Here is a 72,089-nt window from a genome sequence, read left to right on the forward strand (position 1 = left end):
AATCTCTATGTTGGAAAAACTTCAATACCAAAACAACAACAAGGTAATCTTATGTATTATATAATTTAATTTGTATACGTGTTGTAATTAAAGAATTTGTTTAACATGTTTGTTATTATTTTATTAATAGGTTTGTTTTATCGTTGAAGATAATGATGTGAGTATAGAGGCAAACATAGATGCACGGCTAAGTAATGTTTAAAAAGAAGTGAAAGATTTGAAATGAAACCTGAATAACTTAGCCATTGGTGTCAGTCAATGAATAGAATCGACAGAAGAGGAGATTTTGATAGCAATTTTAAAGATAGCTAATTATTCATGGGCCATTGAGAAGGAGAAACACTCATGATATTGATTGTCAGTTGGAAAAGGAAGATATATTTGATAACAAATGAAGTCCCTCACCTTATGCTTTCCAAGATAGTAAGTTTCCTATGGATAAATAACTCAAAGAAGAAAATGAGGGATTGCCTAAGACTCCATTATGCGATCAATTCATATCGTCCGTATCTCCATGTGCCCCCCTTTTTATTGAACAAAAGCTACTATCACCAAAATTACCAAAAGTGATTTTAAAAAGGTCACTTTCGGTAGATGATGGTGCCGAGTCTTCAACAGTTTTGCCTTATCATATGAAGCTTAGGAGCGAAAACAAATGAAACAAAAAAAAAAAAGCAAATATATACTTTCACCCTGTGATGTTGAACTTGACAAGGTAAGATACATTAATTTTTTTTATTTATTTTTTTTGTTTTGTTTTGCTTTGTTGCTAGAATTGAAAGTAGTTATTGATTTGTTTATGATATGCAAAAATATAATATAAAAAGCAAACAACTTGACATGTTGCCCCAATATTGAGAAAATGTAATAAATAATATTTGTACACATAACATTTTTTTAAGAATAATTCATTAGAAATGAACTTAGTCACTGACTTATTTATGTTATACAAGAAGATACCATGAAAAATAAACAAGTAGCTGTGTTTCCTGAACAACATTCGAAAAATGTATACTTCTGTTTTCTTATAGAAACTCATTTTTAGGAGAATAATCAATCACATACTTTATGAAAATGTTATTAATTATTAGTTAAAAACATATTCCTAAGTTGTTGAGTATGCCGACTCCCATGAAAGGATTTCATTTGCCACCGCTTTCAGTTGAGGATAAATTGATAAGAGACTATTTGTTTCATCATAGTAAATTGGAAAGGTTCTATTTCTTTCAAGAAATATTTTGTTTTGTGTTTCATGTGTTTATATTGTCACATTGACATGTATCACTTAATTAATATAACAGTGAAATTCTTATTAACTTTGATATTCAACATGGAACGCACGAGAACATATGGACATTAGATCGTGGTTGTTGGCTTGACAGACAAGCAAGTAGTAAACCGTTGTACAAATGAATTTATAATGTATAAGATAATTGCATTTATTGATGAGTTGTTGCTTCTTAGATAATCACTTTAGTTGCTTTGCAATTTACATTAAAGCAAAAGGATTGTATCCCAGATGCGAAATATCCAGCGTGGTATCTACCTACATATTTTTCGGTAATTTACTTGTGCATTTTACAATTGAAAGCATTTGACTATGTAGCATGTCATGTTTATCTATACTAAGCTTGTGTTATTGATATTTATACTAATTTTTATGAGTTGTAGTAACATATTTTACACCACAAGGTTCATAAGCCAAACATGCTTAAGTCCTATTTTGGAACAGAACAGTACACGGGAAAAATTGAATCATGTGAAAGGGTATTGATTTGTTATATTCTCACTTTATTTTCGTTTAATATGTTCATGAATATGATACCAATGATTATTGATTTAATATAGGTATTCATTCCAATTAATGATGCGGGTGAACATTGGTATATGTGTGTGGTATACATGCAACAAGAAGTGCTATATATCCTTGATCCATATATATCAAGAAGAAGTAGAACTCGGCCAATTCAAGTGAAAAAAGTGGTATACATCCTTACACAATATTGTTATTTGCATTTTGCATCGCATGTTTTTGTACTAATTAGTTATGTAAATGACAGGTTGAAGTATTACATGACTTATTGGGAATTCAGTACAAGAATGCATATACAAATAAAATCACCAAGTTTCTAGTTATAACACTTGAATGGCATCCACAACAATGTAATAGCTATGATTATGGAATGCACATCATCAAGTATTTTGAATTGGTGCAATTTATTGATTCCAAAGTTTGTTTGCTTTAATTTGATTCGTGGGATGCAAGACAATGATTGGCACTGGGCTTGTTCTAGATGCAAACAATAAAATTGGGTCAAGAGTGATAGAATTTACTTGTGATAGATAATTGTCATGTATCATTGATGTTGCATGTTGATACTTGAATTATGTGAATTTCAACTGAATTTGTTTTGGAGAGGATGTAGAGCAAATGGATTTTAGTCATATGATTTTTGTCATTTTCTAGTAATTTGGATTTAAATTGTACATGAGCAGGATTTGAATTAATTATCACTTGCCATTTTATTATACTTCAATGACATTTTTCTTCGTACTTCATTAGATTGCACTTACTATTTTATTAGATTTTACTTTTTATTTCATTATTCTTGATTTATCATTTCATTGAACCATACTTACTAGTCGATGGGACTCCACTCAAATAAACCGCACTACTACTCAAATAGAGTCCGCTTACTACTTCATTACTCTTCGCATACCATTTTATTTAATCATAGTTACTAGCCATAAAGACTCTACTTACCAATTTGTTAGACTTAACTTACCACTCAAATAAGCCTTACTTACTACCATGTAAAATAGAATCCACTTACTACATTACTCTTGGCTTACCATTTCATTCAATCATACTTACTAGTTAAAAAGACTCTACTTACCAATTTGTTAGACTTAACTTACCTCTCAAATAAACCTCACTTACTACCATTTAAAATAGACTCCACTTACTAACATTGCTCTTAGCTTACCATTTTATTCAATCATACTTAGTAGTCATAAAAACTCTACTTACCAGTTTGTTAGACTTTACTTACCAGTCAAATAAACCTCACTTACTACCAGTTAAAATAGACTCCACTTACTACGTTGCTCTCGGCTTACCATTTTATTCAATCATACTTACTACTCATAAAGACTATACTTACCAATTTGTTAGACTCAACTTACAACTCAAATAAACCTCACTTACTACCACTCAAATAGACTCCACTTACTACTTTATTACTCTTTGCTTACAATTTCATTCAACTATACTTACTAGTTAATGACACTCAACTTACCACTTAAATAAATCTCACTTACAACTCAATTGAACCCCACTTGGTGATGAATGAGACTCATATAATTCACATGTAACTCTCAGTGATGAATGAGACTCATATAATTCACATGTGACTATTGAAAATGATTGATCAGGACACTAGTACGTATGACTATTGACCATTCAAATGATTGAACATTATTGAACATGACACTAGTACATATGACTATTCACATATTATTATGAACAATGATTAAAATAATACTTCATTACTCTTGACTTATCATTTTATTCAATCATACTTACTAATCAATGAGACTCCACTTACCACTATTTTACACTTTACTTACCATTCAAATAAACCTTACTTACTATCACTCAAATAGACTCCACTTACTACTCCATTACTCTTTAACTAGCTAATGACACTCCACTTACCACTTAAATAAATCTCATTTGCAACTCAATTAAACCCCACTTAGTGCTAAATGAGACTCATATAATTCACATGTGACTACTGAAAATGATTGATCATGGCACTAGTACATATGACTATTGACCACTCAAATGATTGAACACTCAAATGATTGAACATGATTTGAACATGACACTAGTACATATGACTATTCACATGTGACTATTAACAATGATTAAAATAATACTAATACATCAAATGTGACACCCTTATTTAACCTCACATTTATACATCACACTTCACTACAAGCCTAAGTACTCAAAATGCCTAAACCATTCATGACATATATGGATCAACCTTCAGTTTTGGTCAAGATGACTTTGATGATCATCTTAATGGGGTCCTAAACTAATCTTAATTGGTAATCGAGGTTTTCTGGGCTAGCTTGACTCCAGCTCAAACATCCTTAAAATAGATTGAGCCAAGCTCAAACACTCTAATGCTTGGCTCGCCTCGTTTCCAGCCCTAAATGTGACAATACTTCAGAGTGTATTCCAGTCCAACAAAATGTTACAGGTTTTTTTCACCCACAACAGAGACATCAAGTTTATAAATCAAAACCATGATATGCCACATGTTTTTTTGTTTTTCTCCTCAGTCATCCCTAAAGCCCCCTTTTCATTGCTCTGTGAAATCCTTATGAGATGTCAATGCATGCATTTATATTATGCCTGAAATATAAATAGAATACTTACAGTTTCCTTCCAAAGATATTCAATTCTCATTCTCACCAATTCTTCTTTCAAGCTCTGGCAATTGGTCCGACGTTCAAGCTGTTATGTCATGAAAATGTTCCACCACAACTCAAAAAATTCAGAATAGTAATGTACAAGTTTAGGTCAATAGAAGTATATATCCAACTGTATCTGCCACTTATTTGACCAAATATGTTTAATTTAAAGATAAGTTGGAAGGAAATCTTCATTCGATGAATTCAAAGATTAAAAATAAAATTTTAAAAAAAAAAAAGGTTCTTCTGATCAGCCAACTTGTTAAGGGATTCTGCGTACAGCTTTGTCAGCCTCTCATTATCTGTGTATAACAATATCTTTTATTTTGATTATTTGCAAACATGTGTCCTAAATAAAAAAATAAAAAAAGGGATGCCAGCATGCATAGGTAAAAGATATCAAATTTTCTTTTTTCCGATTGCAAAATAGTGGTTGTTGATACAACAGAATTGGGTGGGAAAAAAAGTTTTCATTAAGTTGCTTATCGATATGCAAAAAAGGGTATATCACACTTTACCCCTTGTAGTTAGGCCATAAAACACACTCCAACTGGGTAAAATGTAATTTACCCAAGAGTTGTTACTCCAAATTGAGTAAGATTTTGACCTTTTTCACATGCCATAATGTTTAGTGCTCTAATCACCAAATGAGGCATCTGCCAAAATTCAATGGGCTGCTCCAGTAATGCTTGTGATTCATCTCAATAATACTCCTTCAATCCGCAACAAACTAACTTGGTTGAAATAAATTGACAATCTACTAATTTCAAAACAGTGAAAGGCGAGGTGAGAAGTTTGAAATCTCAATTGTGTTTATTTTTGTTTTAATTTTTTATGAATCTGATTTTTTGAAACTCAAAAAGGGTTGTTTTGAAAAATTTTAATTTCTTTCAGAAATAGTTTCACCAAACCCATTTGCAGTGCCATCTTCAATTTTTTTTTTTAAAATGTTTATTTAGAACAAAAAAACAGTTTAGGAGAAAAGAGAAAACAAAATGGAAGACTTGAAGCTGTTTAGGATAAGAAAAGAAAACATAAATTCCGTACTCTATTACTTTCTTTCTTTTTTTCTTGGGAACCAAACAGAGTAACTAGAAAATGGAGTTCGAGAGTGAAACTACCTGGTTTGAGGCTATTGGAAATGAGTTGAAGAACTTGTCCATTATTAACTTCGGCGTTGCAATTTGATTGCAAGGATTGAATCTGTGTGATTCCATTCTTCACATCCTAAATAAGAATATATAAGAAATTTAAGTAAATTCCAAATTTCGATTGGAACAAAAAGTGAATGAATCTGAATTCAATAGAGAGAGAATCATGAAATGGAACATATATATACATATATTCATCGAATGAGGCATACATCGTATATATGATCGAAGGTGCGAAGCAGAGACTCCATTTCTTCATCATTTGTAGCCGCCGTTTCTTCTTTTCTTCTCTGTATAAATAACGGAAAAGGTAATGTAGGGTTTGTTTGGGAAGAAAAAGCCTAGGTTTTTTTTGGATTACTTTAGCTAAAAAAATATAATAATATATATCACTTTTGACGTTGAAAAAATTACACTAACTTCTTATTATTGTAATTATTTAGACGGAATGAAAACATTAAGCTCATACACTCTCTCTTTTTTTGTTTTGCTTTACTTTCTCTTTTTTTTCGCATTTCCTTTACTTCTTTTTTTTTAATGTAATTTCCTCTATTTTTTTATTAGGAGTTGTTACTTTTTATATAAGTAGGGGTTTGTAAAATGAAACTATTAATCACAGTGGTAGAAATGTAATTTCTAAAACGTTAGGGGGTGGGTAGTAATTGAACCAAACCTCAAGGGGTGTCAATGTAATTTATCAGAAAATAAAATATATTTTTTAATCTAATAGGACAAAACATCACATCCAACTTATAATTATTATATTTTTTTCTTTCACAAAAATTTAAAAAACTCATTCCAAACAAGACTTTTTAGTCCTAAGTTAAAAAAGTCAAAAAATCAAAAAAAGTAACCCAAATTCCAAACAAACCTGAAATAGTTAGTCTAATTCCCATTTAAGTCCTATTGAAAATTAGTTTTATTAAAATCATCACTAAATTAATAATTTCATTTTGTAACAAATTTTATAAATTGTTACTAAAATTTATAATTAGTGACTTTTTTTATGACGGATTTTTTAAATTATCTTTGAAAGTTAAAAATCAGTGGCGATTTTTTAAAATTGTCATTAAAATTTATAATTAGTAGCTTTTTGTGACAAATTTTTTAAATGTCGCTGAAAATTAATAATTAATAACGTTTTTTAATAGTATTTAATAAAAAATGTCGTTAACTATCATAGGACTTATTAGACAATAAATTCACCTATTATGACCTATACGTAAGTTTTTTTGATAGAAATGGTTAATTAACTCGAGCTCGTGTTTAGCTCGTTGAAAATTCCAAACGCTCAATTCATAAAGAAAACAAATCTTAAATACAAATTAAAAATCGTAAAAGTTTTCAAATTAAATATATTCGGTTATTTTTCGATTCGATTTAATTAGCCTAAAATTATATGAAATACTAGATTACTATAGAATTAGTTTGAAAAAAAACTCATTTGAGACCGAGTTAAAGATTTACTAAGCCAAACTTGAATAAAGTTAAATTTTAAAACTAGTTAAAATTTTCAAATCAAGCTTAAATAATTAATTATTCAACTCATTTAACTCGTTGTCACTCTTACTTAAATATCATTTTTTTTCCCCAGATTGGACCTAAATATCATTTTAACTCCTCAATTTTGAAAAAGAATAATTACATTGATCTCATTTATGCTATAAAGAATCTGATAATTTTAATATAATCACACTATCTCCCTTGAATTTTAAAATGCATAATATTCTACTTGCATTTCTTCAAAAGATGATTATTTTTTTAACAGTGTTACTATTCTATTTAATAAAATTTTAATATTGCCCTTTTGCTATTTACTTTAAGGACAAATTAATTCTCCTGAGATTTAAATAAAATATAATAAGTTTCACAAATTTAACATAATCACATAGACTTTCTTAAAAAATTTAATTTATATAACATGTGACCCCCTTTTTATTAAAAATTCATTAGTCATGTGAATAAAAAAATAATATTATTATCTCTTTTATATCAAATTGTATATCTTGCTTGGTGTGCATTTATATTTTTATATCATTTGCATTAGTTTTGATTTCTTTACCTTAAATTAGTTTAATCATTTCAAAACTATAAAATTTATTATATTTTCTCCAAACCTGCTGTGTTTGGTTTGGGGATTTGGAAAGGAAAATAGAAAAGGTATGTGAAATATGAATAAAATATGTTTAAATTTCACCTAGTTTCACACATCTTTTTCGTTTCCCTTTCCAAATCCATCCCCAAATCCTCCAACCAAACACAACATAAAGGATATTAATGTAATTTACCTTATTTTATTTCTACATATTACATTTATTGGTGAGGTTTGTTAACTTGTATAATATTTTTCATCTAGAAAATGTTTTTAATATGTTTTAATTAGGGTTTTCAAAGCTGACTAAAAGAATATTCCAAGTCGTGTGTCCCAATCTACCCACCTTTTTTTTTTTTTCTCAGATATCCCTAAATTAGATTGCTTCATAGGATCATTTTTGCTGCTAACGTAAACAATCACATAAACTAATAAAATGTAAGGAGACTGAGAAAGAAGCATAGAAGGGAGTAGGTGATCACCTATGAAGAAGTCTTGTTATTTGAAGTCTTGTTTGCTGCAAATCAACCTATGAAGCTAATCACAATTTCTACACTGGTTATTTGAATCGTTCTCTATGTAAATGATATATGACGAGGAAAAAAACATTTAAATTGTTCCAATAACTGTAGTTACATATTGCATTAGATTTATCTTTAAAAATGAACAATTTGTTTGAGAATCATACTTGTCATTTTTTATTTTTTTTTAAAACAAACTTGATAAAATCATGTCACTATAATTATTGAATCAATCTTAATTTTTTTTAAAGAATAATCTACATACAAAAAAAGCTACAAAATGAACTACTCAAACCATCACAATAGGACCTATTATAGATTTTACCGATCCGATTGGAATGGATTTGATCGGGCACTAGAAAGAGAAAAAGAAAAATTAGATGAGGCTATAATAAAATTGTAGAAGCCATTTTTATACTATTTTGTACCGATTATACCCATAAAGTATACGGTGCAAAACGGTATAAAAAGGGATGTGCCTTTAATATTATTTTGTTACAAAAATATTATACATAATTTCATTTTATTTCTTTTTTTCTTCTAGATTTCATGTGCATTTATCAATAGAAGTTTCATTATTATGTGTTTAAGAGAGAGAATAAAATTATATATAGCGCGATGAATCACAAATTGCTTTGGCTGGTGACAAATTCAGTTTTTGTTTTGGGTTTTTTTCAAAATTTCCATTTTCATCTCACTCTGATGACAAAATTGACAAATGACAGTTTTTGACATTCACATATTGTAATTGCTGTTGTTATCCTCAAAAATATTGTAATTGTTAGTGTTTTTTGGATTATTTTAACACAATAAAGTATATTTTATACTAATTTACTACAAACTACAGTGTAATATTCCTTTTATGTACTATATATACCTAATCAACCACCATTCTCCAACCATCAATTTTTTCTAATATAACTTCAATTCATTAATTTAAGTCAAAGTTACAAAATAAATACATAAATTTGTGCATAAATATAATTTTTATCTTCACACGTCACTTTTCTTGATTCATTTGCGCCAAAATGACCCCACTCACTCAATTTCTCTTCGCATAACATACATATAAATAGAAATAAATTAAACTCCAATTATAATGAAGAACAAATTTTATCAGAAACACAACGGTGAAATGTATAGTATAAAAACACAATCATTTCATGTGCCAAATTTGATAGTAACAAAAAAAAAAAAAAAAAGTGTCCAAATTTAGCACAAATAAATTGTACGGAAAATGATATAGGCCCCAAATGTTTTACCAAACAAATGACCAAATATCTCACATGGGTGTGGAGTCTACAAACTTCACTCTCATGTGAGACATTTGGTCATTTGTTTGATAGAAAATTTGATATCCCTAACATTATCCATACTGCACTACCGGAGTATATATATATATATATATATATTTTAACAGTAATATAACTAGATTGGTGAGACCAAAACTCTTGTCCTCAATCTCTCCTGTTTAGGACCCTCTCTCTACCACACAATCAATCTTCCTCAACCTTGATTATGTGGTGGGGAGGGGTTTGGGAATGAGATTCCCTGTGGCAAGTTTGGTCTAATACCAAAAAAATGTAGAATGAGTTACACAAATCTTGTAACAAGAAGTCCATCTATTTTAACTTTGATCTTCAAATCCTACAAAACAGTCTATAGAGATGGGAATCCAATGGTTACTTATGATTAAATGTACATTATTATACAACTACATTTTGAACAACAAAGCTACATTAAAGCAATACAACAGCAATTAAACAAGGCTGCAAAAAATACACACTTCACGGTCTGCAGGGCAAGGGTAATCCTACAAAAATCCATGTTTAATTAATATGTAAGTGAATAGAAGAATTTAACATTACTTTCACATAAGTTATAACTACATTTATGCATAACGTCAAAGGAAATATCTGAGGACAAATTTATTAAAACCGTGGCTGTCAAAATGAGGTCCTAAACTTCTATCTAAAATAATCACAACACATTTATCAGAATTTTAAAATTGTTCTTCGGTAATCAAATATGTGGCTAAAATTAGCCTGGTTAGCTTCAAAATGAAGAAACAATAGAAAAGACATATAGTAAAAACATATCAAAAACGGAGCCATCACTTCACTGGGCTAGAAGCAGAACTGTGAAACTGATAGCAGAAGAGAGTTGCAAGAAATATATTTCTCCAGTTTCTCTTGATCCTTGGTAAATTTTGCTGATTATTATGTTGACAAGTAAATTTCAGCACTTCCAAGTTGATTTTAGGGGGACTTACGTGCAGATCCCAATAGGTGGACTTATTGTCTAATAGATCCTATGATAATTAGCGATATTTTTATAATGAAGTGTCACTAATTGTTAGTTTTTAGCGACAGTTTGAAAAATTCGTCATAGAAAGGCATTGCTAATTGTCAATTTTTAGTGATAGATTCAGAAAAACATCGCTAATTGTCCGTTTATATTAACAATTCTGTTAGGAACAACTTTCAGCGACAAATTGATAGGACTTAATGGGGATTAAGTCCAATTATTAGGACTTGCTAATAATTTACCCTTGATTTTAGCCATTGAATTGAGTTCAGATTTAAGCACTTAATTGTGTTATCAAACAAGCATAATTGCTCAACAAACTTTGTGAAAGCATCCACAAATGTTAGAATAATGGCTTTTCAACATGGCCCAAAATTTGAACCCTACAGGCTTGGCATCACTACATATACTATTAATGGTTTAGTCACAATTATAATGTAGAAAAAAAAGGAGCACATCAACAACTAAACTTCTACCCCAAAGCAAGCTGTATATATGAAAACCACAAGAAGCAATAGGAATAATAGCAAGAGGAAGCATATATTATTGGATAAGAAGAATGCTATTCCTGTACCTGCAACCTCGTCATCTTGATGAATGCCCATCCCATAAGATTTGCTCATCAATCTTGCTCAGCTTCTTGTCATCAAGTCGCTTCCATGTCTTGATGTTTTCCACTCCTACCCATGATTTCTCACCCTTACCAAGTTCTGCCAATATGACTCTCGCTCTCCTTGGCCACCCTGCCCTACCATAACCGTGATATCCAAAGCCTCCACCATAACAAAACCATATACCATCTAGATTCCCACAGAAGTCATTGGTGTGATCATGACCTGTGAACACAGCCTTCACATCTCCCATGGATACAAGAGTTTTTAATACTCCGGAGTTAACTGATGAACAGGCCGCGTATTCCTGATACTGACCTACAATCCCTTTTACTTGGTGGATCTCGGGTATTGGAATGTGGAAGAATGTCAATGCTGGGGGTGTGCCTGGTGGTGAAGGCACATCTACTGATTGTTCATTATCCAGATTTTGTCCCTGTTAGTGTGTGACCTGCAACATGTTAATGAAATCTAAATCTACAAAACCTACATTGTGAGAGTTCAATAAAAATGGCCATTGTAAGGGAGAAAATAAAGAGTACATGAAACAGGGTGTTGAACCTATGTTTGTTAGTGTTTGAAAGAAAAGAGAACGAGAAAGAATCAATGATCCATCTAGAAAATACAGTTTAATTGCATTCAAACAAATAAGTTAACAACTTTTCTCAATCTAGAAAAAAGTTGGAGTTATCATGGTGAAATGCAACAAAATGCTACCTTAAGATAGAAAGTTTGTATTAATTGTGTTGCCATTGTTCAGTCAATCATACCTGAAAAGCTTTAGAAACACCATGAAGCCAACGGAGTTGGGATTCTTTAATCCATCCATAAGTTCGAACTCCTCCAACAATTGCTCTGTCTCCACTATCAAGAAAGTAGAGATTGAGAACACTGTGATTGGCCAAATGTGACCCTGATGCACCCCATACTCTAAGATTGTAATTGCCAAACCCATCAATGTCTCTAACTAGGCTTTCTTTGGCAGGATCAGAAGTCTCTTCTGCCAATGGATTGGTTTGTGAGACTGAATAATCCATAAGAGAGATGAAAGACATCAGTTCTACCCGAGTCATAGTAGATTCTTGGTCATGGTTCCCTAAAACTGCTGCCCAAGGAAGTCTAGATTCCATGACAGGACCAAAAGCTTCAAACATTGATTCTGCAGCATCAGGAGAGCTTGTTCCAAATATATTATCTCCTAGTACCATAATCAATCAGAAAAAAAGTTTACCCACAGAGAGAGTTACCTTTCATCAAAATAAAGGAAGACATAAAACAAAAAATGAAAAACAATGAAAGAAGGAAAGAAAGAAGGTACATCTGTATCATTCTCCTAGGACCATAATCAAGCAGAAAAAAAGTTTACCCACAGAGAGTTACCTTTCATCAAATAAAGGAAGACATAAAACAAAAAATGTAAAACGACTACAGAACGAAAGAAAGAAGATACATCTGTATCATTAAACAAGAATATCATCTCAGTGACATCAGAGATACTTCTTTAAATACCAACAGTTAACAAAACATAGGAAGAAAAAAAATCCAAATCAAGACCAAGTCCAGTTTAACCACCATAAATATGTAATCACAAAAATTTATTGAAGCAAAATTAAGGAATGAAGCCTATTCCTAGTGTCATAGTTGTTAAATATGTTGGAAAGGAGCCTATTTTGACTTCCACTCTTCTTCCTCTTTTCCCCACCAAACCTGCCCACACCGAACCAACCCCCTCCCCCAGCCCCACTCCAATCTGGACATACATCCCAGACTCCATTCCCTTTGATCCTTTGGAAAGACCTACTTCAGAATCTTTGAAATTTTGCTCTCCGATTCCCCAATGCACTGAAACGCTCCACTGCTCTCTTCCCCTATTGCTCTTTCCTCCCCCATTAGACAGATGGTGAATTGAGCCACACCCAGATAAATCAATCACACAATCCATTATCAGTTGTCAAACAAGTCAGTGATTGGCGTGCTCTCTCTATACATATACATATACACTCCTCTCTCATTCTCTCTACATCTATGAAGCATGGGTATTTCGAAAAACATACCATATCCGTACCGGGTTCTTACGGTGTATGGTATCTCGTATAATCCTTCTGTAAACGTACCGGATACACAAAACACGTACTCAAAATTTTTCTTAATTTTTGGCATACCTATACATACCTAGTATATACCTAAGCCGTACCGTATCTTAGTTGAAACAATATTTTCTTCTACTACAAAGACAAAATTCTTTTCACTAGACTTCTTTTTTATTTTTTGTTTTATGCTTAGCATGATTTTAAAATTAAACTATGATTTGTAAGTTATTTAATATATTGACATTTAATTTTGATTTATATCTTTACTTTTGGCATTAACTGTTAATTGTAGGTTGGACCTTAACAAATTAAACCATTTAATTAATTTTTGCATTACTCAAAATTAAAAATAAATATTTTTTTTACAAGCGTACCAAGCCATACCTGTACCATATTTTTTTTAATTTTACCGTATCGACATACTCGTATTGTACCAGTACCAGTACTCGTACCCGTATCCGTACCCGTACCCGTGCTTTATAGCTCTACATCTCTGCATATTTTCTAGATTTTTTGACTTTCTTAGAGCTTCGCTAAATCTAGGGCATTGAGCTTCACTACAGAGATTCACTATAGAGGTCTGCTTGCTGAGACAAAACAAGTGGAATTTAGTTTTTGAACATGAGATTTGTTGTTGGGGGGTTGTGCAATGGAGGTGAGTGTCGACATCTTCTGCGATGGAGGGTGTCGCGTTGATGGGTGGGCTGGTGTGGGCTTCAAGTGATGGCTGGAGCTAATTGGTAGAGGTGGAAGAGGCTTCGGTAAAACTAAGTGATGGGTCATTTCACACACCAAAAATAAACACTAAACTATACAAATTCCTTAAAATAATGGTAAGTCTAAGTATCGATCCACAGGGACAAATGGGAAATTAAACTAATTTAATTGTTAGACTCCTAAGTTAATTTCGATAAAAAGATTGAGGGATTCATAAACTAGTAATAACTCAAATAAACTAAGATTAAACTAGCAATTATAAATAAAATTGGAATTATTGATTTTTGGTAAAAACCTAGAGTAACGAGTCCACCACTAGTTACATAAATAAGGCTTCAATTTAAGATTCAATTATGTTACGGTTCGAACTAAATAATACTTCGCAACTACAAACTCAAAGCATTTATCGAGAAAATTAACACATTCAATATATAGGCATGAACCATCTCAAGTAGTACGAGTCGTTCGCTCTAAACTAAGGTAGCAACACGATTCATCCCTCGTAGTATGACTTGTCTCATACCTTAAACATGAAAACATAGAAAACCATTGTATGGAAAGCATTCAACAATTACAGAAAGAAGAATAGTTGAAGAGAATACTGAAAAATATATTTGAAACTTTTTAAACACTATACAATTTGTTCAAACCTTTACAGAATCAAAAAGTAAAAAGAAAACCCTATTTGCTTGGCTAGGGTTTCATCAAAACCCTAGAAATAGGAGCCTAGCCACTCATGGAGGAGAGGGAAGAGGTGAAGGAAGAAGAAGCCACCATGGGAGACATTTTTCAAGCTTCAAATTATCTTTCTCCAAACCCTAGCCTCTCTCCCCCTTTTTTTTGGAATATTTTCGAACCTGGTCACAGCCTTTTTTTTTTCCTTTTATTCCTAGCAAAAGAGCCTTTTACCAACCCAAAAAAAAAGAGCCTTAAATTTTCACACGCAACCCTAGGTGGACCGCTCAAGCAGCGCTCGAGCAGTGGTGGGCCACACGTGCAGTGGAGCTTGGCTGCACATGCGGTGAGGTGGCAAGCCGGGACTTTTCACTAGTCGCACGGAAAATTTGCTTTTGCACCACTTTTTGTTTGAATCTGCGTGTTGTCTGCCAAATCTATACAAGTGCACAAAACACATCATCTCCACAAAATAAACAAAATTCAAATACTATAAATGTAACTTAAACGGCCTCAATGTGGTACCTTTCGGCCTACATCACATCTTCCATTTTGCTAGTCCTCGAGCAAAACAATAGAAATAAGAAAAAGAAAATACTCTCAACCACTTTCGTAGGGATCATGATTGCATTTAGCATATGCAACAAGCCTTTAAATCACAAGGTTACTCCAAGTGGACGAGTATAGTCTTGTGAGAGTTTCCAAATATGATACTCACAAACAACAACATATTCACATCTGCCTAACAACAAGTAATCACACTACTCCAACTCTCAATTAACTTATGTGTCAACTACAATGTGACATTAAGACATGAGTCATTGAAGGCACAGTGGACAAGCATGAAGGAATCTATTGAGCAAAAATCACAATTCAATTATTACAAAAGTCAAGTCCCTTGTGCTTGCGAATGCTAGTGAACACATCAAAAGTACACTTGGTGTAAAGTGCATTCCCCATAACTAGTTAACTGTCCACTATAATAGCCCAATGTAACTCACAACAACACCCAACATATACAGAAAAACTAAACTTTTGCAACCAAGATTCTCATTTTTTTTTTCTTTTCCTTTTTTTTTTTTTTTTTGAAAGACTGTGCAATGTCCTGATCCATTAAGCTTTCTAATCAACCCATGTAACAAGCAATAGGCCAATGACTCCCAAACCAAACTGTTTTAATGCACTAGGTGTGAAGACACCTCTACGGGCTTAATAACTCGAGTTGAAAAAGCTACGAACCAGAACAAGTCTTTATTTTTTTCCTTAACTGTGCAATGTCTAGGTCCCTTATGCTGTGTTTGGTTGAGAGATTTGGAGAGAGATTTGGAATGGGAAAGGGAAAAGGAGTGTGAAACTATGTGAAATATAGGTATATTTTTTTTTACATTTCACCTACCTTTTCCATTTCCCTTTCCAAATCTCTCCTCAAATCCCTCAACCAAACACAGCATTAAGCTTTCTAATTAACTCATGTAACAAGTATTGGGCCAATGACTCCCAAACCAGACGGTTTTAAGGCACTAGGTGTACAGACACCCTTACGGGCTTAATAACTCGAGTTAAAGAGACTCCGAATCCAAACAAGTCAAGTTTTTTATTTTTATTTAATATTATTTTTATTTTATTTTTTTATGAGGATCAAGGCTACTCATTTATTTTTTCCTACAACACTAGCAATTATCAATAATGTACACCAAGGATTAGAATAGAGAGGTCACCGCTATGAAAGTGCGTTCATGTGAATCAAGGCATACTCATGACTAGTGTACTAATATCACAAACACAAACAACTCTCCTAGTGCAAACATCACATGCGAGTATTTATCTAATAAACCCTTTTTCATACAAGTCCACTATGTTCCCTAATTAACATATGCTTATATCACCACCATACTGACACAAAGTGAACATCAAGCGAAGTGGTGCAATCAAGTACAGTAAGTACAAACATGAATTGTTTTTATAAATACCCTCACCCCCCAACTGAAATACAACATTGTTCTCAATGTAAGCAACTATAAAGTAGATAGTAAGCAACTAAATGGTGCCTTGATTATCCAAAATAGCCTGATATTGCGCCCGCATCATACAGAATGGCAGTGGCGCTGGCGCGGCGACAAGCTCTACCAAAACATCATTAGGATTGGCCGGGGCATCGAGGAGTAGTGAAGACGGCAGGCGAACAGTGGTTTGGCGCCATTGGGTTTTACCATAAAGCGTTGGCGGCGAAAGCTGAACCTCATTGGGTCGAGTGGGTATGTTCCTTGGCCTTTTATGAGTGCAGTGATGAGGTTGGCGAAAGGGAGGGCCCGTGTAGAACCGCCTCGGGTGTTACGCAACTTGACTTCATTAAGGATACAGGTCATCTGGTTGAAGATCAAAACAGGGATGTCGATCCAAAACCCAAAGTCAAATCGGTGCAAGACACGGAGGAAGTCCCCTCGCTGCTCTTCCTTGTAGCCTAGAGGGATGACATTCTTTTTAAGAACCACATCAACGAAGAGGAGGCAACGGGTTAAGTTAGACCGACAGATGCTAGTGCAGTTATCATCTTGCCGCCCCTCATAAAATTCGGTCACTAGTGTCGAGACTGTGAGTTCCCGAGTGAACACCGGGAACTGCTCTGCATTGGTAGTGTCCATGGAACAGTGGAGAACCTCGGCAATGGAAGCTAGTGTGACCACTAACTCCACTCCGTCAACAACGGACAAAAGAGCTCCCAGGACCTCGTCACTGATGTACATGTTCTGATAAAAGACTCGCATAATGCGAGGATATGCCGGTTCAGTTAACGGTGCAGATGCCCATGTGGACTTCTTCCGTCGCCACCAACCCACTGCATGGAGTGTCCGACAACTTGAAGATCGGGGCCTCCTGGCATCTACACCATCACTGAACCGGCGTATCCTCGCATCGTACGAGTCTTTTATCAGAACATGTACGTCAGTGATGAGGCACCGGGAGCTCTTTTGTCCGTTGTTGACGAGTTGGAGTTAGTGATCACACCAGCTTCCATTGCCAAGCTTCCTAGAGGTTCGCCTGCCGCCTCCACTACTCCTCCCTGATGTCCCGGCCAATCCTAATGATGTTCAGGTAGAGCCCGCCGCCACGCCAGCGCCAGCGCCATTCCGTATGACGCAAGTTCAATATCAGGCTATTTTGGATAATCAAGCCGCCACTCAGCAGTTCCCGGTGTTCACTCGGGAACTCACAGTCCCAGCACTGGTGACCGAATTTTATGAGGGGCAGCAGGATGATGACAACCGCACTAGCATCCGTCGGGGCTAACTTACCACGTCACCTCCTCTTCCTTGATGTGGTTCTAAAAAAGAATGTCATCCCTCTAGGCCACAAGAAAAAACGACGAGGGGACTTCCTCCGTGCCATGCACCGATTTGACTTCAGGTTTTGGGTCGACATCCCTATTTTGATTTTCAACTAGATGACCCATATTCTTAATGAAGTCAAGTTGCGCAACACCAGGCGATTCTATATGGGCCCTCTCTTTTGCCAACCTCATTACTGCACTCATAAAAGGCCAAGGAACATATCCACTCGAATCCAATGAGGTTCAGCTTCCACCGCCAACGCTTTATGGTGAAGCCCAATGGCGCCAAACCACTGCTCGCCTGCCGCCTCCACTACTCCTCCCTGATGCCCTAGCCAATCCTAATGATGTTCTGGTAGAGCCCACCGCCGCACCAGCGCCACCACCATTCCGTATGATGCGGGCACAATATCAGGCTACTTTGGATAATCAAGCCGCCATTCAGCAATCTGTGGTTATCTCCGGGACGACTATCAGGCATATCGGGACTACTCGCAGACGGCATTTGACCAAGTTAATGCCCCGTTAGCTCGAGTATCAGCAGTCAGTTACATCTCTGCAAACTGACTTCTACACATACCGGGAGTAGAGCCAACAACGGTTTGATCAACTTGGCGCTAGGATTCATGATGAGGCATTCGAGACTCGGACGCTGATGCATACCTTATTTGAGCAGCATTTTCCGCCACCGTCGGATCCAAATCAGTGATATCCGTTCTATTTTCTTTTCTTTTCTTTTTTTTTTTGAATACTACCCTAAATTAACTTACACTAAGTTAGCATGAAGAAAATTGACAAACGCAAATATGAAATACAAGGAATAAATAAATTAGTAGAGGAAAAGAGAAGAAAATAAAATAAAAATAAAAACTAAACCACTAACCAATTAAACTAACAATTAAATCACTAAATAAAAATAAAACTAAATCACTAACTAAACAATTAAAACAAACTACTAAATTATACAAAAATAGGCTACCACAAGCTAAATTATTATTATTATTATTATTTGTGATTTTTTTTTTTTTTTGAGGCCACCCGTACGGCCGTGCGCCGGAGATGGCCGCACGTGCGGTGGTTTTGTTTTTTGCATGTCCAGATTTTTTTTTTTTTTTTTTTTTTAATTGTAGGGTGAGCCGCACATGTGCCAGCATTGGCCGCACGTGTGGTGGTCGGTTTCTGCTAAGCATTTTTTTTTTATATGAGAATGAAGATCATGGACAATGATGATGAACAAGGCTTAAAAATCACCATTAAACTACCAATGGACTAATATTACAAGTGAAAACTAAGAAATCTAAACAAAAAGAGGGTGATTACCTTGAAAAAGTGGGAAGAAAAGAAAGGAAGAAGATGTAGATCCGCCAGGAAAAATGGCCGCCGAAAGGTCGCCAGTCGGAGAAGATGGTGATGCTCCGGTGGGAAGATGGTGGTGAGTGAAAGTTAAAGGAAGAAGGAAGAAGAAGTTGGTGATGGTGGGGTTTAATGAGTTTGTAGGTTTGTGGGGTTGAGAGAGAGAGAACAAAGAAGATGATGAGGTAGAGAGAGAGTGTGTTGGGAAGAGTGATGGTCAAAAGTGGGTCTAGGGTTTTCTTCAAGAAGAGTGATGGTGGGGTTTGATGAGTTTGTAGGTTTGTGGGGTTGAGAGAGAGAGAGAGAGAGAGAGAGAACAAAGAAGATGATGAGGTAGAGAGAGAGAGTGTGCTAGGAAGAGTGATGGTCAAAAGTGGGTCTAGGGTTTTCTTAAAGAAATCTTTTTTTTTTTTTTTGAAGAAATATAAAATAAGTAAATAAAAAAATAAAATCTGTAGATTTTTTTTTTTGGGGGGGGGGGGAAATGGACTGCTCGTGCGCCCATTTGGGCCGCACAAGCACTGAATTTGGGGCAGCTTGTGCAGCGGAATTAGGCAGCTCCAGTAGCGTTCAAGCAGTAGCCATTTGGGTCTGGGCCGCTCGTGCACCCAAAACGTTTTTTTTTTTTTTTTTTTTTGGATGGACCACTCGTGCACCCGTTTGGGCCACACGAGCGCTGAATTTTGGGCCGCTTGTGCGACGGAATTGGGCCGCTCCAGTAGCTTTCAAGCAATAGCCATTTGGGCTTGGGCCGCTCGTGCAGCCTGGGCCTCCACTCGTGCACCCAAAATGTTTTTTTTTTTGGATGGACCGCTCATGCTCCCATTTGGGCCGCACGAGCGCTTAATTTTGGGCCGCTTGTGTGGCGGAATTGGGTCGCTCCAGCGGCGCTCGCGCAATGTGCTCTTAGGCTTGGGTCACTCGTGCGGTCTGGGCCTCCGCTCGTGCGCCCAATTTTTGGGACCTCCGCTCGTGCGCCCGAGTGGGCCGCACATGCAGTCTACTGCATTATTATTATTATTATTATTTTTTTTTGGGATGCCCAAGTATAGTCCAAAACATTTCAAACCATTTCTACCTTCATTTCACATTCGAAATAAATATAGCACTTTGAAAATATCAAAATGCTTAACAAAGGTATAATCTTCACACGAAAACCACGGGTACTACTTTTCTCCCTAATGTTTGTAACTTTCCCTAATCTCCAACAAGGTGACAGACTAGGTTGATTCGGTATCCAGAATCGAGGCGCATAAAGCTAACTCGACCTATGGAGCTGCCATACAGAGTTCAAGCCGGGGTGGATTTGAAGCAATATCCACACCCTGGGTATTTAAACCAGACTTTAGTCTCGGAAATTCCAAACCTTTGCTTTATAGGCTTTGCCATTCGAACTCTAGTTTCCACCATCTCAGTTTGTCTCCTAGCAACACACTACAAACACAGTTAAGTGGCTATATCAGACCGTCATATGCCATTCGGGCACGGCAAACACGAAAGGAATTACACTTTTAGAAGATTTAAAGTCCCCTAGACTCAAAGCAATTACTATGGAAGATATATTAAGTCCGTCAAGTGGACAACTTCAATCATCTCCCCTTTCTTAATGCGATCCACATAATGTTTCAATCTTTGGCCACTGACCTTAAAGGTTGTACGACCTTGTGGATTTTTAATCTCAACCGTCCCATGCGGAAAGACTTCAATAACCTCATATGGACCATCCTATCGAGACCGGAGTTTACCCAGGAACAACCACAATTTAGCATTGAACAGCCACCACTTTTTGAGGAGGCTCGAAGGACTTACGAGAAATGTGTTTATCATAAAATGCCTTAGTCCTAACCTTGTAAATTTTGGAGCTCTCATATGCATCATTGCGGAGCACCTCTAACTCATTGAGTTGGAGTTTTCGATGGTCACCGGCTTTGGCCATATCAAAATTGAACTTCTTAATAGCCCACAAAGCCCGGCGTTCTAACTCAACAAGAAGATGGCACGGTTTTCTGAACACAATTTATATGGAGACATCCCGATGGGTGTCTTATATGCAGTGCGATAGGCCCAAAGTGCATCAACCAACCTAGTGGACCAATCTTTCCTATCAAGCCTCACAGTTTTCTCAAGGATGTGTTTAACCTCCCTATTAGAAACCTCTACTTGACCACTAGTCAGAGGATAGTAGGGAGTGCCAACTTTGTGAGTGATCATGTATTTGCGCACCAATGCCTCAAAAAATCGGTTGCAAAAATGTTTGCCACCGTCACTAATTATGGCACGTGGGAACCCAAAACTACAAAAAATGGTTTTATGGAGAAATTTAACCACAACTTTGTGATCATTCATTCTGGTGGCCACTGCCTCAACCCACTTGGACACATAGTCTACAGCCACCAAAATTTATTCAAATCCAAAAGATAGTGGAAAGGGACCCATAAAGTCGATGCCCCAAACATCAAAAATCTCAATAATCAAAATAGGGGTCATCGGCATCATGTCTCATCATGGCATAGAGCCCATTCGTTGACAACGCTCACAAGCTCTACAGAAGTTATGGGCATCTTTGAAGATAGAGGGCTAGTAGAACCCACATTGAAAAACCTTGGCCGTCGTTTTCTGCCCACTGAAATGACCGCCACATGCATGAGAGTGACAAAATGTGAGAATGCTATGGGTTTCACTCTCAGGCACACAATGCCGAATCACTTGATCAGGACAATACTTGAACAATTCCGGGTCTTCCCAGAAATTATGCTCGACTTGTGAGAAAAATCGGTCTTTGTCTTGCTTAGACCAAGTTTTAGGAATTTGACCAACCGCCAAGTAATTCACTATGTGAGCAAACCACGAGAGGGTCACATTTGATACCGCAAGAAGTTGCTCGTCCGAAAACAAGTCGTGCAAGGCTACGGGATCACTCGTGTACTCAATAAAGATTCGGAATAGATGATCCACAACTACATTCTCGGATCTCTTGTTGTCCCGGATTTCTAGGTCAAACTCCTGAAGGAGTAGAATCCACCTAAACAACCTAAGTTTGGTCTCTTTTTTGGAGAATAAGTACCGCAAAGCAACGTGGTCAGTGAACACAATGACTTTAGACCCTAGGAGGTGGGACCGGAACTTATCAAGTGCAAAGACAATGGCTAGTAACTCTTTCTCAATGGTAGTGTAATTTAATTGAGCATCAGAAAGAGTACAACTAGCATAGTATATAGCATAGAGTGCTTTATTCACCTTTTGGCCCAACACAGCCCCGACAGCATAGTTCGAGGCATCACAAATGATTTCAAATGGGAGCGACCAATCTGGTGATTTCATGATTGGGGGCGGTAGTAAGGGCCGCTCAATGTGTTTCAAAGGCTTTAAGACATGCATCATCAAAGATAAAAGGTGCGTCTTTAGCAAGTAAACTACACAAAGGACAGGATATTTTGCTGAAGTCTTTGATGAATTGATGGTAAAAACCTGCATGCCCTAGGAAAGACCGAACTTGACGCACAGAAATGGGTAGAGGAAGGCCTGCAATGAGGTCAACCTTAACTTTGTCTACCTCTATGCCTGAGGAGACACAATGTGTCCCAACACTATACCCTCACGAACCATAAAATGGCTCTTCTCCCAACTCAAAATCAGGTTTGTCTCCACACAACGAATAAGGACTTTAGTTAAGTTCTAGAGACATTCCTCAAAAGACGGCCCAAACACGGAGAAGTCATCCTTGAAAACCTCTAAAAATTTCTCCACCATATCAGAGAAAATGGCCATCATACACCGTTGAAAAGTCACTAGTGCATTGCATAGCCCAAAGGGCATGCGTCTATAAGCAAAAGTGCCCAAAAGGGCAAGTGAATGTGGTCTTTTCTTGGTCAGCGAGGTACACCGGTACTTGATTGTACCCCGAGTAACTATCAAGAAAACAATAAAAATCCTACCCCGCTAACCTCTCAAGAATTTGATTAATAAATGGCAATGGAAAATGGTCATTTCTAGTTCTGGAATTCAATCTCCTATAATCAATGCACACTCGCCACCCAGTAGTGGTTCGTGTGGGGACTAACTCTCCTTATTCATTCTCAACAACAGTGATGCCCGATTTCTTGGGCACCACTTGTGTGGGACTCACCCACTTGCTATTCGAGATGGGGTATATAACACCCTCATCTAACAATTTCAACACTTCTTTTTTTACTACCTCTTTCATATTGGGATTAAGCCTCCGTTACATTTCACGAGAAGGTTTGGTGTCCTCCTCTAGATGTATATAATGCATGCACGCAGAGGGATCTATCCCTCTCAAATCAACCACCGACCACCCTATGGCACTCCGATGCGCCACGAGAACACTCATTAATTGACTCTCCTGCTTTGCAATCAAGTCAAATGCAATGATAACTGGTAAAGTATCTTGAGGCCCTAAAAGCACATACGTGAGTGTGGCCGGGAGTGGCTTCAACTCAAGTGTAAGTGGTGTGACTAAGGATGGTATGATGGGCTCTCTAGACAGAGGAGGAAGGGACTCAAACCGGGCTTTCCAAGGAGGAAAATCCAGTGTAGAAGAAGAATTATGACATTCACCTCCTCCACTGACCCGTCAATATCAAAATTTTCAAACCCAAAATGAGCTAAACAAGCCTCTAAAGGGTCCTCTGCGAGAATGGAGGGTAAAGCCGCCTCCACTATTCCACCCACAACATCCACAAATAGGCACTCCTCTCTTTCATGGGGTTGTTGGGATGCTTGGAAAACATTGAGTTTCACTTTCATATTCCCAAATGAAACATCTATAACCTCGGTACGACAATTTATACATGCATTGGCCGTAGCCAAGAAAGGTTAACCTAAGATCACCGGGATTTGTTTCCTAGAGCTGGCTACCGGTTCCATATCTAAAACCAAAAAGTATACAGGAAAAAAAAACCTATCGACTTTTACTAGCACATCCTCAATCATGCCACGTGGCACTTTGAGGGACCGGTCAGCCAACTGGAGTGTGACAATAGTGGGCTTCAACTCACCAAGCCCAAATTCCTCGTACACAAAGTACGGCAACAAATTGACACTGACCCCTAAATCTAACAAGGCCCTATCAATGAAATGGTCCCCTATAATGCATGGAATGGTTGAAGCACCCGGGTCTTTAAGCTTAGGGGATGTGTCACTCAATAAGATGGAGCTTACTTGCTCTGTGAGTATGACCTTTTAGGACACGTGTGTCCTAGACTTACGTTTTTGCGTACAAAGGTCCTTCAGAAATTTAGCATAAGAGAGAACTTGCTTAATCCCCTCCAACAGGGAGAGGTTGATTTTAACTTGTTCAAACACCTCCATCATTGCTTCCATGGATGCCGCCTTCTTATTAAAAAGGGACGGTGTATGAAGGCATTGGGGAAAGGATGCCTTAGGCACATATGGTGCCTTAGACTCATGTGAAGTACTAGGGACTAAGTCATCCCCCTTAGGTGTTTTTCCCTCACCCTTGCTTTCATTGGGTTTACCACCGTGGTCACCCTTTTTAGCCCTAGTTGCATCAGACGCAACTGGCCGAGGCTCTAACACTCTCCCACTTCTCATAGTGATCACCGCTTGTACCTGTTCATGGTGCTTTCCATTTCCACTCGACCCCTCTGTCCCATATTAACCCTTAGGGTTGGCCACAGTCTAACTAGGTAATTTTCCCTCCTCTCTCCTATTCATGTTATTAGCCATTTGGCCTAATTGGGCCTCTAGCTTGGCAATGGAGTGAGTATGGTAGTGAACTATTGGTGCTAACCACTTAAATTCTGAGAGAACTTCCAACACCTGAGTCTCAAAGGCCGAGTTGCCTTGAGGAACAGACGGGGGTTGTGGTTGCCGGTAAGGTTGCGGTGGTCGGTAGGAAGATTGGTTGGCAAAATTATTAAAATTTTGCCTTGATGGTGGAGGGTTGTAAGAAGTGCCTTGTGAAAGAAGTCTCCATGAAAAGTTAGGGTGGTTCCTCCATCCCGGATTATGTGTTGGAATCTGTGTTACATGGACTCGGCACTTTGGGGAAAAGTACCCATGTCGACACGACACGGGTGCAGGTGTGGGATTTGTGTCGGATTCGCCTGTTCTCTCTCGAGCACGGCTCTTTACAAACAGCAAAAGAAATGAAAGAGGGAGAGAGAGAGAGAGAACCTGGTCGCCTGTCGAAATGGCGAAGACATCGGTCACTTCTTCGACTGCTTCGACATGCTCGATGCTGGATCTCTATCTCCTGCTCTGTCTTCTCTATCATCTCTCGATCTGTCGATCTCTCTTCCTCTCCTCTCGTCTCTCTTCTGTCGATCTCCCTCTACTCTCTCTTAGTCGCAGACTTCTCTTCTCTTCTCTCTTCTCTCGATCTCCCTCTATTTTCTTCTCTCTTCTCTTTGTTCGATTTTATTCTCTTCTTCTTTATATTATATTAGTATATAATATAAATTTCATTAATATAATAAAATATAATGTTATTCACATCATATAATATTATTCATCCATATTCATATTACATTTACATTTAACATATAGTATAAATTATATTAATATAATAATATATAATATTATTCATCCAAAAAAAATTATATAATATAATATATCATAAATAATATAATTTTTATGTCTAAAATAAAAATAACTTATTTTATCATACATAATATAATTTATTTTATATCTAAAATAGTTTTTATAATTTTTATTTATTATTTATATAATATAACTCATCTTCATATAATAAATATATATTTTTTTTAAAAAAAACTATTTAACGTATCCCCGTACCCGTATTCAAATTTGGATACATATCACGTATCCTTAATTTTTAATTTTGAAGTATCAGACCCTTAGATACGCACTCACACCCGATACCCGTATCCGAATCCATATAACATAGGTTTGAATATGGGTTATTACCGGGGTTGGAGAAATCTTGAGCCAGATTCACATGCTCTGGGACTAATTCCGGAAATTGTGATACCGAAGGGCACTCACTCAAGTCATGAGCAGGGCTCGCACAAATAGCACATGCCTTGTGGAATTGAGGCTGATCTTGCTGTGTAGGGGCATGTCCTAAAGCTAATACTTAGTCCATTTTGTGGAACAATGCCTCTACTTGTTGGGCTAAATCTAGGTTTTGCCTTACCTCATAAATGCCCCCTCTTTTCGGGGCTCCAACTACCGGTTACTAGATTTTCCTGGCTACGGAAGCATGGTGAAGGGAATTATCACTTAGGTTCTCAAATAATTGCCATGCCTCGGCGTCATTTTTGGACATGAATGTCCCACCACAAGAAAAATCCACCATTTGACGGTGGGGCTCAGTTAAGCCATAGTAAAAGGTTTGAACAAGTTGCCAATCAGGCACTTAATGGTAGGGACATTGTTGGAGAAGGTCACGAAATCTTTCCCATGTTTCATGAAATTGCTCGCCATCAATTTGAGAAAAATTGGTGATGGCTCGCCTAAGTTGGTTGGTCTTACCAATGAGAAAGTACTTCTTCAAAAACTTCTGTTGTAATTTGTCACAATGTTGTGACAGAATTAGCAGGTAAGGAGTTCAGCAAATGTTTTGCTTTGTCCTTCAATGAAAATGGGAACAGTAGCAACATTAAGGCCTCATTTGTGAAATTCTGGATCCTCACTGTAGAGCAAATTTCTAGAAATTCATGCAGATGTTTATAAGAGTCATCATGAGTTAGTCCATGTAATGATGGGAGCATTTGGATGGTGCTGGACTTAATATCATAATGAGCAGCGGTGGTGTCGAGTAACTGAATGCATGATGGTGATTTATATGCAGTGGGTGTGAAGTAATCCTTAAGGGTCCGGTTGGGCCCATTTAGGCCATTCGGGTTCGCCATCTCTAATGGGTGAAAGTATTGATATGGATATTCAAGCCTAGGAACACGAGAAGAGGCTCTAAGTTTCCTAAGAATCATTTCTAGTTCAAGGTCCAAATTCCACAATTCAAGGCGACAAGAACGGCGCCCGTGCATACACCACTCACACACACACACACTAAGTTCCGACTCTATGCACTAAAAGCAAAATACCAAAGGAGAAAATACTCACAGCAATTTAACGAAAACGCTTTACTTGTCTTGTGGGTGCTTGTTGTGTAGACCATTGTCTCCAACCTCCAATTGAGCTCTTTCTTTTTTTTTTTAACACTTTGGTGCTTTGCTTACGAGTATTTGCTTCTTTTTCTTTTAGCACTTTAGTGCTACGGTTTGTTTTTAAAGCTCGGTTGCACTCCGCTTGCACTTGATAGCTCTACTTGCAAAGACTCAGCACACTTAGCAACATTAAAATATAAAATCCTAAACTCAAAATTAAAATAAGAATATAACTTTAAATTAATTAGTTTCGCCAGAAGTTTCAGCAACGTCGCCAAAATTTGATGGGTCGTTTCGCACACCAAAAATAAACACTAAACTATACCAAATTTCTTAGAATAACGGTAAGTACAGGTATCGATCCACATGGACAAATGGGAAATTAAATTAATTTAATTGTTAGATTCCTAAATTAATTTTGATAAAAACATTGAGAGATTCATAAACTAGTAATAACTCAAATAAACAAAAGATTAAACTAGCAATTATAAATAAAATTAGAATTATTGATTTTTGGGAAAAACCTAGGGTAACAAGTCCACCACTAGTTACATAAATAAGGCTTCAATTTGAGATTCAATTATGTTATGGTTCAAACTAAATAATACTTGGCTAGGGTTTCATCAAAACCTGAGAAATAGGAGCCTAGCTACTCATGGAGGAGTGGGAAAAGGTGGAGGAAGAAGAAGCCACCATGGGAGACATTCTTCAAGCTTCAAGTTATCTTTTTCCAAACCCTAGCCTCTCCCTCCCTTTTCTCTGAAATATTTTCGAACCTGGTTACAGTCTCTTTTTTTTTTCTTTTATTCCCAGTAAAAGAGCCTTAAATTTTCATGCATGCAACCCTAGGTGGGCCGCTCGAGCGCCCATGTGGGCCGCTTAAGCGATGGTGGGCTGCACGTGCGGTGAGGTGGCAGGCAAAGACTTTTCACTACTCGCACGGAAAATCTACTTTTGCGCCACTTTTCGCTTGAATCTGCGTGTTGCCTGCCAAATTTGTACAAGTGCACAAAACACATCATCTCCACCAAATAAACAAAATTCAAAGACTATAAATGTAACTTAAGCGGCCTCAATGTGGTACTTGTCGGCCTACATCACTGAGTTTAGGCTATAGAATGGTGGTGTCTGAGTGATGTTAGGGTTTGCCAGTGGATAGGTGGGGAAGGAGACAGAAAGAGGAATTGGCTGAAAAAGAGAGAGAGAGAGAGAGAGAGAGAGAGAGATGGTGTTGTGGTAGGGGCTAAGAGATGGGTGGCTGCTGGTACTTGGTGGTGTTGATTCCCCATTAACACCATTTATTGGTCGTGCTAGTTCTATGGTGCTGATGGGGAGAGAAAGTTGTTCCTAAGTTATTTTATTCAAACTTGCTATGTGTTTCATGCGTGTTTGAACGATGGATACATGTGTCCCCCAAAGTGTTCAAATTATGTCCGGGTCTAAAAAATAATTGGACATAAACATGTGTCCAACACAGACACACCACGTTCTTAAAAGTGTCTGTACTTTTTAACATGTTGTAGAGTGTCAGACGATTGGTGCTACACATGTCCAATAGAGAGACGAACAAGGACACATGTATATGATGGTTGGCTAAAAAAACAAACTAAGTAATTTCCAAGATAAACATTTTCACCAAAAATTCAATAATGGATGGTAGTTGTTAGACGATAACAAGGGCTTAAATATAGCATATCTTTTAATAAGCAAAATTGAGGTTTGAACATATATCTTCCAAGCCCCCAACAACCCCCACCCAAAAAAAAAAAAAAAAAAAACAGTGCCCGCCTATATATAGTTAGATACAAAATTATCTATTTTTGTAACAGGAATTAAAGTAGGTAGATAATAAGAGATGATATTTCCTCATGCTCATAATTAAAATTTGAAAACATAAAGTGAGCCCCAAAGCTTTTTCCTTCTATTTTCTGTAAGTACAGACTAAATAGAAAAATACTAAATGGTACACAATGAAGGACTATAAGCCACCAACCTAAGGCCAAGAAAGTCAAAACATACCACAAAACATCTTAAACGGTTCTACCCATCTCTCTAAGAACTCAATAAAGTCATTTACAATACATTGAACATTCCCCCAAAGCACAATAGAATAAAGTGCTAAGCATCAATTGCTCCAACAAAAAGAGGTCAGCAACCCATCTTCAAAGGACGTTCAATTCATCTACCTTCAAGTACACTAGAAAAGGCTCAGGCAATATTCCACACGTCCATCTTGGGTAGCTCACAAACCAAACTCTAAAGCCCATTTCGCATGGCATATCCCTCATCAATGAACAATGCTACCGCAAATAATGTCACTTTTGCTCATTTACAAAGCCCGAAACTTTATTTTCCTAAGGTAATGTCTATAATAAATATGCTTCCAAAAAAAGGTAACAAATTTCAAGAATAAGAGATTTTGAATGTGTGTGTATACACATTGTTTGTATCAAAAATGACTGCCTTGTCGGATGGTGCCATGTGTCATTGGTCCTTCAAATAAATGGATGTACATGGTAGTTTTAGTAATGTGTTTTTTCCAGGAGTAACAGCCAAATATGGGGTTGACACATGGCATGGGTGACCCACGAGAATGAAGATGCTTAGTGATCTTATCAAGTGCATATATCAAATAAGGGAGTGGTGGTGGTTTCCAATTATATAGCAATTGATTGAGATATTATGCCATAATCTTAGGGTGTAGCATAGAGGTTTTGGACACATAACATTCATCTATCATAGTTGGAGCTCCACTAACCATCATCCAACGGCCAGAAGTAGATGGCAATCTATGAAGCACGGACACCTTGTCCGAGGCAGCGTACAGGTGTCTGACACATGTCGGACACGGAGACGTGTCGGACACGGAGACGAGTCGGACATGCGGTAGACACGTGTCGGACACTCTACCAGACGGGTCCCCTGCTTTTTTTTTTAATTTTTCTAGCCGGACACGTTTTCGACACGCCAAGACACGTTTGGACACTCTGTAACAAGATAAAGCTTGAAAAATAGAGAGGTGGATCGAAACCCTAACTCGTTGGGGGGAGAGAGAGAGAGAAAGCCCTAACCTGTTCTTCATTTTTCGTTTTGTTCTTTTCTTCAATTCGTTTCTTCTGTTCTTCATTCTTCCTCTGTTGCCTTCATTTTTCTTCCTCGACTGTCGCCTTCGCCTTCGCCTTCGCCTTCGCCTTCGCCTTCGCCTTCGCCTTCGCCTTCTTTTTCTTCCTCGTCTGTCTCTTCGTTTTTCCTCGCTCTCTTCTTTGTTTTCTATTCTTCACTAGTGGAAACAAATATTGATTTGTTTTACTATATATAAATAGGTTTGTGGGCCAACTAAAGATCAGCATCCCACGAAACCACCACTAGCCCAGTAACCTCACTAATGCATTCACCTTCACACATCTTCCATTATAATATTATATATACATAATATTTTAATATTAAAATACTCCTCCACACTAACAAAAATCTTTTGGTGTTGTATTTATTAATCTTATCATTATTATAATTTTGTAAGAGCCAATTTTGATTCTTAAATATGGCATTGACTTTTATATTATTTTGTATTTTTAATTACCTTCTAATGATTTTTTATTTTCATTTTTATTTTCGGCATATAATAAATAAATAAAATTATATATATTGAGCATGTCCCCGGTGAGTCACGTCCTCTATTTTTTGAAAATTTACATGTCCGCTTGTCTGTGTCGTGTCCCGTGTCCGTGTCCGTGACCGTGCATCATAGATGGCAATAGTTAATTGCTCCTGCAGTTAGCAAATTCGGCAATACAGGAGATAATGTTGCAATGCAGGAGATATTTGGGCCTCAAGTTATGTAAATGAGACACTTGGCACTTCAAGAGCTAACCTAGCATCCCACTAACTGGAAGTAGCTCAGAAAGAGGAGGAAGTGAACCTAAGAACTAGGGAAGGCCTGGTTATATAAAAGGGCAGATTGCAAGAACAAAAGGGCCCAGCCAATCATTCAATCAACTCAGCATAGCTTAGCAAACTTTAACTCTCAAGACTCTCTGTCTTTTTAGTCTTAGATTATCACTAGCTTCATTAGTTACTATAATTTTCATTTCTAAGATTAGCATAGTTTGTTCCAACTATTGTACTTCAATCTGTTGAATACAATTAAATTCTTGTTTTTCTCCATAGTTGTCATTTTCCTTTTCGACTTCAAACGCCATGGAGATTTTAAGTTGTCTTCGTTGAGGCAACCAAAGAACCAGGAGGTCATTACCCCTGGACCTCACACGATCTCCTGGGAAGAAGTAAGAAATATTTCACACCGGACTATACTTAGTCTTAGCACGGCCGCTCACAAGCTACTGCAGCTTCATTCCATTCATCCTTTACCTTTGTGTTGGTGAAACCAATGTTATTAAAGGTGATAGGCGCACCAAGGCGCCAAGGTCTCCTGGGGCCTAGGCTCAAGGCTCAAAGCGCAAGGCGCTAGGCTCAAGGCTCAAAGCGCAAGGCGAGGTGCAGGTTTCACCGAAGTGAGGCGCACCTTGTACAGAAAAAAATATATAATTTAATATAAGTAAATAATTTAGGATTTAACATAAACAAAATGAAATATTAAACATTTAGCCTCCATTTGGAAAGTGGGTTGGCTTTTTGGCTTTTTTGACTATATGAGCCTGGGCTCAAAAGCTTAGTTTGGGAAAGGCTTATAAGGGCTTTTGGCTTTTTGGCTTTTTTGATTTTTTTGTGAGAGAAGAGTGTAATGATTATGAGATTGGATGGGATGTTTTGTCTGTTGTGGCTCATGAGCCTATTCTATCTTTTATGGCTCATTGAGCCAAAAAAGCCCAATGAGCCATTGCCAAACCAACCCTTAGTGTTTTTTGGAGATTAGAAATTAGGACTAATTTTTCTTCTATCATTGATTTGAGGTTGAATGCCCAATGTACTGGCATCTATAATAAGAGTAGAGATCTTCTGTAGCTGCACCATATTAGCCTCGTTTGACAAATGATAATTTTAGTCAAAAAGCCAAAAAGTCACTAAAAAAATCAAAAAGCCAACAACCTATACCAAAAAGTTAAAGATTTTATTTTCTCTCTATTTTTTGCACATCTTTTCGTAAAAAATCAAAAAGTCATCCCAAACATACTAGTTTTTTTTACATCATATTTTAGCCAAAAAGTTAAAAAATTACTAAAAAAGCCTGTTTCCAAATGAGATCTAAATTAATGGTTAGATTTTAAACAAAACCAATTAAAACAACAATAAAAAAAAAACCCCTCAAAACACAAGCCTTGGGCCAATCGCCTTATCACAGTCGTCTGGCCTGAAACACTATAAGGCACAAACCTTGGACCTGGACGGGACTTGGGCCTAGGTCTTAGCGAAGTCACCTAGCCTGGAACACTACAAGATGCAAACCTTGAACCTAGATGGGACTTGAGCCTAGACGCACGCCTAAGTGCACCTTTAATAACACTGGGTAAAACACACATATATGTCCAAAACTAATTATTCAGTATACTAATAGTCTCCATTATGCATCAAACCCGTGTAACCATTGTGACAGTTTCACCAGGAAATTTTTTTTGTATACCTTCCGAGAGCCTTTTTTTCTTTTTGGGGTGGTCTATTTTTTTCTTGTTCCTGCCGAGATATATACAAGGGGAAGAGGGAAAGTCAACACACAGTGCCAAGAGCAATATGACACAATTCAGGCGCCACATCCAAAAGTCCTAACTATTAAGGGGTGATTGCAAACTTCTATACTAATGGAAGTCTATAAAATGTTGATGTGAGGCAAACCACTTTTTTTTCTTCTCTCTTGTTTCTTTTTTCTTCTCTCTAACTTATATAGACTTCGTTTGGAAAGAAGGGTTGGGTTGGGATTAGGGCTATTTTAGCCATAAAAAGACAAAATAAGTTTTTTTGGTTCAATAAGACAAAACATCACATCTAACTTATAATCATTACATTATTTCTCTCACAAAAAAGTCAAAAAGTCCTTCCCAAACGAGACTTTTTAACCTCATGCTAAAATAGTAAAAAAAAAAACCAACCCACCTCCCAAATGAACCCATATACAAGGGAAAGTGGAAAATCAATTGAGCCAAGAACAATGAACCCAATCTAAGCACCACATCTAAAAGGCAAATCTTTTGAAAGATTGCCATCATCAATCCTTTAAGATGTGGTGCTTAGGACTATCTAGCGCAAAACAAAAACAGCTAAAATCAAAACTGGCTCTGAAACTCCCATAGAAAGCCTAGCAAATAACACCACAACTGCAGATGATTTTTTGAGTGTACATCCCAGTAATCAAACAGTATTCAACATATTCAAAACAGCTAAAAGCAATTTCACCCAGGCAAAAAAAAAAAAAAAGTCAAAGAACCATTCATTACCTGTAAAAGCAATAAAATCAGGTTTTTCAGCCTCAATCATCCTCTTCAAAAACATGGTCGAATTGAGATCGGAACAGTGATCGAACTCAGAATCCAACACATCTCTGCACCGAGTCACAATCCCATTCCCATAATGCAAATCAGCCACCTAATTGCCAAACCCATTTCACAAAATCACCACAAAAAACGAAATTCCCAAAAACAAAAAGTAACCCAATTAGTGTTTTCTGGAGATAACCTGTAGGATTTTGAAAGTACCATCGGCGCGGAAGCGTAAAGGAAGATCGGGTTGTTTCTTGAGAATAACATTGTTGTGGATCAAAATTGATTGACCCAAAATTAGGGTTTGAAGAAGGTACAGAGAGGTAGTGATGAAAGTGAGATAGAGAACAGAGCATACCCATGTCTTTCCAGATACAGATTCCATGAGAGAGAGAGAGAGAGAGAGATGGGGGCAGAGAGAGTTGTTTGCAATTCCAGCGAGGTTTTCATTGGGCTTCCGGGCTTGCTCTAATGGGCTTAAGATATTGTCCTAGCCCATCTAAATTTTACGGGTCAAAATACTCTTCGTAAGCTCTCAAAAACCAGGGCTATCGCCGGCTAGCTAGCCACTACCCGCCCAACCCAGTTCGATATTTTTTATAGTTTGGGTAACATATTTTGTCCATATAAGGTTGGGTTGAACAAAATTTTTTGGCCTAATTAATTTTTAAGCTGGGTTTGGGATACAAAGTTTTAGGGCAGCCAGCCTGACCCATCTATTTAAAAAATATTAATTTTAATTTTTATATTATTTAGTTACAAAATAAATTAGAAAAATAAAAAAAATACATATTGAGAGGGTAATTTTTGGGAAAAATTGGGCCGAGCTCCGAGTTTGGCTTCGAGGCCCAAAACGCGAAGGACTAAGTAAAAAGGCCGTAATGGCTACTTCGGCCTAGGGGCAAGGTTACTCCGGCCTTAAGGAGACAAAGTTACTTCGGCCCGAGGAGGTGAGATTACTCCGGTCCAAGGAAGAGTAAAGCCACTCCGGTCCGGAGACAACTCGGAGTTAGGCCGGTCTCAGAGTTAGTCCGGCCGCAGTATGTTCTGGGAAGACCGGTTTCAGAATTAGTCCGGTCGTGACATACAGCGGTTGGGACGGTCAGAACTTGCTACTTGGAAGTTTGAACTAAGCACATCAAGGTCAAACAGGGCAGCCGAAGTAATCAATTGGAGGAGCAGACCGAGCTAAGTATAGTTCGGCCCTCTGTGGCTCGGTATAGCCAATTTTACTTCGGTCATGTGGAAGTTCGGTCATATAAAAAACCATCCCACTTGGTTTGAGCAGTGGGGGAGGGTGCAAAAGGATAAGCATTATCCTTAGGAGAATGAATCCTAGGAGGACTCTGCATGGAGAAGTACAAGTCCTACTAGGATTGTGCCATACGAAACTTATAAAAGCTCACAAGCAACACCTTGGAGGAGGTAATTGAACACAATCTTTCTGAGAACTTAGAGCTTTGTCTATTTGTCAAGTTTTCTGACTTAGGCATCGGAGAGGTTTCCGGCACACACCCGCCGGCTAGCTCACGTTTGTGTTTTCAGGTGACAAGGCGACGTCGTACGGAGGAGCGTGGACTTGGTCAACAGGATTATACGAGGAGAATTATTTCCTCCCCGTACAATTGGCGCCGTCTGTGGGAAGAACAGACAAGAACAAAACCTCTTGACTAAGCTTCTCTTTTTTTTTTTTTTTTTTTCTTTTCAAGTCAATGGCACACATTGAAGAACTACCGCAGTCCGCCGTCGACGGGCTAACTCCAGACGGAGGCGCAAGGAGAGAAGGATTACCCTCTGTCCCTCCTATGGCGGAGCTGGAGCCCCAACAACATAACTCCAGGAGGAGTAGCAGGGGAAGGCGGAATAGCAGCCCTCGTCACTCTCAAAGTCCTGACAGGCAAAGGAGGAGGGTTGATCCTCGAGCCCTGGAAGATCGCGTGAAGGAGCAAGATGAACTAATTCGAAGGATGGCGGCGGACATGGAAGCACTCAAACGCCAGATGAAGACTAAAGAGGTGGCGACAGGAGAGGGGCGTAAGCACAAAACACCCCCTCGCCACTCAGAGAATCGTAGTAGGAATACTACGCCCTCCCAAGGAGAGAGCAGAAGCCTCAGGACAGGCGACACTCACTCCTTATCTTCAAGAACTCGTCACTCCAGGTCTGAGAGGACGAGATCCGAAAGATCATGTACTGAAGGAAGCACGTATTGGCCTTCACATTCACACCAAACCAGATCCAGACAAACCGAGCTACCCAGGTCATCCGACTTACGAACCGTGCTAGAAGAAAAAGCACGATGCAAGGAGGATGCCAGGGCAAGGGATCCACACCGAGTTTCGGCCTTACAACGGTTGGCTCCTCGGACGCACGGAAGCGTCGAGGTTGGAATGCCAATGCCACGACCGGCCTACGAACCAACGGACAAGGCATTGGCAAGACTACAGACTTCGCCGTTTGTCCCAGCGATCGAAAACGCGCCCCTACCATCAGGCTTCCTTCAACCGAAGTTCAATACATATGAAGGGAAGACGGACCCGTATTCACACTTGAGCCACTTTCGCCAAGTCATGGCCGTGTACAGGCGAAACGAGGCCTTAATGTGCATACTTTTCCCATCAAGTCTGGGCGACCTGGGCTTGACTTGGTTCGAAAAGCTCCCAGAAGGTAGCATAGCCTCCTGGGCCCAATTGGCAGAAGCATTCGTAACAAGGTTTCGGACAAATACTAAAACACCGGTGGAGATAGACCAGCTACTCTCCATCGACATGGGTGAGAAAGAAACCCTCAGATCTTACAACAGTCGCTACTGGGAGACATTCAACCAGATTGGAGACTGCCCCACCAATCTAGCCATTGCGCAATATAAAAGAGGCCTACCAGTAGGGAACCGACTAAGGGATTCAATTACCATGACACCACCCCTCACCATGGAAGCCCTGATGGAGAGAGTGCATCAGCACATCAGGGTAGAAGAAGATGGCGCACGTTCCAAAGCCAAAACAAGTGCGGCCATGGTACCAGAAAAGAAAACCTCAGCAAAGGTTAATACGGTGGACCGAAGTAACAAAAACGGGCGTGGTAGACGAGATAACGGAGAAGACCCAGACAAAAGATGGTTGAGAATCCGCACTGCCATAACAACGGTGTTCAAAAAACCAATATATCGGATCCTGAGCGAAATCAAAGACAAGCCTTTTGTCAAGTGGCCAGCCAAGCTTGGGGAAGCTCAGAAGAATTACGACGACAGATCACGGTGCACCTTCCACAAAGAAAAGGGGCACCGAACTGAGAATTGCACGCCACTAAGACAACATTTAGAAGAATTGGTGGCAGCAGGCCACTTGGACGAATACATTGAAGGAGGAGCGCAACCGGCCCCCCATGATCATGATGACCAACCCAACAGAATGCCAAACGAAGCACCACCACAAGGCATTATCAATGTAATTCATGGTGTTTTTGAACCTGAGCGCGTATGCGAGCTTAGAGGTTCAATCAAGAAGGCTGAACACTTTAGGGAAGTATTAAGTGCCCAACCCGCCATCAAGAAGGGGAGGACAGAGGCAACAAACGTCATGTCCTTTTCGGATAAAGACTTGGAACGAATTTACTGCCCCCATAATGATGCCCTGGTTGTCACTCTCCGAGTCAAGGATTTTGACGTCAAGCGGATTCTGATTGACCAGGGTAGTTCATGTGAGATCATGTATTACGACACATTCAAACAACTAAAACTGCAAGACAAAGACTTGGCGCCTGCAGTTTCTCCCCTGATTGGATTCAACTCCATGCCAGAGTGGCCTGTCGGCAAAATAATCCTTCCAGTCAGAGCAGGAAGTGTATCAAAGCAGGTGGAGTTCTGGGTATTGAAGGTCCCTTCCACCTACAACATCATCCTGGGCAGAATATGGCTGCATGCTATGCGTTCGGTAGCGTCATCATACCATCAGGTAATGCGGTTCCCCAATGACGCCGGTATAATTGAAGAAGTCTATGGCGATCAAATCATGTCAAAACAGTGCTTCGCCACAGCAAATGGAAGCCGAGCTGCCAAAGGATACGTTCATTCGGTGGAAGAACCAGAGAGTAATGAACTATTCGCGGACGTCGGCAAAGAGGCTGATCAGAAAGCGGTGGAAGACTTGGTGGAGGTAAAAATAGATGAGAAGAACCCGGATAAGTTCTTCTTGCTTGGCTCATCATTGTCCAGCGCTGAGAGATTAGAGGTCTTGGAATTCTTGACCTCTAATATCGAAGTGTTTGCCTGGACACCTTACGACATGCCAGGCATTGACCCAAACTTCATCAGTCACCAACTCAATGTCCACCCATCCGCCAGACCAGTCATTCAACGCACGCGCAGATCGGCACTCCACCACGCCGAAATAGTGGCAGAAGAGGTAGGCAACCTATTGGAGGCAGGAGCGATAAGGGAAGTGCACTACCCAAAATGGGTCTCCAACACCGTCGTAGTGCCAAAAAAGAATGGTAAATGGCGTGTCTGCGTCGACTACAAAACAGTCAACAAAGCGTGCCCAAAAGATAGCTTCCCTCTACCAAGGATAGATCAACTGGTGGACTTAACGGCAGGACATAACCGACTTAGCTTTTTGGATGCATACAGAGGCTACCACCAGATCGCCATGCATGAACCAGACCAGGAGGTCACATCCTTCACAACACCAAGGGGGTTATATTGCTACAAGGTCATGCCCTTCGGCCTAAAAAACGCAGGGGCGACATTCCAAAGGATGGTCACCAAGATGTTTGAACCATTGTTAGGCAGAACAATGGAGGCGTACATCGACGACATGGTGGTCAAAAGCAAGGATGAGAATGACCATCTGAAAGACCTAGGAGAGATGTTCCAGATCCTGAAGAAACACAAGCTACGCCTCAACGCATCCAAATGCGCATTCGGAGTTGGATCTGGCAAATTCTTGGGCTTCCTGGTGACCAACCGAGGCATAGAAGCAGACCCCTCTCAGATCAAAGCCATCCAGGAATTGGAGAGACCAAACTCAGTCAAAGAAGTGCAGCATCTCACTGGTATGGCGGCTGCACTCAACCGGTTCATAAGCAGATCGTCGGACAGACTACGACCGTTCTTCCAAGCTTTAAAGGCCAAGTTTGAATGGGATGAAGAATGCGACCGAGCTCTGGAAAGCTTAAAGGAGTACATGTCTTCCCCACCACTACTTGTCACTCCAGTACCTGGTGAAGAACTCTTTTTGTACCTGGCAGTTTCTCAGCACGCAGTTAGCGCAGTGTTGGTTCGTGCAGAAGGAATACAACACTTGCCCATCTTTTATGTCAGCAAGACATTATTAGGAGCCGAAACAAGGTACTTGCCCTTAGAGAAACTAGCATTAGCATTAATGATGGCATCCAGAAAGTTGGCACATTACTTTCACGCCCACACCATAGTCGTCCTCACAGCCTTTCCACTAAAAGCTCTATTTGAAAGGGCAAACTTTAGTGGGCGAATTCTGAAGTGGGCAGTAGAATTGGGACAATTCGACGTCAAGTTCCAACCCAAAACCGCAATAAAAGCCCAATCCTTGGCAGATTTCATCGCAGAATTCACTCCTGGAAGTCATCATATCTGCCCAGTCGACCTGACTGTAACAACCGAACTAGGGACGGAAGTTGACGCCGAAATAGCGCAACCCCTAGTGGAAGGTAGTCCATCAACCAAACTAGGGACAGAAGTTGACGCCGGAATAGCGCAACCCCTAGTAGAAGGTAGTCGATCAAGCACCAAGGCAGATCATGCTAAGGATAGCAAGGAAGAGACAAACAAAGGCTCACCAACAGTTCAAACAGAGGACGAAGGACAGATAGCCAACATGGACCTTGAAGAGAACACCATTCTAGACCTCACAGCATCATCTGATCCTTCCACTTGCTGGAAATTGTTCGTTGGAGAGATGTGGAAGCTCTTTGTGGATGGAGCATCCAACCGACATGGCGCAGGACTTGGCATAGTCCTCATCTCTCCAGACGGTCTGGTTATAGAGCAAGCAATCAACCTTGGCTTCCCAGCATCCAACAATGAAGCAGAGTATGAAGCGCTTCTCGCAGGACTCAAATCGGCACACTTCATGAAAGCAGCCGAAGTAATGGTATACAGTGACTCTCTGCTGGTGGTAAACCAAATTTCTGGCGAATACGAAGCAAAGGATGACAGAATGGCCAAGTACCAAGAACTAGTCAGAATGGAGATCAAAAAGTTTGATGTGGTAAGGATAGAACAAATTGGCAGGGAGGAAAACAGCCGAGCGGACGAACTAGCAGGCCTGGCTTCAATGGCAGATACATCAATCCCTCATCCATTACTCATCGACTTCTTACCAAGACCAAGCATAGAAGACCCCGAAGCAGAAGAAGTATTTTGCGCAGAGTTAGGGCCCTCCTGGATGGACCCCATCATCCTGTTCCTAAAAGACGGCATCCTACCAGAAGAGAAAAAAGAAGCCAACAAAATAAGGGCAAAGTCGCAGCGATTTTGGCTGTCTCCATCTTTTGCATTATACAAGAAGTCATTCTCTGGGCCTTACCTCAAGTGCGTTCATCCCAACAAAGTAGAAGCCTTCCTGTTCGAAATACATGAAGGGGTATGTGGAAGTCATCAAGGGGGAAGGTCGGTCGCCTACAGGGCTATTTCGCAAGGATATTGGTGGCCATATATGCAAGCAGACTCAGAAAAATATGTGAAAAAGTGTGAAAAATGCCAGAAATTCGCACACCAAATACATCAACCAGCAAGAGAACTCCTACCCTTAACTAGCCCATGGCCTTTCGCAATGTGGGGCTTGGACATAGTAGGACCACTTCCAACAGCACCCGGTGGCAGAAAATTCTTTCTCGCAGCAACAGACTACTTCACAAAGTGGGTGAAAGCAGAAGCATTGGCGTCAATCAAAGAGAAGGATGTGAAGAAGTTTGTCTGGCAAAATATTATCACTCGGTTTGGCATACCAAAAGCACTGATCTCAGACAATGGAACTCAGTTCGACGGCAGAATTTTCAGAAGCTTTTGCGAAGAATACAAGATAGAGTTCTACAATTCTACTCCGGCATATCCTCAAGCAAATGGGCAGGCTGAAGCATCAAATAAAGTCGTCTTGGATGGACTAAAGAAAAGGCTAGAGAAAGCAAAAGGCAAATGGGCGGACGAACTCCCTCACGTCTTATGGGCTTACCGAACCACACCTCGGCGATCAACAGGAGAAACACCATTCTCCTTGGCCTATGGAATAGAGGCAGTCATCCCACTAGAAGTTGGCCTCCCCACAATCCGAAGCGAAAATTTTGATCCAGACTTAAATGGAGAAGCCATAGCCTTAGAACTCGACCTTATAGAAGAAAGAAGAGAAAAAGCAATGGTTCACATCGCCGCCTACCAACGAGAGTTAATCAGAAAATACAGCAAAAAGGTACATCCAAGACAATTCAAGATTGGGGATTGGGTACTACGCAAAGTAATGGGAAACACCCTAATCCCAGGAGACGGCAAGTTAGGCCCAAATTGGGAAGGTCCTTATAAGGTGGTTGGATTAGCAGGCAAAGGGGCATACCACCTAGAAGACAAGGACGGCAAGGCAATCCCTAGGCCATGGAACACGGCCAATCTCAAGTTATTTTACTTTTAGCTTTTTCTTTTTCGAGCATATGTAATTTTCTCTTCCTTCAATAAAATAAGAAATTCTTTTTGGCGCAAATTACCCTTTGTAAAAGTTAGCTTTCAAGACTTACGTATATTACAAACATGTTACTCTAAGTTAGCTGGAAAAACTAACTTAAAGGTTGGCTGGATTAAACCAACACCCATCCTAAGCCCAGGATAAGGATCCAGGCTGCAGGACATTTGGTCGGAATAACCAAATACTAGAAGTTAGCTGGAAAAACAAACTTCAATGGTTGGCTGGAATAAACCAACACCTGTTACTCCTTAGCCGAAGTAAGCGCATGACTAAGGAGTGGTTGGCTGGAATAAACCAACTCTTACTCTTCAGCCGAAGTAAGTGTAAGGCTGAAGAGTGGTTGGCTGGAACAAACCAACACTTTGTACTCCTTAGCCGAAGTAAGTGCATGACTAAGGAGTGGTTGGCTGGAATAAACCAACTCTTGTTACTCTTCAGCCGAAGTAAGTGTAAGACTGAAGAGTGGTTGGCTGGATTAAACCAACACTTTGTACTCCTTAGCCGAAGTAAGTGCATGACTAAGGAGTGGTTGGCTGGAATAAACCAACTCTTACTCTTCAGCCGAAGTAAGTGTAAGGCTGAAGAGTGGTTGGCTGGAACAAACCAACACTTTGTACTCCTTAGCCGAAGTAAGTGCATGACTAAGGAGTGGTTGGCTGGAATAAACCAACTCTTGTTACTCTTCAGCCGAAGTAAGTGTAAGACTGAAGAGTGGTTGGCTGGATTAAACCAACACTTTGTACTCCTTAGCCGAAGTAAGTGCATGACTAAGGAGTGGTTGGCTGGAATAAACCAACTCTTGTTACTCTTCAGCCGAAGTAAGTGTAAGGCTGACGAGTGGTTGGCGGGATTAAACCAACACTTTGTACTCCTTAGCCGAAGTAAGTGCATGACTAAGGAGTGGTTGGCTGGAATAAACCAACTCTTGTTACTCTTCAGCCGAAGTAAGTGTAAGGCTGAAGAGTGGTTGGCTGGATTAAACCAACACTTAGTACTCCCCAGCCGAAGCAATTATGTCGGCTAAGGAGTGGTTGGCTGGTAAGTATAGTTTAACCAACCAAAAACCGAAACAACACTTGGAGTAATAGAAGACATTACAAATGCAAGCATATACACAATAACCGGAATAAGAGAAGTAAAATTTTCATTCAAAAAGAAGTCATTACAAGGCTGCTTAGTTCGGTTACAAAGAAAAGACTACAAAATTAAGAAAAAAGTTCATCTATTTCGGCGTCGAAGGCAGCATCGGCGTCAACTTGAAGACCGGTTTCGGGCACTACAACATTTTCAGAAGGAAGAACGGGTTCGGCTGGAGCCACGGCTTCACTTGGTTGATCAAGAGTTAGATCTTCCACCACGGGCTCCGACCGAACTACCTGATCTGCATTCACAACCGAAGTATCCTCAGGGGCAGAGTCTTCATCAGAAACTTCATCGTCTGAGCCCTCAAGGAACTGCTGTTGCATGGCCGTGGCATAATCCATCAGGGAGTTCGGTATAAAGTAGGCTGGAGGGTTGAAAACCTCGGTCTGAGGATCATGACCGAGCTTCTCAACGGCTCCCCTCCAGCCGCACTTAAAGAACAGATCCTTGGCCGCATTGCATTGTTGGGCATAAGCATCCTCTGCCCTCTTGAAGCCTTGTTTGTCGGCTTCCTTCACCTTCTCTTTTATTTCGGCATCCTTCTTTCTTTCAAGTTTTAGCAACTCGCGCAAGTACTTGTCCTTCAGCACAATGGCAGTCTTTTGCTTTTCGGCCTCGGCCGAACTAACCATTCCGGTCAGACGACCGACCTCACCTCGGAGTTCGGCCATTTCCTTTCTGGCCTCCTCTAGTTCGGCCGATTTCGCCTCCGCCTCTGCCGCAGCTTGCCTTGTCACTTTCCTCAGCTCCAGCACCTTCCTATGGGTGATTTGATTTTTCTGGATAGCCTGACAAAGCAACAACTTCAATTTAGCCGAAGAAAAAGAAAAGTAGAAAAACAGAAATACGACCGAAGTTACTTACCAGAATCATTGATTTCGTGGCTGACCGGATGGACTTCAGCTCGGTGGTTAACTGTTTGTGGTGATGTTCCATGTCTTTAGGCAGACACACACTCTTGGCCAAATTGATGGCCAACAGGTGGTCCTTCTCAGCAACAACCGAGTCTGTTTCCAGAATGTCTCGGTCGTTGAAAGATAGCTTCGGTGCCCAGCAACTGATGGTCCGGTCGGAAGACTCCGGTCGAGGGCTTGGTGGTAAGCTCGGCTGAATGACAGGTTCTTCATCAACCAAAACTCGTTCGGGTTCGGCAGTCCGGGGACGTTTGGTCCGGCGGGAAGAGGATGGCTGTTGGGAAGGGAGGGCGACAACGGCAGGCTGCGATTGACTGGGAGGCGTTACTTCGGGCCTAGCCGTTTCGGTAAGAAGGGCCCTAACTCTGCTCCTTTTCACCATCTCTTCTTCTGCTGTTAGAGGGACAAGTCTTATCTCGGGCAGAGTTGGGTCCGGCTCCGGTGCTTCCTCAAGAAGAAAATCAGTTACCTTTGCTTTGCGGCGACCGCTATACCGGTAGGTCGGCTCAAAATTTAGAAGCTTTGACCAACTTCTTTCTTTAACCCGTAGTGCGGCTCGCAGAACCCCAAGGTTGGGATAACTGTACAGGGAACGGAGATGGGCGAAATCTGCAATAAAGAGAAGTGTTAGTTCGGCTAATAAACTAAACAACCGAGATAACAAACAAGACAGAAGACCGAAGCAAAATTACCAGGCTCTCCCATTTTCCAATTTATAGGTCGGCCAGGAATTTGAGCTTGAAAATCCTCAAAATTCCCAGAGACCCAAAGGAAATCATCATCGTTAAGATCTTTGTCCGGAGTATGCTTAATTATCTTCTCTCGGCGGCGGCGAATTCTGAGGTAGTAGACCCACCCAGCATTCTTTGAGCCGATGGAATACTGATGGAATATTTCGGCTAGACCAAGATTTAGTCCGGTTTGGTGGTTTAATGCGTCTATTCCCATTATAATACGGTAAGTATTGGTGGACAGTTGGGTAGGACATAACCTAGTCTGTTTAAGAAATTCGCAGATGAGCGGTTGGACAGGAAACCGTAGTCCGGTTTCAATTATTGACTGAAGGGTAAAAGGGACGGAGCCTTCATTGTCCCAGGGAGTAGCATCTTTCTTGGCCAACTCCAGTTGGACATCATCAGGAATCTGGTAGTCCTGCCTGAATTCGGCCATGCCACCAGGGGTTTCGACTAAATATCTATACTTACCCATTTGTTGAATAAGTTACGAATAAATTATTTCGGTACAAAAATTTGGCTCAGTAGCCCGGTTGAGCACACGTAGGAGTGCCTGGGCAACCTAAGTCTGCAAGGTAGAAAACAAAGGGGTTAAGCACAGATCGTGGGACCGCGCTACAAATTATAAGCAAGATATACAAATCCTACTTCGGCTCAGTGGGCTGGTTCTACCTCGGCTCATCAGAAGGTTTGTTAACTCGGTTTTGAGCAGGTTAGACCGGTTTTAACGTCTAGGGGCAGCTTTCTGAGTTCGGTCTAAAAAATTCAGAAAGCTGGTTTAGTCCCAAGGCCTAAATCGGTTGCAGTTTGAGGAAAGTTACTTCGGTCGAAGCCCCTAGGGGCGGCTTTCTGAGTTCGGTTTAAGAACTAAGAAAGCCGGCTGGGCCCCGAAAGCCTTAGCTCGGTTATTGACCGAAGTACCTAGTTCGGTACGTGCACGTTTTTCCGGTGAGTTTATCTTGGCTAGAGTGGTTGAGAAGAAACTACTGCTATTCCTTTGAGTCCTAGTTCGGTTGTTCTCTGAAATCTATCTACATACACAACACAAACAGTATCCTGGTTCGGTTGGGATGTGATTCTGGATCGAAATCGAGTTTTCTCTAGGGTATATGACATATACTCTTGGGTTCTATGGTTTCTTCATCAAAGTACGAAGAGCAAAGCAGACAAATGAAGAAAAATGTTTGCAAAAAGCATACAAAGCAAAAACAGATGGAAAAACAAGTAACAAAAGCGAGAAGGGTAGACCTGCTTACCAGATTGAAGAAGAAGAAGCTGAAGATGGAGCAGTAGCAGCAACAGAAGCACGAACACAGTAAGCTCAAAACTCGAGCAGCAAGAGAACAGAGAGAGAAGACGAAGGAATAGCAAAAGTGTAGAGACCCTAGCCTCAGGAATTACTTTTGTTAGAAAGCCCAAAATTTGGGCGGGAACCGTTTCAAGATCACAAAGCACGAAGACGGCGTGACAGCCGTCCTTAACCAATCAGAGCCTGCCACGTGTCATTGGAATGAGAAGCGTTACAGTCGCTGTGATTGAAGAGACGTTTTTGACCGGACATAGTGATATCCGAGGTAAAGTTAGATCGGCTAGAGAGGCTAAAGGGTTCTTAGATCGGCTGAAAAAGCCTAATGAAACTCTAGCTCGGCCAGTAGACTGGTAATCCCAATCTTGTTGCACAGATGGAATTAAGGGGCAATTGAGAGGGTAATTTTTGGGAAAAATTGGGCCGAGCTCCGAGTTTGGCTTCGAGGCCCAAAACGCGAAGGACTAAGTAAAAAGGCCGTAATGGCTACTTCGGCCTAGGGGCAAGGTTACTCCGGCCTTAAGGAGACAAAGTTACTTCGGCCCGAGGAGGTGAGATTACTCCGGTCCAAGGAAGAGTAAAGCCACTCCGGTCCGGAGACAACTCGGAGTTAGGCCGGTCTCAGAGTTAGTCCGGCCGCAGTATGTTCTGGGAAGACCGGTTTCAGAATTAGTCCGGTCGTGACATACAGCGGTTGGGACGGTCAGAACTTGCTACTTGGAAGTTTGAACTAAGCACATCAAGGTCAAACAGGGCAGCCGAAGTAATCAATTGGAGGAGCAGACCGAGCTAAGTATAGTTCGGCCCTCTGTGGCTCGGTATAGCCAATTTTACTTCGGTCATGTGGAAGTTCGGTCATATAAAAAACCATCCCACTTGGTTTGAGCAGTGGGGGAGGGTGCAAAAGGATAAGCATTATCCTTAGGAGAATGAATCCTAGGAGGACTCTGCATGGAGAAGTACAAGTCCTACTAGGATTGTGCCATACGAAACTTATAAAAGCTCACAAGCAACACCTTGGAGGAGGTAATTGAACACAATCTTTCTGAGAACTTAGAGCTTTGTCTATTTGTCAAGTTTTCTGACTTAGGCATCGGAGAGGTTTCCGGCACACACCCGCCGGCTAGCTCACGTTTGTGTTTTCAGGTGACAAGGCGACGTCGTACGGAGGAGCGTGGACTTGGTCAACAGGATTATACGAGGAGAATTATTTCCTCCCCGTACACATATATATATACTTCTTTTTATAACTTAAACTAAAGCATTTCTTAAAAATTATATTTATTTTAAAGAATTCAAATATATTAGATTAAAGTGAATGAACTTGAGGTTTAGATATTCTTTTGAGATTAGGTTTGGAATGACTAGGTTAGGTCGGATGTCGGTCTGAACCGAGATTGGGATGACGCACATACATACTCTTACTAATAGTGTCAGCCCCGCCCAATATTTATCCACTCTTATATTTTTCTACTAAATCTCATTGAAAGATTATTTTGATACATACTTTGGGCATTTTTTTCTTCTGTGAAAAATTTATAAAATTCATTAACATTTGACCCGTACAATGCACAAGACCAAAAAAAAAAAATTAAAGAAAGAATATTTCATAAATTTTAATAAACTAGTTATATACATAATTATGTGCATATGTATTGTAGCATATGCATTGCATGACAATAAATCCAATCTTACTCTTTTTCTTTTTTCTTTTTTCTTTTTTGATCGGTGAAAGTCAATTGTTAAATTAGTAGCTACGGAAGTCAATTGTTTGCCACTTTAATTCAACTCCCCTAAGGAGAGTATAACTCAACTCCCCAGTCTTACTTATCATGATATAAAAATGTAATTTTAAATAAATATATAACATAATTAATAAGACATAAAATTTGTAACATTTTAACATAACTGTCAGTTTAATAGTGGAAATAATAATTAAATTGGAGGAACAATTAACAATTTTAAATAAAAAAAGTAATTTTAATTATTTAATATTTTTACAATTAAAAGATATGTAAAAGCTAAAACTATTTTTAAAAAATAGAATAAAAATTATATCGCAATATATGTATAATTCAAGAGAGAGAGGGGGGAAAAAATATGCTCCAATGTACGTCTACTTGTTACATTGTGATACATTAAAACCCAAATGTATATTATTTTGTTGGCAAAATATCATTTGGAGAAACACACACCACTATAAAAAGAGTTTTGCCTTAATATAGATTTTAAAAAGGAAAAATTAGTAAAACATCCTTCTCTAATTTTAGGTATAGGAGAGGTTCAATACATTTTTTTTATTAGTTAAAATCCCTCGATTTCTCTATGATCATACTAAAAAAATTTCAAAATTTCTCTGTAAAAATTGAAATTTCTCTGTGTCAAGGTGAAATTTCTCTATGTTGAGGCCAAATTTCTCTGTGTCAAATTTTCTCTGTGAAAATATTGAGAGACCCAACTACTATGAAAATATTATATATCATTTATTTTATAAAATTTTAATATCAGGAATCTTAAAAAAAAATTCAATATAAAAATTCCTTACATTTTTTTTTTGTCTTTTCAATATTCTCCTCAACTCAATCACTATTTTTTTCGTCTTCTTCATCTCTCTTTCAAAACTTCTTCTACTTCTAATCGTTCATCTTCTTCTTATTTCTCTATTTCAATTCTCTTTTTATCTCTTATTCTCTTATTTTTGAGGCCTTACGTTCGATGAAAATTGTGCTCGTCATGAAAAAGACACCACAAAACCATTGAGGATCATTTTCATATTGATATTTTTACAATTACAAGAATTAAACAAATTTTTTAAAGAGGATCTAATAATTAAAAAAGTTGTTTGATCTTAGTTATGCTTTGAATTTTAGGAATAGTTATAAGTATTTCAAAATCGAAGATATTTGCAAAACTTTCAAATAAATTAAATTTGCATTTAAATTTTAATTTTTTTTAATCAGTAAAAGTCAATTGTTAATTATTAAATTAACACCTAATAGGAGTTAGCATCCCTACATTTGCAAATTACCAGGTGTTTACATCTTAATTCAACTTTTTCGAGAAAGTTGAACCCATAACCTTCTCCTTATAGCCAAACCCTTAAGAGAATCATGCATTTAAAATTTCAGTTGCAAAACTAGATTGACATTCTTAGACATTCCTAGTTTCAAAAGTTGTTAATAATTTTTTAATTGTGCCAAGTTTGTTTGTAAAGATAAGAAAGTTGTTAATTTATCATCTTATCAGGGATTGATTCATCTTATTTTAACATTACTTGTTTCTACAAGGATAACAAAATGTAAAAAAATGCTTAACTCTTTTTATTAAATAGATGTCCCCCTTACTGAGGTTAGAATCCTGCATCAGCCCATAGAAAAACACATGTATATTTTACATTGAAAAAAAAAAACAAAAAAAAAAAACAACATAAGTCATTAACAAAATCCTTTTATGTATTATTTTGTTACAAATTAATTAATTATTAAACTTGAATAAACTTTTTATGCAAATTTGTCTAAAAAATATTATATATAAGATTTATCATACATATAAAAAGGAGTAATGCTATGGTCGTGTATAATACACTTGTAAATTTGATTATCATAAATATTACGTCTCAATCTCATGGGACTCATATTTAAAAAAATAAAAAAATTATAACTAAATATCACTTAAAATATAATAAAAGAATTATAAGACCATAACTAAAATAATATCGTAATTAATAAGTGGTAACAAAAAAAAATTACAAAATTTATAACCATGCATATAAACGAAATAAACAGTAGCATCATTGTTTTTTTCCCCATCTAAAAAACGTGATTATTACTATTTTTACGTCATAGTGGCATGTGAAAGCATGATCACTATATGACGCACATTCATCACGTGTGTATTAATGATGATGCTTCGTGGTGAGTTCTTTAATGAAATACAACACGTGGCGCAGCCGCGTCTACTGTTATGAAACGTGTCTCCACAATTTTATAACTGAAATTAGACTGTCATTATTTACAAAAATAAATAATATTATAAATATTAATAATTATAATTATAATTTTTTTATTTTTAAAATAATTTTTATTACTTCCACTGACGTGTTATTCTTTCATTTTATAATCATATATTTTTTTAATAGCAATACTATTTGACATAACAAGGGCCTTGTTTGGCAAAGGTTTTTATTATTTTTTGGACTAAAATTTACGAAAAATAAAATAAGTTAAAATAATTAATACGGTAAAATATCACATTAAATTTATAATTATTTTATTTTTTTCTCTCACAAATATCATATCTAACTATAAAAAAATCAAATTATCTTATCAAATACAAATGTTTTAGCATATTAAAATAGCTAAAAATTAAAATATCCTATTAAAATAGTCAACTTTCCAAACGAGGCCAAGGTTAGTTAAAAGGTTTTGAGAGAAGAGATGAATGTAGAAATGTGGGTCATTAATTCAAGTTTTTCTTACCACACTATTTGGGGGGTTGTAGGGCAAAAATTGTGTAGATAAAGTATTTTTCTTTTAGTATTTCTTTCTTTTTCAAATTTGTGTGATTTTTTTTTGGGGGGTTGTAGGGAAAAAATACCCATTTCAAGATGATAAGCCAAGCTAACTAAGAAAAGGCCATGTTTTGTGTAATACCACACTAGTGTGTCTTTCGACGGATATGGGCAAACATGTATAGATTTAATTACCTCGACTTCATATGGTGGGAGCAAACAACAAGAACTTCGTCATTCTAATTCCCTAAATCACTATCAATCAGTGCACTCACTCTATCATTTTCATGCAAGAAATTATGAGGTGAACAGATTTTGAAAGAATATGGTCGTGGTACACATTTGTCCTTTCATATTCGGATTTGAGACCCATCTCCAATGCGCCACCTCATACATTCTAACAGAATAGTTACGCATTCCAAATGCTCCTCCACAAAAATGATGGACTCGCCCCCTAGTGATGCGTCAAGAATCAAGTAGTTTGGATAATATTTAGCTTTCAATACTTGAGCCACCAAGCTATTCAGGAATTTTAGGAGTCTCCGCGCTTCCTTGGCCAACAAAGCCTTATTAAAAGCCATAAGAGATCTAAAACCCATCTCACCTTTAGGTTTCACCTCACATAGATTCTTCCAACTGCATCAATGAATCTTGTACATTTCCTTATGTTGACCCCACCAAAACCTCGCTATCATACCACTAATCTCATGGCACAAACCATCTAGCAACTCAAAACAAGACATTATATATGTTGGGATAGCTTGAGCTACGACCTTAATACGAACTTCTCTCTCAGCTACCGACAAAAAAAATTTTCTTCCAGCCATTGAGGCACTGCCACACTCTGTCTTTTATATAATTAAACACTACCTTTTTTGACTAAACCACAACTAATGGCATCTCCAAATATTTCATATTATTCACCAGCTGGCCCGCACCCACCAAAGTTGAAAGATGGATCTGCTCCTTTTTCCTCACATTCGAGCTAAAACATATCCTCGATTTTTCAAAGTTGACTTTCTGTCTAGAGGCCAATTCATACTTTCGCAACATAGATCCAACTATGTTCATAGATTGGTCAGTTGCCTTGGCAAATAACAAGCTATCATCGGCGAAGAAAATATGGGAGATTTGAGGTCTCCCTTGACAAATTGATATGCCGGAGATCTGTTCCTCTGTTTCAACTCGCCGTATCAAAGCAGATAAGGCCTTCGCATATAACAAAAACAAATAAGGGGATATAGGATCACCTTGCCGAATACGCCTTGATGGTGTAAACTGTTGTGTTGGCTTTCCATTTTGAAGCACCTAATAAAAAACACTCGATACACAATGCATCACCAAACCAACAAACTTTAACGGAAATCCCATCTTAACCACTCCACCCGGTCATATGCCTTACTCATATCTAGCTTTAACGCAAAATAACCAGCTTAGCCCGTTCTTTTATTCTTCAGGTAATGGAATACTTCAAAAGTCGTCAATACATTGTCGGTAATAGCCCTCTCCAGTATAGTTATTTAATGAAACTACCTTGTCTAACACCTCCAACATCTTCGATACTAGCTTATACACTACATTGTACCTACTAATTGGACGAAATTGACTTGGATGTTTTGGCTTCTTCACTTTAGGAATTAGAACAATATAGGTATTGTTGATTGAAGAAGTGTCTTACCCCTCATTTAAAATCCCCAAAACATCCGTACACACATCTACTCCGACTAGGTCCCATAACTTTTGGGGAAACAAGAACTGGATTATCATCAAGCCTAGGGGCCATTGTTGGGTGCATTTGGAACAGTGTTATATGTACCTTATCCGCCACAAAATTCCTGTTCAATCTCTGAGCCACTACAAGAAAAGTGGACTTAAAAGACGAAACTTTTTGCAACGGCACAACTTGCCGTCGCAAAAAAAATGTGACTTTCTGAGACGGCACAACTTGCCGTCGCGAAAAATGTGACTTTTTACGACTACAGAAATTGCTGTCACAAAAAAATAGAGTATTTTTGCGATGGCATCAGCTGCAGTCGCAAAAAAAATAATAGGTACCGTTGCAAAAAAAAAGTAAAAAAATATATATTTATATATATATTGTGGCTTTGAGACATATTCATATATATATAGTCACAAAATGGTTTAAATAAATGCAACAGTATTTTTCTATCACAAAAGAAAAAATTAAAAAAAACGACGTCGTCTTATTCTTTTGATATAACATTTCTCTTTTCACTCATTTTTTCATCTTCTTGTCTCTTTGTCTCTCTTCTTTTTCTCTTTCTCACTCATTACTATTTTCTATCTATCTGTCTGTCTCTCTCTTTCTCTCTGTGTCTCTTCTCTTTCTCTCTCTCACTCATCACTCTTCTTTGTCTGTCTCTTTTCTCTTTCTCTCTCTCATGCATCACTCTTCTCTATCTGTCTCTCTCTCTCTTTCTCTTTGTGTCTCTCGCACATCTCTCTTCTCTCTATCCTCTTCTCTCTCTGTCTCTCTTGCTCATTGCTTGTTTCTCTCTTTTTCTGTCTCTCTCTCTATCTCTTTATCTCTTTGTCTTTCTCTGTCTCTCTTTCTCTCACTCATCACTCTTCTTTCTCTCTATCTGCATGTCTGTTTGTCTGTCTGTCTCTCTCTCCCCCACTATGTTCGCCTTGCTCACTTTCTCCATCTTCTCTTCTTTATTTATTGAGCTCCCTTTCGATTTATCGATCCACTACAAGAAAATACACTTTTAGCGACCACTTTGTCTCTTTCACGTTCATCACTTTGTCTCTTTCTCTGTCTCTCTATTTGTCTCTCACTCATCTCTCTCTCTCTCTCACCACTCATTTCCTCTACCACATTTACCATTACTCCAAATGTCATTCCACTACTACCACTGTTGTCACTCTACCTCTACGACTACCATTACTACACCATCACCACCACTCCACTACCACCACTACCACTATTGCCACTACTACTACCATTACCTCTTTTCCACCACCGTCACTCCATCTCATCTACCACTACCACAACTTCACTACTAATCTCCTTCGCCATCACCATCACTACTACCTCTTGTCCACCACCTTCACCACTATTGCCACTCCCTCTCATCTACCACAAAAAATTAGTTCTTGATTTTTAGTAACAAAAAAAAAAATGAAACGGTATTTTTGTGTCGCAAAAAAATTTAAAAAAAATGGCGTTGTGTTACTCTTTTGATATAACATTTCTCTCTTCACCCATTTTTTCATCTTCTTCTCTCTTTGTCTCTGTCTCTTCTCTTTCTCTCTTTCACTCATCTCTCTTCTTTCTCTGTCTGTTTGTCTGTCTCTCTCTCTGTATGTCTTTTGCTCATCTCTCTTCTCTCTATCTCTCTTATTTGTCTTCTCTCTCTATCTCTCTCGTTCTTCTCCCTATCTCTCTCATTTCTTTTCTCTCTCTATCTCTCTTTTTCATCTCTCTCTTTCTCTCTCTGTCTCTCTCTCTCGCTCATCTATCTTCTCTCTATCTTTCTATTCTCTCTCTCGTTCATCTATTTTCGCTCTCTTTCTTTCTCTTTTTGCCTATCTCTCGCTCATCTCTTGTTTCTCTCTCTTTTTCTATCTCTCTCTCTCTCTCTTTCTTTCTCTCACTCATCACTCTTCTCTCTCTCTTTCTCTTTCTGTCTGCTTGTCTATTTGTCTGTCTATCTCTCTCTCCTTCATTGTGTTCGCCTTGCTTACTCTCCCTCTCTCATCTTCTCTATTTATTGAACTCCCTTTCGATTTATCGAGACACTACCAAAAAATACACTTTTAGCGACCACTTTTTCTATCTCTTCTCACTCATCACTTTGCCTGTCTCTGTCTTTCTCTATCTCTCTTTTCTATCTGTCTCTCACTCATCTCTCTCTCACCACCCATCTCCTGTACCACCTTCACCACTACTGCAAATGCCATTCCACTACCACCACTACTACTACTGTTGCCACTCCGCCTTTACAACTATCATTACTACCATTATCACCACCACTCCACTACCACCACCACTACTACCATTACCTTTCCTCCACCACCGCTACTCTATCTCCTCTACCACTACCACAACTTCACCACTAATCTCCTTTGCCACCAGCACCATTATCACCTCTTATCCACCACTTTCACCACTACTGCCGCTCCCTATCATCTACCACAAAAAAATCAATTCCTGATTTTTAGTAATAAAAAAAAATGAGTCGTAGAAAAATATTTTTCATTGACCACAAAAGGATAAATTTGTTTTCATGAAAAATATTTTTCATTAAAATATTATCCCTACTTCTACCAAATAAAAATAATAATAATAATTTTTTATTCATTAAAATAAAAATGAAACAAATAAATTCTCAACCTTAGTAACTAAAAGAAAATGAAAAATTAAAAAAAAAAATGTTCATTAACTATAAAAATATATATATATATATATATATTAACAAAAAATAAATTTGTTTGGCAACGGCAACCTCCGTCGCCAAAAAAAAAAAAAAAGAAAAGAAAAACAACCATTTTATTATTTAAATAATTATTTGTGATGGAAACTATATATTTTTTTTCCAATTCCGCTCGGTTCCCCCCTTTTTTTTTCCATTCCCGCACCCCTAGCAAAAAAAAAAACCCAAAAATCCCCAATGTCTTAGAACCAAAATCCCTAATCTTTTCTACCAAATATCTCTCTCTCTCTCTCTCTCTCTCTCTCTCTCTCTCTCTCTCTCTCTCTCGCGACTGTGAGCTTGGCAGACGACGGTGTCGAGCCACGACAGCGACATATATATATGTTTACATATACCTGTCAAGCATCAAAGTGTTACGCTCAAGTCCTGGTCCCAAAAAAAAAAAAAAAAAAGAAGGAGAAAAGGGAAAAATAGAGAAAAACTAGCAGGAAGATGTACTCGAGAAAGATAGAGAGAGAGAGAGAGAAGACGAAGAAGAGATGGAGGAAAGAGAGACCATAAAGAGAGACGGAGGGAAGAGTAATCCTTCGAAGCAACAGCCATTGCTTCGCTCGTGACGGCCATTGCGTTGCCCGAGCAATCCTTCAGAGTTACCTCCTTCGCAGCCCGATTCGTCTTCGCTTCTCCCTTCGGTAGACAAAGACCCATGAATGAAGCAAACGGAGCCGTCTCACCTCTCCCTCTGACCGGAGCTCTCACACCTCTCCCTCCTACCGTCCAATTTCAGGTGCATGTTAAGATACTAGGGTTTTGAGTTTTGATTTGAGGCTTTTCAATTTGAAAATTAGGGTGTAGGGTTTTTCAATTTCAAAATTTGGGGCTTTTCAATTTAAGATTTAGTGTTTAACTTGGATGCTTGTTATGAATGTTTAAATGGGACTTAATAATGTCAATTTACCAAGTCTCTTAACTTAACTTCAATTGTTTTTGGTATTGATTTTGTTAAATTTTTTTTTTTTTTTGATTGCTTCTATTTTTGGTGTCACTGGTATATATCTATGAAGGTTTCAATTACTACCAAGACTCAGTAGGCAATGCTTCAAGAGAGAAAACACAAGTATTGTTGATGTCCAATTTAATTGCTTTATTTATGTCTATGTTATGAATTCGTACAAACATGCTATTGATTGCTTCAACCAAACACTGGTTCTGCCTTACTTGAGACTTACAAATTCAAGAAAGTTAGTGGCTTTGCTTGGCTTGCTGTGGTAAAAACTCCAATGGAAAATTCAAATTTAAGCGTAACTTTGAGTAAAACTTCACCAATTGCAGGACAATAAATTTTAAAGCCACAAAATAGCCTTAAAAATTTTGAGTAAACATTTGATTCTCCCTTGATTTGAGTAAAAAAAATGAGAAACTCATTTTGATATGAGTTTTGAGTAAAGGAGTGGAGAAAGGCTTTTGGAGAGTATTTCTGCTCAAATGCACATTTGAAATGAATAAAGGGAAAGGCAAGAGATGCCTTTAGGCATATTCAATGTGCATGTCCAACTAGACATATTGGACAAATATTTCATATCCTTACTCAAGTGTCAAGTGTCTAATATGGTTAATTAACAAATTTAGAAGAGCCCGTGTGACACAAGTTATGATTTTCATTATTAACACAAAATTGAAATTAAAAAATAAAAATAAAGAAACAGGGAATAGGAAAGATAGAATGGATTACTTCAGGATATACATCATACTTTCTTTTTTCTATTTTCTTGATAAGTATACATGTCATACGTAACTTTATTTTCTAAGGATCCATAATTGCAGAGCTTTGAGTTGGTCTTGTGAAAGAGAAACGAATCATGAAATCAATATGTTTAAATTATTATGTCTTGCAAACTTAGTTTTATATTTAGAGGAATCAAATAAGCGGACTGTCTACATCAATGCAAATAGCACACACTGCCTTAAGTACATACATCGCTTCCTTTTTATTTATGAGATTTGGTTATAGTGAATATATTATTCTTGCCTAAAAAATAGCAATAAACTTTTAACTTTTGTTTTGAGAAAATTTAAATAATTTGAACAAATTTGATTTATATCAGGGTTCTTAAATTTTGCTACCTCAGACCAGACAGCTTTTATTTGATTAAAATAACAAAAAAAAAAAAAAAAATTCTTTTGTCTTCTTAATTAAAGAATAGTTTTGCCGTGATTTATTATGATTACAACATGGCACCCATATGTAGTTTCCTATATATAATCTATGAGTTGATTGTTCTAATTTGGCTTATTCAGTAGCTGTTGCTCTGCAAATCCTTTCAACATTTAGGTAGATAATGCTTTCTTTTGTTCATTCAAACTTTGTGTTAGGTTTCTACTATTCACTGCTTTGTCGTATTATAATCATACCAAGGCCCTTATGTCTTGTATCTTCTATGATATAAATCCTTGAGAATATTTTGAATTGTGTTATTCAATGGCAGTTGGCTTGTAGTATCTCTTCCCAATTAGTGAAGTTAGTGTGATGACTTTGATTCCTATACAACAAATTAAGTAGAAGTTTGTCATTTCCTTTTTGTAAAATCCACATCATAAGCTTTTGAGTGCTTTTTCTTACTTTAAAGTTGACTGTTTGAAATTGATGTAGCGTGCAACCAGACAGTCTGCAGGAATAGAATTAGTTGATTCAATGAGCAAAGACAACATGATCTGTAGGAATGGGACCCTTTTGGTTCCACCAAAACATGAAATGGACTTGGAGATGGTTTCATTTAACAAGGGAGTTAATGATGCCAACGCATACACTGGGAATTGCTGTACTGCATACACTGGGAATATGTTTGTGTAAAAATCATATTTTTAGCTTATGTTCAGATTTTTAGCTTATGTTTGTGTAAAAATCATATTGTGAAAATTTTTCCTCTTCTTGTTCTCCTATTCATCTTTGTTGTTGAGTTACATAATTTTCATTTAAGGATTGGTGATCTGATATTACATATTGAAGTTCACATGATAGTTATAGTATCAGTAATGGTTTTTTGTTCAATGATATATATTTATGGAATGCTTCACATTTCTTGCCTAATAACAAATAATGACGGTGAATTTTCAAGTAATCTTTTACTCAATTTTCAATATAATAGGTTTTGATTCAGGTTACCTCCTTAACTCATTGAACTGAAAATTAACACAAGTAATAAGTTCTAGATATATATATATATATATATATATATATTTTAAGTCTTTGAATGTCTTTTTTTCTTCTTTTGAGATAAGTTAGTTAAATGGCTGGTTTGGCGTGCCTACTTAAAATATGTTCGGTGTTATGGCTAGGCACTGGCTGTATTGATCTGACGAGAATTTGATGGGGCTCGAATTCAAAAGTAAACTATAATTTTGTTGGAATTTGAGCTTCAGTATTTCTGTACTTACTGTTGGATCAATTGATGTCAGAACAAATCATCCAGAGATATAGCTATTTGACCACATCATAGCTACAGTGTGAATTTGTTAAGGCAGCATAGGAACTCAAAACATATGAATTCGGATACTATTTTATCACCACCAGTTCTTACTAAGTCATGGGATTTTTTTTTGTCAATAGGAAAAGAAGTTGGAAGAAGAAGATGAAGCACTCATAAAATCATTATTTGGAATGAGTATATCATTGCCAAACTACTGCTACTTTGCTATATTGCTGCCTCTGTTTTCTAGTAGTTTGTACTCTTGAGATTTAGTTGGTGTCAAAATTCTTTCTTAGGCACCAAGAGAGGTCGTTCGCAGGATCGATGATGATATTCTTGATGATGATGAAGATTTATCTTAGATTTTAACAAATAGGTTCGATATAAATTAAATTATTTGATAGTTAAAGTTTCACACAACATTATGCATAAAATTCAAATATGATTAACACATTATGCATTGACTATCATGGGTTCCTGATGCATCGAGTGGCCACTGGACATTTAGGGAATCTGCAGAAGACGAGAATCTATATACACCACCACCAGAAGATCAGGTATAAAATGTATCTTTGCATTCTAAGCTAAAATATATCTTTGCATTCTTTGCATTCTAAGCTAAGAGACTTGTGGGAGAAGACGGGACTCAAATCAGGTTCCCGGAATGGGAGTTAGAGCCGAATTTCACTTTAGGCAAAATAATTCCTTAAAAAACTTGAATTCGATCCAAAATCACCAAACGAGGTCGGTTTGGCACGAAACTTGGTACACACGACCGCCTAGGCACTAGAGACTTGTGGGAGAAGACGAGGCTCAAATCGGATTCCCGGTTTGGGAGTTAGAGTCAGATATCACTCTTGGCAAACTAGTTCCTTAAGAAACTTGAATTCGAGGTGTTGAGGCCCCAAAATCACCAAACGGCATCAGTTTAGCACGAAACTTGGCACACACGACCTCCTAGGCACGAGAGACTTGTAGGAGAAGGCGTGGCTCGAATCGGGTTCCCGGTTTGGGAGTTAGAGCCATATTTCAGTCTAGGCAAACTAGTTTCTTAAGAAACTTGAATATGAGGTGTTGATGCCCCAAAATACCAAACGGGGTCAGATTGGCATAAAACTTGGCACACACGATCGTCTAGGCACGAGAGACTTGTGGGAGAAGACAGGGCTCGAATCAGGTTCCTGGTTTGGGAGTTAGAGCTGGATTTCGATCTAGGCAAACTAGTTCTTTAAGAAACTTGAATTCGAGGTGTTGACGCCCCAAAATCACCAAATGGGGTCGGATTGGCACGAAACTTAGCGCACTACTGCCTAGGCACAAGAGACTCTTGGGAGAAGACGGGGCTCGAATCGGGTTCCCGATTTGGGAGTTAGAGTCGAATATCACTCTAGGCAAACTAGTTCCTTAAGAAACCTGAATTCGAGGTGTTGACGCCCCAAAATCACCAAACGGTGTCGGTTAAGCACGAAACTTGGCACACACGACCACCTAGGCACGAGAGACTTATGGGAGAAAACGGGACTCCAATCGGGTTCTCGGTTTGGGAGTTGAGCCGTATTTCGGTCTAGGCAAACTAGTTTTTTAAGAAACTTGAATTTGAGGTGTTGACACCCCAAAATCACCAAACGACGTCAGTTTAGCACGAAACTTGGCATACACGACCGCCTAGGCACGAGAGACTTGTGGGAGAAGACGGGGCTCCCCAGTTTAGGAGTTAGGGCCGAATTTTTGTCTAGCCAAAATTATTTACTTAACTATCTTTGTAATTATATAGTAGTTAAATTTTTATGTTTTTTTATAATTAAAATATTAACACATAATTATATTATCATTAATTATTTTTATTTTTTATTTTCAGATATTTCCTAAGTAGCAGTTTGCTTCTTGTGGAATGCAGGCGTGTGAAGATTGCGACTAACTTTCGTTTTTGTAACCCACGGAAGAATTATGACGACAACTTTTATTTTTGATTTACGTTATTTAAATTTGTGAACAACATTATGTATGTATTATGCAACATTATGTGGTGGGATAATTTTACTAATGTGTTGTTATGAATAGAAGAATATTTTAATTATGGATTAATTTTTATTTATATACTGAAATTTTTATATTATTATGTAATTATTGGTTTCTTTTTAGTTATTTTTCATTAATACAGGTAATTTTCATATTTTAAATAATTTTATTACATTTTTTTTTTTGAGACGGCACCACACTGTCTCAAAAAAAAATTAGAACCAAGTTTTTGCCATCGTAAAAGATATTGGCGTTAATTAGTTGAAACAAAGGACTTTTAGCGATGGTATTCTTTACCGTTGCAAATAATATTTTTAGAGACGGCATGTTTGCAGTCTCAAATAGCCATTTACCGACGGTATTTTTACCGTCGCAAATAACCCTTTTCGCGACGGCAACACGGTGCCATTTCAAAAAAATTAGATTTCCACGCATTAATTCCGACAGCATTTTGCCGTTGCAAAAAAAAGGCAACGACATTATCCGTCGCTAAAACCCTTTAGCAACACCCTTTGTTGTGACCCCCCACTTGCCGTCGCTAAAAGCCAGTTGTTGTCGCAAAAAAGCTTTTGAAACGATGTTTTGAGTATTTGCGACGGCATTTTGCCGTCGCAAAAAAGCAATTTTTTTGTAATGAGCCATCCCTTCGGTTATGGATGGAGTGATACATTCTACTACCCCATTCATATGACTAGGAGTATTGGTGGTAAACAACTCATTGAAGTAGCTTACCATAATCTCCTCCAATTCAACTGGTTTCAAGCACCACCCACCTAGGCTATTCTCCAGACCAAAAATTGCCTTCTTCTTTTGCCTTTGCAAAGCTTTTGCATGGAAAAAGGCACTATTTCTATCACCCTCCTTCAACCAATTAGCTCAAGCTTGTTGAGCCCACATCACCGACTCTTTTCTAGGAACTCATCCATCTCCAGCTAGACCTGACGCAACTCCCTCATGTCAGCTTCAGTTAGAACTTGCAAGGCTTTTAGTCATTGAATAGTTGCCATTTTTAGTTTCAACTTCCTTTGCACATTGCACAGAACCTATCAATTCCAAACCTGCAACTAAGAAGCCACTGCCTTCATCTTACGCGACACCAACTTTACCCCAGCTAAGTTGTTTGCCTAATTCCACCCATTCGTGGCTATGTCCTTACAATCAGCCTCTCTCAGCCACATTGCTTCAAAGCGATACAACTTCTAGCATTTTGGACTTTGATTCACATGGGATTTATCACCTTCAAAACGATAAATCTTTTTATTAAAAATGAAAAAAAGAAATCAACAAAAAAGTCGTTTAAAAAAAAAGATAATCCCAAACACCACTAAAACAAAAAATTGTTTAAAATCTATTTTTATTTTTGAAAAAAATCGACTTCTATCTAGTTTTAATTTCATAATCACTTTCCTAAAAAAATAAATATAAAAATTAGTTTGTCAAAAAATAAACACATTTGGTTGGTTTTCAAAAAATAGTTTTCAGAAAATTCTACCTTTTTATTTGTCGTATTTTAATGTTTTCAATGAATTTTTTTTAATATTTTAAGTAATTTTTTTAAAATTTTTTAGACACACCTAACATAAATACACTTAAAAAGTATCATATTTGTGATTTTTTTTTTTAAAAAATACACTAAATACCAAAAAAATACAAAAAAAAAAAATACAAAACAAAACAAAAATTCAGTACATTTTTCATATTTTTGTGTATTTATTAATTTTTTAACATATTTTACAAATATTTTACTATTTAAATACATCTAAGTAAGGTGCATTTTAAAAAGTAAAAAAAAATGCTTAAAATTTAAAAAATATTCACTAAAAGCAAAAAACAAATTCAACAAACAAAAAGCTCAATTTTCAGAAAATTGAATTTAGAAAAGTGAAACCAAACACACTGAATAATATTTTTGAATTTTAAAAAATTGTTTTCACCCTAAAAAAGATGGAAAATTATATGAAATGATGAGTTTTTTTAAAGGCTCTTTTTTGATAAATCCTATTTGTAACTGTTTTATTCCATAAACCCCAAACTATTTTTTAATATTCTGTAACAAGCCCGCGGGGGACCTCGCTACAGCTCGGACTCGATTTTGTAGTTACGGTCCTTAATCTGAACCAAAAAGTCCAAATCCGGCAAATCGTTTTGAGAAAACTGATTTTTTGAAAGAAGTGCCAAACATGGACTGCTTTGCCAGATACAGAGTCGCCACCTAAATATTTTATTTTGGGAAATTTAGGAAACCCTGACTCGGTGCCAAAAGGCCACGTGTCCGTCATCACCAAAGTTGCCTCGGCTCGGGAACTTGGGTACGATTGGGGAAGGTCACTTCGTGAGCACCCCCGCTCGCCCGGTCATAGACCGGCCTCTACTAACCATGATATCAATTTTTGAAAAACATTGTGAGTTCTTATTCCGATTTATTAGCCTAGGTTACTATGTGATGCGTACAGCATACAAATATAGACCGGGTTGCCTGAATTGGAACGAAACATTTCATGTTTGTTTTTTAGAATGGTTTGCTACCCGCAGGTAGGCTTTAAAACATTTGATGATTTATTCCAATTCAAGATAACCCAACCTTCACCCACAGGCATTCAGGCAGTTATATCAGATAAGCACATAGCCTCATGGTAAGCATGCTATCATGGCAGTCACTCACACGCATGCAAGGATGCTAAAGCATAAAGCTTACCGAGTACTCCAAGCCAAAATAGGAACTACATTAGAAATCATGCATGATCCTAATTATACAGAAATGCCTAATGCAACACATGCAAAATGCAATTCTAGCAGGCTCGACTATTCTAAGATGGTATATGAAATGCTACAACTATCATGTATTCAATTTGGAATTGAAAGTACAATGCAGTTAGTATGATGCGCCGAGCCCGGTGCATGCGATACAGATGAATGATGCAAACATGCTGTCATACTGTATGCTAATTTAAATATGCCCTAATCTAACCATCACAAGCGGATAAATAAAAGGGAGAAAGACGTGGGGTTGGAAGACATACATCACACTCACGCACGCTTATTACAGTTGTGCCCTCACTCGGAGGGTCCGAATAAATATACAGTCCCAATATTACAGTCCCGAATAAAAGAATATTACAGTCGAAAATATTACAAAATCCTAATTAATGAATTAACTAAGAAAGCAAATAAAACAGGCGTGCAAGCCAGGGACTGCCTTGTTTCTGATGGATGATGCATGTCCGGGTTGTCTTGCGCAGAAATCCACCGGAATGCCCCAATTAGCCTCTGTTTACACCTGTTCTTGAAATGTGTGCCGAGCCCCAAAAAGTTGCTGATTCTTCGTTTTGCTGCAACAGAGAGCAGGAAAGGGGCATAGCAATGTATTTGCACAGATATATGCATGTCTCGATCCTCGTGCCACCAATCACGCATATCGAGGCATGATGGCCGAGGAATCGAAATGCACAACTCAATATAGGATGAATGCACATGAAACTACAGCTAAAACCTAACTCCATCATGGATAATCCGGAGTGTCAGTGACTGGGGAATTGAGACACATTCCGTCACTCGGAGTACGAAATGTACCTCGTTTCCCGTGTCCGGGCTAACTCCTATCCCGAACATGATGCAATATGCATGACATGCATGAAATGCAACTAATATACAATCCTAACATACACAATGCTATGGAAATGAGGTGCCTCGAAATGCGTGCACACGGGCACGCAAACTGAGAAAATGCATGAATGCAATGAAAATGAGACGTCTTGAAATGCGTGCACACGGGCACGCAAACCGAGGCGATGGCATAACAATGCAATGAAAATGAGATGCCTCGAAATGCGTGCACACGGGCACGCAAACCGAGGCAATGGTGAAATGCTGTGAAAATGAGGTGCCTCAAAATGCGTGCACACGGGCACGCAAACCGAGGCAATGGTAAAATGTTATGAAAATGAGGTGCCTCGAAATGCGTGCACACGGGCACGCAAACCGAGGCAATGGTAAAATGTGATGTAAATGACATGAAAATGTAATATGGGCTTATACCAACATGAGTGAGCCTCAGCCACACTCACATAGGATGTCGGCGGATAAAAAAGGAGTGCCTCGAAATGCGTACACACGGGAACGCAAACCGAGGCAATGACGGAATGCGATGAAATGACATGAAAACATGATATGGGCTTATACCAACATGAGTGAGCCTCAGCCACACTCACATAGGATGCCGGCGAATAAAAAAAGGAGTGCCTCGAAATGCGTGCACACGGGCACGTAAACCGAGGCAATGACGGAATGCGATGAAATGACATGAAAACATGATATGGGCTTAGACCAACATGAGTGAGCCTCAGCCACATTCACATAGGATGCCAGCGGATGAAAATGGGGTGCCTCGAAATGCGTGCACACGGGCACGCAAACCGAGGCAATGACGGAATGCGATGAAATGACATGAAAACATGATATGGGCTTATACCAACATGAGTGAGCCTCAGCCACACTCACATAGGATGCCGGCGGATGAAAATGGGGTGCCTCGAAATGCGTGCACACGGGCACGCAAACCGAGGCAATGGCGGAATTCGATGAAATGACATGAAAACATGATATGGGCTTATACCAACATGAGTGAGCCTCAGCCACACTCACATAGGATGCCGGCGGATGAAAATGGGGTGCCTCGAAATGCGTGCACACGGGCACGCAAACCGAGGCAATGACGGAACGCGATGAAATGATATGGAATGGATAGCAATCATTCTAATGGAATTTCAGCACTAAAATATGGGGGAAAACAGCCCCGAAATGAGGCGAAATGACATGAAATGCATGGAATTGTCCCGAAATGCGAATTTAGGCACCCGAAATGACCTATAGCTATGCCAAACATGCACAATATGGACATGCAATGCAAAGACAGAAGCTAGGCAGTCCCAAAAAAGGCACTTTCACAGTTATAAACATGGCCAAACAGCAAGCATAGGTATGGCAAAAATGGCATGCAAGAATAGGGGCCAAAAGAGGGGTAATGAAGCAAGTGATATAAGCAAAACCCAAACTGAAAAATTTCCTTCTACAACACTGAAGAGGGACCAAAAATATGAATATTTACAGTATATGGAAGCCTCAAAATCAGTATACAAACATGATAGAAATGTGATGCAAAATAAAGCTCAAAAAGTGGCTATAACATGAGGTATACAAAATAATCACCAAACAGCCAAAGACCCTTAATAAAACATGTAGAATGGACCAAAATAAGCACTTTTTCAGAACTGTAAAATTGCCAAAAACAAAATTATGATAGGCTAACTAAACATGCAAGAATGGGGAATAAAAGAGGGATATAACATGAAGTGACCTATGGAGGCCCCAAACCATGAAAGGACCTAAATGAAACATGAAGAATGGACCAAAATAAGAACTTTTTCAGAACTGTAAAATGGCCAAAAACAAAAGTATGATAGGCTGCCATTGCATGCAAGAATGGGGAAGAAAAGAGGGGTATAAAGGTAGGTACAACATGGAAGTCCCAAATGGTGTTGAGACCTTCTTCAATGTTGAAGAGGGGCTCAAAATAAGCCTAATATCAGTTTAGAACATGCTCGAAAACAGATTGCTCATGGGCAAAAAATAGCATGCAAGATTGTGACATATAAGAGGATCAATGAAGCAAGTGTGTCATGGAGGGCTCAAACAGGGTTGAGCCCTTAATGAAAAGTGAAGATGAGCTTAAAAGAGGGCCATTTTCAGTTAGGGCCGGAGCTTGAAACAAAAAGGAAGTGGGGCTTACAAATAAATCAAGAAAAAGAGTCAAAAGAGGAGAAGTATCACTTACCCTTGAAGACTCAAACTTTTGTTGCTTCTTGGATCAATTTGCAGCTTCTTTGGCCTTTGAGAAACCTTCCTTGTTGCTGGAAATGAGGTGGTGGTGGTAGAGCTTGGTGGTGTAGAAGGAATGATGGTTAGGGACTTAGAGATTTTTCAAGAAATGAGAGGTATGGAGATGGAGTTGTGTATGGAGGCTTGAAGGTGAAGTTTTCTAACCCCAACAAATGATATATCTTGCTTGCTATATAGGCCAAAAATGGGGTGTAAAGGTGGGGGAAAAGGAGAGTAACTTTCCCCCACAAAATATCCCCCGGATAAAGATCTTTTCTGGGGGATAAAGCCTCACAACTGTAAAGGGAACAGTGCAAGGAGCTCGGCCGGCCTGGTACTTTTGCTGCAGGTGGCCGGCCGGCCACACCCCCTAGCCGGCCGGCTAGGGGTCAAAAGGGTCAATCAGATTTTCTGGCCGGCCACCAACTGATGGTGTCCTCCTTCATGTGTACAACACAACCCTGTGGTTGAAAGTCCAAGAAAGTGGGTCCAAGGAGTTCAACATTAGCCCGGAAGGAGGGGGTCAAAAGGGTCAAGTTGAATTAATGGCCGGCCATGAACTTTTAGGGTCCTCTCATGTGTGTACATCACAAATATGTGGTTCAAAGTTCAAGAAAATGGGTCCAAGGGGTTCAACATTAGCCCGGAAGGAGGTGGTCAAAAGGGTCAAGTTGAATTAATGGCCGGCCATGAACTTTTAGGGTCCTCTCATGTGTGTACATCACAAATATGTGGTTCAAAGTTCAAGAAAATGTCCAAGGGGTTCAACATTAGCCCGGAAGTGCGAAAAAATGGGCGCCAAAGGGCGTCGGAGGATGTATAACTGGTTGTTGCAACAATTGCTGGCCTCCCACCCTTCAGTGACCTCCCCGGTGATAAAACAGAGGTACCTGCCAAAAATGAACGAAAACCGTTGCAAAACGAATGCTCGGGGACCAAAACGCGCAGTTCGGGGTCCCGAAAATGGGCTGTTAAGCACCGAAAGTGGCATTCGGCCACGAAGTGGGTTTCTCAGCCCCCAGTGTCCCTCAAAAAGGAGCAAATAGGAAGTATGCCAAAACTTAGAGCAATAGGAGATGGTTAAGCGGTCCCGAACCGAGGCACACGGCATGACGGCTCCGAAAACCGGAAACCGGACTCCGAAATGGAAAAAAAAAAATGGCCTACGGCCACCAAATGTAGCCTATGGACATTGAGAGATGGTCTACGGGACCTCTCCCTCCCCTCAGGAAAAGAAACAGAGAAAACCGAGTCTGGTTCGCAAACCGAGACAAGGCACAGAAGAGGGTTCGGAAGTCCGGAGGCAGGGCTCACGGCCGCGACTCTAAAACTTCTGAACGAGCACATTATGCAACATCACCAAGCACTCAATCGGTGACGTCTGAGTCTTAAGGTCGGTCAAAAATGGGGTGTCTACATATTCCATTAGGTCCATTAATTGTAAAAGGGCGAAACAACCCTCCTCTGCCTCTCCCGCTTCTAATCGATTCTGAAAACCCATTCTCATTCCAACTATTCAATCCACAAAATCTCCAAAACAAAAACTGATCGTCTACCCCAGATTCACATCGCATCAACGTAACCCTAGATTCACATCGCCTCACCATCATCGTCGTCCACCATCGACCCCAGATTCCTCTTCATCTCACCGCTGTGAAGGTTTACATTGGAAGGAGAGTGCTTCGTCGTTCCAAAATTCCCGTCGGTGGACTAAGTTTATTTCATCGACTGAGTGTGGTCTATACCCACCCACCATGAGAAACAAAAGTAAGCAATACTATGCCACCTTCTGCTTTTTAATCATAATGTAGACACCCATGTAAACATTTACATTGCCCTATAACTTTTGTTGTTTTTGGAATTGATTTTGTAAACATAGATGATGTGAACATTCACATTACTGTTCATTGCTAGATAAACTGAACTGACATTAGTAGACACTGATGTGAACATTCACATCAATGTATAATAATGTCAATGTTCACATTACTGTCATTGTTGATATTTTTAATTGTTGATGTCCATAAAACCCTCAATCTTCACTCAACAATGTGACGGAATATGATGTAAATATTCACGTTGTGATATCAATGTCAGACTTCTTGGTGTTGTTGGGTGTTGTTTGGTGTTGTTGGTTCCACCCTCTATTTTTTAGCTAATTATAACATAATGTGATCACCCATGTAAACATTTACATTACCCTATAACTTTTGTTGTTTTTAGAATTTATTTTGTAAACATAGATGATGTGAATATTCACATTACTGTTCATTACTAGATAAACTGAACTGACATTAGTAGACACTAATGTGAACATTCACATCAGTGTATAATGATGTGAATGTTCACATTACTGTCATTGTTGATATTGTTGATTGTTGATGTCCATAGAACCCCCAATCTTCACTCAACAATGTAATGGAATATGATGTAAGTATTCACATTGTGACATCAATGTCAAACTTGTTGGTGTTGTTGGTTCCACCCTCTGTTTTTCAGTCAATTATAACATAATGTGATCGCCCATGTAAACATTTACATTGCCCTATAAGTTTTGTTGTTTTTGGAATTTATTTTGTAAACATAGATGATGTGAACATTCACATTACTGTTCATTACTGGATAAACTGAACTGACATTAGTAGACACTGATGTGAACATTCACATCAGTGTATAATTATATGAATGTTCACATTACTGTCATTGTTGATATTGTTGATTGTTGATGTCCATAGAACCCCCGATCTTCACTCAACGATGTGATGGAATATGATGTAAATATTCACGTTGTGACATCAATGTCATACTTCTTGGTGTTGTTGGGTGTTGTTTGGTGTTGTTGGTTCCACCCTTTGTTTTTCAGCCAATTATAACATAATGTGATCACCCATGTAAACATTTACATTGCCCTATAACTGTTGTTGTTTTCATAATTGAATTTGTAAATATAGATGATGTGAACATTCACATTACTGTTCATTACTGGATAAACTGACATTAGTAGACGTTGATGTGAACATTCACATCAGTATATAACGATGTAAATGTTCACATTACTGTCATTGTTGATATTGTTGATTGTTGATGTCCATAGAACCCCCAATCTTCACTTAACAATGTCATGGAATATGGTGTAAATATTCACATTGTGACATCAATGTCAGACTTGTTGGTGTTTGTTGGGTGTTGTTGGTTCCACCCTCTGTTTTTCAGCCAATTATATGTTCATATTTGAACAAACAGGTCTTCCCTGTAGATTTGATGGCAAACGAAAGAGATGGGAATCGCGTGTCAAAGGCAAATCCGATCAAACAGTTGGTCCTGAACAAGTGAACATGGAAAAGGTTAACTACCGGTCAAATATAACTGGATTGGTAAAACTATTGAAGGATACAAAATTTACAAGTGGTCAATTGAAGTGCCTTAGAAAAACACCATTTTGGCCTTTATTTGACTGTTTGATCAGTAATGAAGTCGACCTCAACCATTGCATGAAATACGATGATGTCATTGTACATATAGTACAGACATTCAAGCCATCTAGTGGGAGATTTTACATCGGGGATAAGAGCATTTAGATTTTTAGAAGTGATATATCACTTATTTTTGGGGTGGACTGCGGCACCAAGTCGATGGACCTCTCTTATGGTGCAAAACCAACGACTGGCATCATACACTGAATGTGCAAGGATGTTAGTCGGTTAAGTGCTGCCAAAGTACGAGAAATTCTGAACGAAGCATTAAAGGGCACAAAGAAACAAGACAATGAAGAGGTCGCAAGATTAGTTTGCATGTATGTATGTGTCAAGCTGTTCTTTTCTATATTCGGAGAAACAATTGGATAGGCTTTCTACTCATACATGGACCCATTAGACAACATGATCGAGTATGACTGGGCTGAGAGCATCCGGGCAACCCTGATGGGTTCAGTGGGCCAAAACTGGGAAAAACCAAGACGAGTCACCGGATGTGTTATGTTGTTAATGGTAAATCTCATAAAACTTATTCTATGTTTAATATGTACATTTACGGGGTCTACCCACTCTGATGTGAATGTTCACATTACTGGGCAATCGTGTGGAAGTTGACATCAGTGATGTAAACATTCATATTACTGTTCAGTAATGTACAAACACACATTAGTAGACACTGGTGTAAACATTCACCTCAGTGTAGATTGATGTGATGTTAGCACCAAAACAAATGTGGAACATTCACATTACTTATGTGAATGTTCACATTACTAGACAATGGTGTGGAAGTTGACATCAGTGATGTAAACATTCACATTACTGTTCAGTAATGTACAAACATACATTAGTAGACACTGGTGTAAGCATTCACATCAGTGTAGATTGATGTGATGTTAGCATCAAAACATATGTAGAACATTCACATTACTGATGTGAACATTCACATTACTAGGCAATGGTGTGAAAGTTGACATCAATAATGTAAACATTCACATTACTGTTCAATAATGGATAAACACACATTATTAGCCACTGGTGTAAATGTTCACATCAGTGTTAATTGATGTGAACATTAACATTACTGGCCACTGGTGTAAACATTCACATCAGTGTTATTTGTTGTGAACATTCACATTACTGATGTTTGTTATTTGTTTCAGTATTGGTTGTGTGAGCATACTACAATCTTACAACCCTGTAACCCTAATGCCATTCCGTGATGTGTGAAGTGGGACCTCACAACCTTACATACCAACATGAAGTCCATATCTTCGGCTAAGCTTGGTTTAAATGAGGTAGAAATACAACCAAAAATATTGTGCCCATTCACATAGTGAGACAAGGAACTATGTAACTAACATAATGTCTCCAACTGCAGGCATATGGCGGCGAGCTGATGGCATCCCCAACTGGAGCAAAGATGTACCATCATACAAAATTGAATGTGGAGCCCAAATCTGAGGTTTTGTCGAGTGCACCAGCAAAGCAAAATGAAAGCAATGATGATAAAAGCAAAGACAATCAAGGCAATGACGACATCAATGGAATTTCTGGCGATGCAATGGACCTAAATGATGTTGGACATGACATGAACACCAGCTTTAACACCTCCAATGCTGAGAGAGGTATCATCATAGCACAACCAAGTGAGTCAGACATTGTGGATGTACTTATAAAAGAAAACTAAAAAGCTTGGGGTCTCGTACGACAATGGAAAGCAAAATACAAACAGTTGAAAGAATCGTGGGAGTTGAGTGCAAGGGTGATTGCTGCCCTTGAAGCCAAACTATTTGACCAATCGGGCCCATCCAATATGGACATGGACATCAAGAATTGCATGGAGTGGAAAGATACAGAAATTCAGCGGTTGACAAAGTTGGTCATCAACTTGGAATGTGAAAAAACAATTCTTCATGACCTTTTTGATGATCAGTCCGTCCACATTATCACTCAAGTTGAAGCACAAAAGGCTCATGACAGCCTTAAGAAGCATCCCATTGCAATATTATCAGCCCACCATCGAGGGTAAAGCCCATCAAGCAGAAGGTAAGGAAAGAGCACCAGTTGGATGAGTTTGAATACCCCAACTTGCTTGGTCAAAAGAAAGGAAAAGAGGGAGCTGAAGAGCAATCCTATGCAGTCCAAATTGCACAAGATTTAGATAAGCATCCACAAAAAAGCACCCAACAAAGTACAAGAAGTTAACCTTGAACAACAAACTGAAGATTTGGGCCAACATGAGCAAACTTAACAAGCAGAAAGTCCAAAATTTGCACAAGAACGGCGGTGATGAGTAAGTGATCTTACATATCCCCAACTGAATTTATTTTTATGCTGATGTTGAGCTTCACATACGTACTTAATAGATTAGATCATTTCATAAATGTGCAATGTTAACATTAACATTTTCTGTAATCATAATGCACAGGTTGCTTGTGTGGCGAGGGGACTCAAAGACTAAAGACGTGTATTTTGATGACATCATACACATCATCAAGGAAGAATCAATAACCAACAACGTATGGCAATCGTAAATGTGTACAAAACACACACACACACACTGTAAAGACACTGCAAATAATGTACTGTCACCCCTCTGTTTGTGTAGGTGATAGATGTATATGGTGAAATTCTACTCGAATTACAAGGGCTAGTCAACCCAAGTTTG

At 38.5% G+C, this 72,089-nt stretch overlaps 3 protein-coding genes and 1 pseudogene across 13 annotated transcripts in view; all 4 read right to left on the reverse strand.

The window, feature by feature from the left end:
* The window catches only part of LOC114308350 (uncharacterized), a 16,514-nt gene extending 10,537 nt beyond the window's left edge, over window positions 1-5,977 (reverse strand). For all 10 annotated transcript variants that reach the window (XR_003645451.2, XR_003645448.2, XR_003645445.2 and 7 more), the window contains exons 1-3: window positions 5,849-5,977; window positions 5,607-5,712; window positions 4,451-4,528 (exon numbers count right to left, since the gene is read on the reverse strand). Coding sequence is in view for 1 of the 10 variants with exons in the window: in XM_028253918.2 (XP_028109719.2) it covers window positions 4,451-4,528; window positions 5,607-5,702 (174 nt within the window). In the remaining 9 variants the exon portion in view is untranslated. The remainder of the gene's footprint in view (window positions 1-4,450; window positions 4,529-5,606; window positions 5,713-5,848) is intronic.
* A 3,876-nt stretch (window positions 5,978-9,853) lies between these two features.
* Window positions 9,854-34,318, reverse strand: PAP28 (purple acid phosphatase 28). The gene is made up of 5 exons (XM_028253920.2): window positions 34,069-34,318; window positions 33,831-33,978; window positions 11,938-12,365; window positions 11,131-11,603; window positions 9,854-10,062 (listed from the first exon to the last, which is right to left on the reverse strand). The coding sequence occupies exons 1-4, from the start codon at window positions 34,255-34,257 to the stop codon at window positions 11,142-11,144; spliced, it is 1,227 nt and encodes a 408-aa protein (XP_028109721.1). The 5' UTR covers window positions 34,258-34,318; the 3' UTR covers window positions 9,854-10,062; window positions 11,131-11,141.
* On the reverse strand, window positions 16,693-21,850 carry LOC145824488 (uncharacterized; annotated as a pseudogene). Its single transcript, XR_014366022.1, has one exon. The product of XR_014366022.1 is annotated as an uncharacterized LOC145824488 (transcript).
* Window positions 34,319-42,708: 8,390 nt separating the features above from the next.
* LOC145824489 (uncharacterized) lies at window positions 42,709-44,618 on the reverse strand. Its single transcript, XM_082924239.1, has 3 exons — window positions 44,331-44,618; window positions 43,589-44,247; window positions 42,709-43,512 (listed from the first exon to the last, which is right to left on the reverse strand). The coding sequence occupies exons 1-3, from the start codon at window positions 44,584-44,586 to the stop codon at window positions 42,787-42,789; spliced, it is 1,641 nt and encodes a 546-aa protein (XP_082780365.1). The 5' UTR covers window positions 44,587-44,618; the 3' UTR covers window positions 42,709-42,786.
* Between the last annotated feature and the right edge of the window lie 27,471 nt (window positions 44,619-72,089).

This window comes from Camellia sinensis, chromosome 4 (assembly GCF_055761805.1).
Source record: "Camellia sinensis isolate YWXY chromosome 4, ASM5576180v1, whole genome shotgun sequence".
Lineage (NCBI taxonomy): Eukaryota > Viridiplantae > Streptophyta > Magnoliopsida > Ericales > Theaceae > Camellia > Camellia sinensis.

Coding starts and splice junctions, on each gene's coding strand:
- LOC145824489 (XM_082924239.1), bottom strand. CDS start 44,586: ATGGGAATAGACGCATTAAACCACCAAACCGGACTAAATCTTGGTCTA. Junction 44,248..44,330: donor TTGGAAAATGGGAGAGCCTG/GTAATTTTGCTT, acceptor TCTTTATTGCAG/ATTTCGCCCATCTCCGTTCC. Junction 43,513..43,588: donor CCACGAAATCAATGATTCTG/GTAAGTAACTTC, acceptor TTGCTTTGTCAG/GCTATCCAGAAAAATCAAAT.
- PAP28 (XM_028253920.2), bottom strand. CDS start 34,257: ATGGAATCTGTATCTGGAAAGACATGGGTATGCTCTGTTCTCTATCTC. Junction 12,366..33,830: donor TGATTTTATTGCTTTTACAG/GTAATGAATGGT, acceptor TTATGGTACTAG/GAGATAATATATTTGGAACA. Junction 11,604..11,937: donor GTGTTTCTAAAGCTTTTCAG/GTATGATTGACT, acceptor ACACACTAACAG/GGACAAAATCTGGATAATGA.